The sequence below is a fragment of the Lathamus discolor genome, chromosome 2, assembly GCF_037157495.1.
Source record: "Lathamus discolor isolate bLatDis1 chromosome 2, bLatDis1.hap1, whole genome shotgun sequence".
Lineage (NCBI taxonomy): Eukaryota > Metazoa > Chordata > Aves > Psittaciformes > Psittacidae > Lathamus > Lathamus discolor.
The window spans coordinates 47,522,809-47,594,897 of NC_088885.1; the positions used below are offsets into that span (position 1 = coordinate 47,522,809).

At 37.8% G+C, this 72,089-nt stretch overlaps 1 long non-coding RNA gene across 1 annotated transcript; it reads right to left on the reverse strand.

Annotated features, from left to right (window-relative positions):
* Positions 1–7,055: 7,055 nt before the first annotated feature.
* LOC136009195 (uncharacterized) lies at positions 7,056–41,787 on the reverse strand. The gene is made up of 4 exons (XR_010610388.1): positions 41,703–41,787; positions 23,178–23,295; positions 19,396–19,497; positions 7,056–7,143 (listed from the first exon to the last, which is right to left on the reverse strand). It is a non-coding gene; the product is annotated as an uncharacterized LOC136009195 (long non-coding RNA).
* Between the last annotated feature and the right edge of the window lie 30,302 nt (positions 41,788–72,089).

A 72,089-nucleotide genomic window follows, 5' to 3' on the forward strand; every position in this document is an offset into this window, starting at 1 on the left:
CCCTGTAATACTCACAGGACTGTTATATGCCTCAGAAGAACTGAGGAGCAAAGAGGAGGACAGGAGAATTGCTCTCTAAAAGTTTTGGCAATGTCTCTGTATATTTATTGAAAGGAAATTGGTGCTTTTAAGTGGTGATTCAGAGCACTTGATTGAAGTATCACTTGTATAATGTAGCATTCATAATTGCTATTTGGAGGTGCCTGCTTCTCATTTACTCAAAGAGAGATGAGGCTTTCAACCTCAGACACTTCTCTGGCTTTTGGGGGAAAGTCACTTTTTTCTGTAATATTCCGGTAACAGTTACACAGCAGGCTAATCAAAACATCAGTCCCACTATTAAAAATGTGGGAAAAAAAGTATTTATTTTAAATTTCACCTAATCGGGAGCTGACATGCTCTGTCATTACAGAATGGCAGAAATAAGAGGCAGAGATCATGAGTGCATCAAATCAGGATTGCTATGCAATGTGAAACCTCACCTCCTCAGGGAGAATGTTTGTGAGACCATGCTGCAGAACTGAGACATCCACCTGGATCTGAGAGGCAAGCTGTGCCTCCTGGGTGACACATCCGCTGGAATAGAAATGCTACGGACAGAACTATCACTTACCTCTGAAGAGAGTTACTGTCTTGGCAGGCTCTGATGTCCTGAAAATCAAAAATTACAAAAAGCATGTTATGTTAAATGTATTATTAACTGTGATTACATTTCTGCCCTCATTTTATTCTATGGTTCCTAAGAGAGTATTTCTTGGAGAAAATATTATGCTACTCAAGTAAGAGAGGTACAAGCCCAATGACAGTAGGTGGATACAGCAGACATTGGTCCGGGATAGATCAAGGACTGGGCAGCTTTTTTACACTAGAGGATAAAATCTTCTTTTAAATAGTAAGGGCTTATTTGGTTGGGTGTTTTGTTGTTGGTGGGGTTTTTCCGGTAGTTTGTTTCAGTTTTGTTTTTATGTTTCGGTTTTGTTGGTTTGGTTTGGCTTTGTGTGTATTTTGGGGGGAGTTGTTTTGGGTTTGGGTTGGGTTTTTTTTTCTCTCTTATACGTTTAAACTACCAGTGAAATCAGGAGGGTTGCTCTAGATTTATGCCATTTTGGAAAAGTGATATTTTCTGATTTTACTAGGCACACTACAAGCTACTTATGCATCAAGTATAGAATCCCTGCTATTAAGAGATGATGTGATGCTGGCTTGAAAGTCTAATTTAAGAAAAACTAAAATAATTTATTTTCCATTTGTTCTAAAGATTGTTGATATATTAATAAATAAGTGTTGGTTTAAGCAAAGCCCAGTGTTAAAATTTGAGATGTAATATACTCACCAAACAGTAAGGAGTTATTATTATTCACGGCTATTCTTACCTGGTCTTAATAACACCTTGTGGCAAAATTAATTTACTTTTAAATTCCAGTTGCCATAACAACTTAGCGCAGCTGTTCATGTGACTTAATGAGATTCCAAAAGAGCTATTTCATGAAGAAAAAAGCCAGATGAATGGAGATCAACTAAGAAAGGTTTTGTTCCCAATTACTGTATTTAAACATTAATAGTTAGTTGATGAAAATGCTTCCTGTAAAAACAAAAATAAATACTCTTAGAGCTACAGTACTCGTATTATGTAATCCTTGGAGCCTTCACACTTTCCAGCAAATAGTGACTCAGTTTGTGATAGCTACATATTGTACATCAGCTTGATAAGCAATTGTGTTCATCTTTGCATCCATTGTCCTTCCCTTAAAAGGATGAATGTCCATGGTGATCTGTTCCTTAGCACCATAAATATTGATGTATTGAGAATGGCTGTCAAGTAGGAATCACAGTAAAGTAGTGTCAAAACTGTTTCATAGTCATAATCATCATCCACTTGTATCCTATTTGTTAATTATATATTTGAAGATAGACAACTATATAGATCAGACGGGGGCAGCAGCCCAGAATGGGTGCAATACCATGTATGAATAGTCATAACAAAGAGCCAACATCGAAGATAATCATAGAAGTATCAAGGCAGATGAACTATGCAGTACAAAATCTTGTATCTCCTGTGATAATTTTAGAAAAATCTCCCACTGCCATCACCTTTCTTAACAGTGAAGCATGACCTTTCTTGTTAGGCTGCCCATCAATGTGGTCAGTTGTTGGTCCCTGGCTGTGATTTTTATATCTACCTTCTTTAGACTAAGAGATGGTTCAAATTCTGCCTAAATTTTATATCACAGAGATCATTAACACTCAAAATTACTCTGACTTTTTGCCACCATATCAAAGAGCTGGATCGGAAGTGAATCGAAAGCTATAGCATTTGAGCATTGCTCCAATTTGCACAGGAAGAAACAAATAATACAAATCTCAGTCTTATTACCATTACTGTTTCATGTTAACTAAAGCTGAAAGAAAAAGTTGGAGGAAATAATTGATAATGACAAATAATCAAGTTCCTTTTTTATGCTTGTGAATTATCTCTGAACACTACAATTAGTTTTAATATATTTATTCTTTGAAAATAATTTGCAAATAATTCATAGGCTACTGAAGGTTTGAAGAACAGTTATGGTTATTTTATATTCAGAATTTGAAGTATGTTGTTGGCATATTTTGAATGGATGAGTCATGTGATGCTTTTTTAATATGAATAAATGAAAATGGTTTGGGATGCAAATATTTATATTTATTAGAGTCAAAATTGCTGATTATTCATATTCTTTACAATTCATTTAAAAATCACACTTCTTGCAATCCTTACTGCTAAGAAATATGACTGGGAATATACTGGTATTTCATGCAAAGCACTTCCAGAGAAAACTATTTCAGTATTCAGCTGAATTGTCATAGGCAAATAATTTCAAAATTGACATAGTCATAAGTATATCTGCTATCAAAACTGGAATAATTTATGCACAGTTTCTTATATAATCATATAAAAAAGCATTATAGCAGTAATAAATGGATCAAATAAAGGAAGAAATTCACATCAGGTTTATCAGTTGTTTTGTTTATGGCTGTACAAATCTTTCATAGTTGAAGCATCTCTTTTTCTTACCACAGTGTTCTAACTAACTAAAAGACAACTTAATCAGTCCAATAATATTATCCAGCTGTCATTCATCCAGTTTTGATTTATGTTGCTTTTTAATTTCAAATAGCTTTCTCAGTAATCTAGTTTTCTGGGAATTTATCAGGCTTTTATCTCTGGCCTATAACCTATCCAAATTATTACTCTAATTTTGTTCGTATTGGCACATAACACATTCTGACTTTGCATTTTCTCTTTTATGTTCTTCTATTCTGACTTTTATTAATCTTCTTCTTGTCTCATGCTTTTCTGCTGTAACAGCTGGGAGTTTAAGCAATGATGCTTTGAAATTTGGCACTGATAGTATGCCAATCAGGACAAAGATTTTTCAGCTGTCTTTGTTGTTGTTTCTTTCCGCCTTCCTCTCTCTCTTCCTCCCCCCCCCCAGTAAAGATGTTTTTATTTTATGTCTTTATGGACTGGTTGCTACAATGTGTGTAGTACCACTGCCTTATATTTCATGAATATGTAGCATAAATCACAATAAGCAATAATAAACAAGATGAGGAGTAAGTATTCTGTTACTCTGCTTTGGGCTATATTCTTATATTTTTACATTGGATAAGCAGTCAATGAAAAATAGTGTGGTCTCTTAATAATGTGGGAAGTAGCATGCAGGTGTGAAGAATCAGCTGTCAGGCATAAGTCCCAGCTGAAAGACTTAAATAGCAACCGACAGCAAAGTGGGGAGTTTAGAGGTCAGTGAGAAGAAGTAGATATCATAGGTGATCTTTCTCTGCCAATGTGGAGGGTGTGATGTTTGCTGTCTTCTTAATTTGTTCTTACTTGCTTGTGATGCAAATGGTAGAATTCTTTTGTTGTTTTTCTTCAGATTGACTGAGTCTTTGTTTGGTTTTGAGAAAATCCAGCTAATTTCAAGGATTGTTAGCTAAAGTGGAATGGTAATCTGGGGTTAGAAATCATTCCAAAGGCCTGCTATGAGGATTAGGAAATATTTTTGCTTGTGGGAATTTGTGGTTATTTTATGTTGTCTGGGGCTGTTTGTTTTGGGTTTATTTATTTATTTATTTATTTATTTATTTTTTCAACCACATTTGAGTAAGGTGTTTTTCATGCTTGGTGCTCCTGCTGGGTAGTTTTGCTGTGTTTCCTCATGCAGCCATTCTTCTGTATATAGTGTTGGCTGCACAGTGTAGTATGTACAAGAATTCCTGTAAATAGCTTTGGATCCTGTAGACTTTTATTGTTTTAATGCAAGCTGGAGGGGTATACCGTATAATGATGTTGAAAGGTTTTTTTCTTTATGGCAATACAAAACAAAAAGCGTGACTTTTGATGGGTTTCAAGAGAAACTTCTTTTTGTCCTGTTTTGAACAAGCTTAAAAGAGGTACTTCAAATAAATACTACAGTTACTGGCAAGTGTTTTATAATAATATATGGAGTACATTATTTAAAGTAAGCTTAAATACAGCTAGGCTTTTTTCATCAATTGTACATACTGTATGGAAAAATCAATACTGTTTTCAAGCCTGACTTATTTATCGTCCCTCAGTTCTGTGGTTGAAATGGTCAGTGTTAAATTATTTGTCTGCCCTTGTTCATCCTGCTTAGTGGCATGGTACTCTGAGCATGACTACTAGATCAGACTGCAAGGCAAGATAACTAAGTCATCTTCTGCTTGTTCTGGAGTTGGGAGAGCTGAAGCCATTCTGAGTAAATACCTGCTGTGGCACTGATGTGCCATCAAAGCAAGCTCAAGTAGGTAGGTAGGCTGGAGGTTTTCTGCTTTGCAGGCTCTCTATTCTTCAGGCACATCAGGTTGCCACATATTAGCTCACCCTCACAGGTAAAACCTGCTCTATGTCACAGGCTTGCAAAAGTTTTTGTACCCAATCTGTGCTTGTTATATGTGGGAAGCTGTCAAGGTTTTGCAGGTTCAAAAAGTGATTGCATAGATATTGATACAAGAGGTTACGGCATTTGACTTCTGCTGGGGAGTAAATGGATGTTTCCTAGAATAGTTAGGGAAAAGTTTATTTTTTGACAACAAGTATATTCATAAAATGCTTAAACTGAGGAATATAGGAGTTATCTGGCTCCTTTTCCTATCTCTCAGGAGCTGGAGCCTCCCATGGAACGCTCTGGCCCTTACTGTGACGGGGCACATCTCTGCCTGCCCTCTACATCCCCAGCCTGCAGGAGGTCAGACAAAGCCGTCTGGTTCCTTATATACCTGTGAGAGACTGGACTGAGCTGGGCCATACTTAAAAAATGGACAGGAGGGTTTGTACAAATAGAGGTGTGGCATGTATTGGAAAGATTGCAGTGCCCAGAGGTTAGTTAGAGAGGAGGAAAACAGCTGGATTCCTTGAGTGAGCTGCAGGGCTGGGGACTAGGGCACAGGTTGTTCCCACAAGTATTGTTTAATAGTGGGAAGGAATCCTTCATTATTTTGCTGAACTGCTTACAGTTGTCAGTTGTGTAGCCCATATCACTATAAGCCACATGTATTCTTGGGTGCGCACATCTTCAACAGCAGTCTTGATATCACTGGTGTTACTCCTGGAAAGTACATGGACTTTAGGTTTTTGGCCACTTTAATGGAAAAGCTCTGTTATATTAATCACAAATACAGAAGAAGCGGTGATTAAGATTGTCACTAAATTAACCTAAAAGAAGCTTCCCTGACATCTAGTTTTCTCCCCTGTTGCTGGGACTGGGTGGAAATTAAACAATCTCTATATAGAGCTATATAGACCTGGCAGTATGCCTAGTTCCACAGTCTTGTGGCCTTACCGATGACCCCATAGCAGAGTGTAAGAAGCAGAATCATAAGCAATTATAAAAAGCTTTCATGATAGTTGCCTTTTTCTTAGGTAGTAGACAGATGTGGGCCAACAGCCATTCTTTCTCTTCCTAGAGATTGTGATGGGACTGGGGGAAGGGGTGGAGGTGCTAGGATTTAAGAAAAACTTTCAACACAGATTAACAGTACAAATTGGCAATTGTGAAGCTCATCCTCTTGATTTCCCAATCTGACAATCTCTGATGTCATGCCAGTGGAAACAGATTTCTGTAACGTCAATTACATGTAACGCTTAAACTGAGGCTTTTGAATATTTATGATACTTGGCTGACTAAAAAAGTGGGGTTTTTTTTCATTTAAAGATAGACCTTTAAATATGAAAATTTGAAATCTCCTTAAAAAAGATTTTATAAGGAATTTAAACTCTGAATTATACTACATCCTGCATGATAACTTTTTCTTCACTGAAAGAATGAAGAGAAACTGAAATGGCTGACCTGAACCTCTAGAAAACAACACAGAAACAACAGCGTTAATAATGATTTTTTTCTGATCTCATTTTTACAATTGTCAGCAAAACCAGACTTCCAATTTTATCTTTTTATTTTATTTTTTTTTTAGACTTTGCTTTCCTCAAGATAAATAATGAAATCTAGTAAGAAGAATTAAATCCAGAATAAAATGCTGTAGAATGCTGCCTGATATATGGAGCACTCCATGTTAGTGTTGGCCTTTGAAATACTGAATAAACGTCTGGCTCTATGACTTGTAATTGAGGCTTCTATCCTATTGTGTCAAATTGTGCTTGCCGTGTTGTCAGCCTAGTTTGAGACTTGAATCAGGATATGTATGTGGCTTGTTTCCACACAGGTTGCAGCTCAGTTTTAGTTCAGCTCTTAGTAAGAAAATTACTTGTAGGTGTTATGTGTAGACAGTTTTTTTTTTCAAAATATTTCTCCTGCTGACCCTTCTTTTCATGCTTTTGACCTTTTTGCCAGTGGTGCAGTTTGGCTTATGACTCAGCTTGGGCTTAAATCCCACAATGGAAATTTGCAAGGCCCATATCAACACTGGGTTCAGATTGCAGTCCTTTATTTTGGAAACCAGAAGGTTAAAGTCTTTAGGCTAGTCTGTTATAGCTTTGCTGACTCACTTCAGTTAAGGATCTAGTCTTTTGTTCATGTAATAATGTGCCATACTTACCTCCATGTACTCCTCTGCTGCCTTCAGGTCTCTGCTTGGCAAGGCACTGCAGTTCTCTTCCTAATACAAGCCACCTGCTTGTAAAAGCTGAAGTAAAAGCTTCATTGATAAGGTGTTAACAGTGATCAGTGTGCCTTAAAGTTCACTGCATTCATATGTTACTTGTCTTGAAATTAAGTTATTTGCCTTTTTTACCTAGGAGATTTTTGTTTTGAAATCCATTCTCCATTAAGGTGCTGACATCACTGAACAGTTTTACTTCTGACTCCTCCATTCAATGCCCCTTCTAGGTCATTTCAGACCTCCTGTGTTGCTGCTCAGTACTTGAGCTGAATGGAGAGATTTTTAGATACTTTCTTCAAAAGAAGGATCTTTGGATGCATGTGTTTATAAGACAGTGTTTGTGCAAACAAAAGCAAATGGCCTCCCCAAAGTCTTGGCCTCCATGTCCAGAGGAGCACTGGCAGAAATAGAGATGAACTAGTGGGGTATGTGGTTTTGATCTTGGGAGTAACTGGGCCGCATACCATGAAGTGGTACTGCTGGTGCCAAATTCAGTGTTACCACAGCTAATGCAAAAACCTCATTAACGTCTCTTCCTAGACCTGGATGCTCATCTAGGTAGATTTTCCTCTGCGGTCAAGAGCCATATGAGCTAACAAACTTCAGTCTTGTGGAAGGACTTTGCTCACAGTTGTACTGGACTCACTCTTGAGAAACCTGGTTATACTGTACAGCTATATTGGAGATCTTGGTCTCACTGACCTTTCTTCTATATTTTCCTGTGACAATGTTTCTATCCTCTGCCCACAAATTTTCAGCAATATAGAAGTTAAACATGTTGCACAGTAGGCAGGTGGTCAGGTATAGGAGGTAAGTTAAAAGAAGATCAGATACAGTAATGTACGCTAAGTTAATCATGGTTGAAGTAAATGGCTCAAACCGGATTACCAAGAGGTACAGAATGCACAAACATAGTACTAAAGAAAAGGAACCGTAAGCTAGTCCAACCCCTTCTTTTAGTGTATGCATTTAAAGACAAATGGGGTCTTTCAGGGACTCCCTGAGCACTTACTTTTTTTTTCCCCAAACTCCTATAGCAGCTACAGAAACATTGCCCTTGCCAAGAGAAATGATGCACATCTTCCTGGTCTGCTGATTGGCTTTATGAGCAGCTCCTCCCCTGTCACCTCGGGACTTGCCTTAGGTGAAGTAACAACTACCACTGTAAGAACAGCCTGAAGATCTGTGCATGCAATGATGAAAAGATATCTCCTTACCCTACCTTTTTGTGCTTTTGAAACCAGCCCAGCTAGCTAAATTGCAACCACTCTTGTCTGCTGGCTTGCATGTTCATTATCTGCCTGTTAACTCTTGTGCTATGTTTCCTCTGATCTAACTTTGCATATCAAATATTTGATTGAAACTCAGCGAGATTAGATCTGATTTTGCTTCCCCCCATGATATCAGTTGTTTTATCTCAGGTTTGTGGCTACGGAACGGTGTCATCCTGCTTTGCTCTCCTTTTGTAGTTGCAAATTCTTGCTGCTTACTTCAGCCTTGCTACATTGGGCTGAAGAACCAGCTGACTCAGTTTGATAAACTTTAAGAAATCTTAATTTTTTCCATGTCCTCTAGAAAAGGACTTATGTGTCAGTCACGTGAGCTGAACTACTTTACTAATTGATTAGGAGTCTCGGTGCTGGGCAGAGCAAGGCATTGCTCACCCAGAGTGGTGAAAAGTCTCCTTAGGCTGATAGCTATCAGCAAGTGATCATGCTAGTTCTTAGTAAACCCATATTGTGGTTTACTCTGCTTCCCGTTTGTCTTGGTCTATAATTTGATTTTCAAACTGTTCTTTCTTGCCTACAATTTGCTTCGTGTTTCAGAGTTGTCTAATTATTTTTTCCCTGTTTTTTCAGACACCTGTACCCATTTACTATTCTCCAGGTACATGTTTACTGTTTGATGCACTAGGTGTGTTTAATATAGTACTTGACAAGTAGCAGGGAATATTCCTCATCTAGAATCCAGGATGGAAGTTATCCTTCTTCCACCTGGAGTACATTGACCTCTGAATTTTGCTTTCACCATAACAATCATAATTCTAACTTCAGTTGGATCACCTGTCGTTGCCTGTACTCTTTACAGCACTGCTCTAGTCACAAACATGAAAATCATCGGAATTGTCAGGAGACAGTGAAAAATGAAGCTGAACTGCAGCATAATGTACCAAGGAGCATTGCTTTAATAAAACGGCACCATGTAATCTGAACAAGAAAAAAAAAATCTCTGGAAAAAGTGGCTGGGGAAGTGGTGATAAAAAGGGGAGTAAACGCATCTTAGTTTAAATGCTTATCTTTTGAACAGACTGCATAGATCTAGCATGTTTGCATAGCCATGGCACAGATCACAGCAACTAGATCCCTGAAGAAGTTCTCTGGTATTGGGGAAAGTCATTAATGCAATGGCATTACCCCTTTGTCTAGGAGGTCTAAGAACTCCCATCCCAACTCCCATTCCAACTCCCATTTCCAATAGGTCCTGCAGAACTGCTGGTGGTCCGCCAGGTGGCATGAAATGGAAGTCAGTGTTAGAAATATTTAAGGAAATATTCTTATTTTTATTTTCAAAAGTTTTAATTGTTTGAATGTGCCTCATGGATAAAGGAAAATGGAAATGGAAACTTGTTTAGATTAACAGGAATACACTACACTTGTAAGTCAACATTTAAACTCTATCTCAAAGGACAAAACACGTAAAATCAGTCTGGTTTTGATATATTCAGATATATGTTGGCCTACTGGCCTCCATGACTAGGATCTGTATTTGTGGGCATCATTTGAGGTAAATAATAAAATTAGTTTGGGTTTTGTTTTGTTTTGTTTTTTTTTGTGGGTTGGGTATTTTGGTTAGTTGGTTGGTTATTGGCTTTGGGGTTTTTTTGGGAGGGGGGGGGTTTGGTTTGTTTTCTGGTTTGTTTGTTCAGTGGCTTTGTTGGTTTTGTTTTTTTTAACACTGAAAAAGGAAAAAAGTTCTGGGTGAGAAATCAAATCGATACAAGGGACTAACAAGTTCTGTACTTTCATATCATTTAGCTGGAATTTGCCTTCACTTCACAAATAAAAGCTAGGACCTTCTTTTTGCAAGAAGAGAGCTAACAAAGTCAAAGAACTCAATTTTACAGTGAAGTAAGTTTTTTACAAAATCCTTTTATTTTTCTGGACAAAGCCTAGGAGAATCTTTTCTGGAAATCTAAATCTTAACGAATCTATGCTGATTCTACATTTGGGGAGCAAAGGGTTGTTTGTTTATTTTCTCCTTGCTTTGCATACAAAAAAAGGGGCAAATTAAACCTTAAAAGTTCAAATTAAGCTCTCTTTGTTTTCTAATATGAGGTGATTACATTTTTTTCTCACCCCTATGACAAAAAGTCATACCTCTGTTCTTCTTTCCCCCCACTCTTAGCCACTCCTATAATAAATACAAGATTTGGTTTTTTGTTTTTTTTTTTTTTTAAACTCAGCAGTGATTCCATTTTAATGCTTCCTTGTTCTAAGCAAGATGTACCAGTTTGAGAAGGCTCTGGCAATCTGAATCTTCAGAAAGTGCCTCTATGTCAATAACCCAGACCCTAAACATTAATGAATTTTAAACTCCTCCTGTTGTGCTTATTGAACATGTATTTAATTTATTTCCTTTCCAGTGATGGCTTCCTATAAAAGGACATATGGAAGTTATTGCATATTTTGATGTGTTGTTTGGTATTTACTCATCCATAGTCTGAATCAGTATTAAATTATTTGAAGAGATTCTTAAAGGAAAAGCATTTTTGCAACTGCACAGAATCTTGTGAGAAATACCATTTCTAATCTGTTCTCTGTTCAATAACAAACTAATTTTTTTTAATTTCTGTAAAACAAATTAAGAAGGAAGAATAATAGAATTGTAGAGTGGTTATAAGTACTCTTTGAAAGATATTTAAAAGAGTGAGGGGCTAGGTTTTTAAAAGCTTTAAAATAAAAAATTAAGAAATTAGGGAAAAAACACATAGGAAAAAAGCATGCACACACAAACCAAACCATCATCAAACCCACTTATATCAGCCATCATATTTGAAAAATCATGGCAGTCAGGTTAAGTTCCCGATGACTGGAAAAAAGGGAAATATAACCCCTATTTTCAAGAAGGGGAAAATGGAAGACCCGGGGAATTACAGACCAGTCAGTCTTACCTCTGTGCCTGGTAAAATCTTGGAGCACATTCTCCTGGACAACATGCTAAGGCACATGAAGAACAACAAGGTGCTTGGTGACAGCCAGCATGGCTTCACTAGGGGGAAATCCTGCCTGACCAATTTGGTGGCCTTTTATGATGGGGCTACAGAATTGATGGATAAGGGTAAAGCAGTTGATGTCATCTACCTGGACTTGTGCAAAGCGTTTGACACTGTCCCACACGACATCCTTCGCTCTAAATTGGAGAGATATCAATTTGATGGATGGACCACTTGGTGGATAAAGACCTGGCTGGATGGCTGCACACAAAGAGTTGTGGTCAATGGCTCAATGTCTGGCTGGAGACCGGTAACGAGTGGTGTCCCTCAGGGATCGGTGTTGGGACCGGTCTTGTTTAACATCTTCATCGCTGACATGGACAGTGGGATTGAATGCACCCTCAGCAAGTTTGCCGATGACACCAAGCTGTGTGGTTCAGTTGATACGCTGGAGGGAAGGGATGCCATCCAGGGGGACCTTGACACGCTTGTGAGGTGGGCTGATGCCAACCTTATGATGTTCAACCACGACAAGTGCAAGGTCCTACACCTGGGTTGGAGCAATCCCAGGCACAGCTACAGACTGGGCCGAGAAGAGATTCAGAGCAGCCCTGCAGAGAAGGACTTAGGGGTGTTGGTTGATGAGAAAATGAACATGAGCCGGCTTCAGTGTGCGCTTGCAGCCCAGAAAGCCAACCGTATCCTGGGCTGCATCAGAAGGTGTGTGACCAGCAGGTTGAAGGAGGTGATCCTGCCCCTCTGCTCTGCTCTTGTGAGACCTCACCTGGAGTATTGTGTGCAGTTCTCGTGTCCTCAACATAAAAAGGACATGGAACTGCTGGAACAAGTCCAGAGGAGGGCCACGAGGATGATCAGGGGACTGGAGCACCTCCCGTATGAAGACAGGCTGAGGAAGTTGGGGCTTTTCAGCCTGGAGAAGAGAAGGCTGCATGGGGACCTCATAGCAGCCTTCCAGTACCTGAAGGGGGCCTATAGGGATGCTGGGGAGGGACTCTTTGTCAGGTACTGTAGTGACAGGACAAGGGGTAATGGGTTAAAACTTAAACAGGGAAGTTTAGATTGGATATAAGGAGGAAGTTCTTTCCTGTTAGGGTGGTGAGACACTGGAATCGGTTGCCCAGGGAGGTTGTGAGTGCTCCATCCCTGGCGGTGTTCAAGGCCAGGTTGGATGAAGCCTTGTGTTGGATGGTTTAGTGAGAGATGTCCCTGTCCATGGCAGGGGGGTTGGAACTAGATGATCTTGAGGTCCTTTCCAACCCTAACCGTTCTATGATTCTATATTTTTCTGAAACAAAATTATTTTCTAATTAGCTTGGTAATATGGTGCTTTACAGTAGTGGGTAATAAACTGTTCCCAGTCAGGCATTACTTTTGTTAGACTAGTGTTTCCTAATACTAGATACACTTTCTATTTTTTTTTTTTCTTAAGCATAGAAAACAAAAATTATTCCTTTTTTGCCCGTAGCTTTATGTTGGCTGTTCATTCTTCTTGGCTTATTCTAAGGTTTTGGCCTCGAAGTAATTTAGACCAGAAACCTTAACATTTTGCACAGTAGATAGACCAAAGTTTGTTAATCCTAATTTACATTTTCAAGTATATGGAAAGACTTTATTCTGTACAAAGCTGTATAACCAGTACATACTAATGGTTACTTTTAATGTAGCTTCTATACTCTCATTTAAGCACTGCATTACCCTATAATGTTACAGTGCTTTTTGTTTCCTCACACTGTGTTGAGGAATTAAGGCATAGAAGTTGAGTGCTGCATGCACTAAGGAGACTTGGAGGACAACTGAGGGCTTTCAGCAACCTGGGTTAGTGGAAGGCGACCTTGCCTATAGCAGGGGGGGGCTGGAACTACATGATCTTTAAGGTACCTTCAACCCAAACCATTCCATGATTCTACAAATTGTTTAATTAAGTATATATTTTCAAACCACAGGTAGAGAAAACATAATTTTTTTTTTTTTTTTGTCCTACTTCCTTGGTATCTCATTTACCAAATTATTTCAAGAAAGCTTCCTCTTCTACGTCCAAATTTTCCATGCTTTACCTACATCAGTAATAGAGTGGTGATACAGTGATGAAGCTAGAGTACTACTGCAGACTGTATGAGTAAGAGGAAAAAAAGGCAACAAATGGCAGCCATTAACTGCATGCAACATCAGTTTTCTGAGTCCCTATGAGTCACTAGTTGTTGCCCTGTGAAATATCTACAAAGCTTTCATTTCCAGGGTTGCTTTGGTTGTTGAAACATTCTATTTGAATGAGATGCTTGATTACATTACCACATTTATAATTTCTTAATTGAAGAACAGGCTTCCCTTTGTCTTTGTGTTGCCAAGTGAGGTACAGTTTGTCCAGAGAAGGAAGGAATGAGCCTTGCATATTGCTCCCCATATTATTGTCACATTGTGAGAAGGCAATGAATGATTATCTTTTTTTTTCTCCACCACAGAAAAATATATGTCAAAAGGAATGACTGCATACCTTACGTTATGTGGAACCAGAATTCATTCTGCTTCCCAGTCTTCCCTAAAGAAGAAATGAATGAATTGGCAGGGCATGAAGTGACTTCAAAAACTGCTGTGCCAAAAAAATCTTGATGCTGAAACCCTCTCTTAGGCTCATCCATGGGTCATCTCAGTCCCTAGGAACCACTATGAGTTATTGGGAGTTTTTTACTGTGATTGCAAGAGAACTTGAATATGCAGCAGAAGTTCATCAATGTCTGAGACCAGCAATGCCACCTTTGCACTTACCTTGCTACTTTGGTTGGTTAGCTGCCTGGAGAGGAAATGAGCTCAAATTGGGATTACAGACAGAAATGCTAGAAAGCAAAAGCAAACTAATGCACACTGAGGAGAAGGAACGTTAGTTCTTACAGAAAGTAGGGAAACAGAAAAAAATGGCTTTTTTTTTTCATGATGGAAAATGTTTTGCAGTCAAGGTGAGAGCTTTCTAGTTTGGGGCACTTAAAAAAGAAAGGGATGAAAGAGTGGACAAATCTAAGTGAAGACAGAATCAAGGGAAATATTACTGTATCCTGATGGGCTTCAGGAGATCAGTTGTGTAATATATCGTAGAAAATGCAGGTCAGCCAAGGTCAGGTTGCAGGAGAGACCAGGCGCATGGGGCATCAAAACAGCAGCTTCCATACAGCATCTTGTCACCAGAAACTGTTAGGTTCCAAAGTTGAATACATAACACATGTTGGTTCCGTTCAACAAACCAAAATGTTTTGTCTGAACTGAGACCATTTTCCTGCCCTTGAAGTATCAACATGCTTTGATGGAAATCGCATTTTCATTTTAGAATAATTCTAAAAGAAAATTCCTTGACAAATTGAATGCTATATATATTTGAGCAGGAAATTACTTTCTTAAAAATATTTTTAACTGTTTTTAATAGTCCATTATAACGTGTTCTTGGCAGCATGTGGCATGTTATTATATGATTTATATTACAGCTGTAAAAATGACAACTCTGCTTGTCAAGAGGTAAAGTTGTAGAGGGTGATATACAATCTGAGGTAGTCACCTTAGAAGTCTAGTGGATATAATCAGTTTTATTGGTTCTGCTAAGGAGATGGCTAAAATTGGTTGGATCTCACACCCTATTCCCCTCCTTAATATGAAAAAGTTTGCAAATTGATTTATTCTACTTAGTGGTAGAAGAATGTGATATTTAATTTAATGAAAATTCTCCTTTTTTAATTAAGACTCCTTTATGCTCCAAAATGCTCAAAGTCTTGACAGGTCAAAATCTGAGATACCAAAGCAGTTTGCACACCATGCTACTATGCCACCAAAATAAAACGAGTCATTGGCGCCTGCAGCTACCATGTGGTTTCTTGGGTGTTGGTTGTGCACTTTGTTCTATGTGGTGCATGTTTAAAAGCCTGTTCTAGCTCTCCCAGGGAGTTAGATGGCCTGTTGGCACTGGCTGCTGAAAGCATCTGTGTGTAATGCTAGAGAGTTGGAAGCCAAGCCCTAACTTTGTTAGGGATCCTCAGTGTGCAGTCCTCTACCCTATGAATTAAAGTGCTGGATCTGCAGTACACACTCCTCTGCTTTGGGAAAAAGTTCTTCCAAACAGCCCCTTCATTGCCTTCAGTGAGAGTTGCCACAGCTTCATACCGCTGTGTGATTTTTTTTTTTCCTTTTTATAGTGTCTATATTTGTCTGTATGTTTAGCTTAGGATTTTACTGAAAGAAAACAGATCGATGGAAAACATTCATAACCATAGCATCTGCTGTTTGTACATATATGCATGTAGATGCATGCACAAAATGGTCAGTACTGTATTACTCTGGTGCAGTAGAGATTAACATTTTTTTTTCTTTTTAAATGTCATACACAAACAGAAATGTAACATTCTATTATGAAATGCCTTTAGTTTTACAGTATTCAAGCTATGCTATAGAAAAAGGAAGAAATAATTGAGACTTACTGAACATTTTGTGCCTAATTCTTCTTTCTTAAACCTTCCTTATTGCACAAGTAACCACAGAATACTTGCTGCCACAGCTGTTTCTCATGCATGATGTAATTGTTTTATTAAGCATTATTTGTTTGCGTAAATCAGGTTCCGTTATTACTAAGGATGCTCATTAAATCATTGCCCTATGCTACTCTGAGGCTGGGAATTTCAAAAGTTCATAGCACTGATTTAACTCTGCAGCAGTGACCTAAATGGGAAAGGCTCCCATTGGTTCCTTTTCCATGTTTATAAACAGTTTCTAACACTGTGTGTACACAAAGATAGTCACATTAACACTAAGGACAAGCATAATCAGCTAGTACAGTCTTAAAAAAAATAAATAATTTTGTTATTGTACAATATTTTTAGACATGACAGGGAGATGTGGCTCGGTGTTTGTAACAAATTCATAGCTTGAAAATGGAGCAAAATGTTAATTTTAAATAGAGTACAATGTTCGTGCAAGACTATTTATTTCTTTTCTTGCCTACTGACCAGATACAATTTGTCCACAACTACTCTGCAGTTTTAAGATGGTTGGTGGTGTCTAAAATCATGGTAATTAAAATACTTCACTTTCAAATGACATTCAGTTGCTCATTGTACAGAAATCCTAATACCATGCTACTACACTGTCAGGGTTTGACAGGCATAGTATTTATAGGGTGTGAAAAAGAAAATGGGCACAGGACATAGCTAATAATGCTATACGTGGCCCTCTCTTAATGCTTCTGGACTACAAAACAGTCACATGCGCTTGCTTGAAATGCATTAGTATGGTTAGCATGCTTGTTAGTCAGCATTAAGAAGGCTGTCATGTGAATCTAATTTTGTTGAAATTGTATGAAAATATCTATTTGCCTGTCAAGAGAGAACTTTAAAAATCTGTCAGAGGAAATGGATGAGGAAACACTATAACGTACACAAAGTGTAAAAAGGCAGATCTTGACCTTTTGCTCATCTGTTTTTTTTCAAAGTGTAAGCAAAGGTTACCCAGTGGCATTCACAAGCAGTTATTCTAACTATATTTTTTCATACAGACCATGATTTCCTTGTGGAAATCATTGTTGCAGCCAGTGGTGGATTGTAAGAGGGATTATAGAAAGCATTGCATGTGTTTATGGATAGTGAAAATATCAACATGATTAAATGTATCTGGGGAAATATTTTCATATCATTCAGACAACAAAACAAATTATACTGATAAATTCTCTTGTGGATGGATTATTCCATATCTGCTATTGATGGATGGCTTGTATCTTTCCGTTAAGCTTTCTGGTCCTTTTCCAACTATAACACACCTCCTTCTCAATCTGACAGTAATAGTGAAACACACCTAAAATTTGTCAGGTTTGCTCTTCAACCAACTCCTATGAATTTCTTTTACCACTAACAAGTGAATATGCTGCTGAGAACAGCTGGTCTGGGAGCTGTTGTAGCTGATGTCCCAACCCATGAATGAATTTTCTCAGAGAAGGTATGAGTTTGTTAATGCTGAGGGGCAATGTGCTTCCCTGGCTCTGCGATGTGGCCACTTGGCTATTCTGGCTTCAGGGTGGTATGAAGCTGCACTGAGGGGCCTCAGCTGCAAAAATGGCGAAACCAGTCTCTCTCACCTACCACTCACAGATATAGGACAAGCTACGATCCTGAGTCTCAAATTTTGACAGCAGTGTCCTTCTTTGATGTGTGTTTGTTAGGAAGGTAGTTTTAGCAAGACATAGCTACAGAAACAAAAATTTGACTTTAATGACTTATAACACGTTCATTAAGCAGTTTTCCATCTTTTAAGATTTATATTCTGATTTCTGGTCTAACATTTTTTAGCAGACAGATTTTCCTTCCTCTCCCTAATGGCTTCCATTCACAGACAAAAAATCTTTGTGCTCATCATCTGTCAATTGGCATAAGATATCTTGTTTCTCCAAACTGGTGCACTGACAAGATTCAATCTATTGTGCTACTGTTGTATTTCAGCAGACTACCAAGGACCTTTCATGATATGGTGCAGCACATGCTGAATGTCAAACCATCACAAGTACACAGAGCTACACGTGCAGGGAAAGATGTTCACAATCTTAGAAAACTTAGAAAAACATGGCAGGCACTAGGCTGATGCTGCAGTGCTGAATGGGATATACAAGCGAAGAAAAGTCTTGAAAAGACTTGTATGCTTGTTGCTCATTATGAACTTGTTTTGTGTAACTACAGATTTTGTCTGTTAGGTCTCTAGCCCTGAAAGGGTGAGGTGAGACTGACATTCTGAACCAACTACTTTCGAGATGATTCTCCAATTAATGAAACCTGCAAGTGCAGTCAGATACCTGGGCTTTTTACTGATGCATAAATAGTTGTCCTAAGCACCTAAAAATGGTGTGGAAAGCTAACCAGAAAACATGCACACAGCCACCAGAGAGATGCAGAGAAGCAAAATAGAACCATGACGTCTTGCAGGCCAGTTTCTGCTAGGAATCTACCTCAGTACAAGAAAATTCTACTTAACAAAGTAAGAACTCTCGAGGAAAAATAGCTTGGATAAAATGAAGGGGGAAAGTTGCAGGAAGACATTTGAAAACAATTTCTAATGAAAAGTAGCAAGTAAGGCTATTCTGGCTGATTGCAGAGTGACAGTTTTGTTTGATACTGAAAGGACACACTAGGAACCTTATGCTTTTGGGGATGCACTGACCTGTTTCATAGTCCTGGATGAATTGTTTCTCTTTGGCTTTACCGTCATTCAGCAAGCTAACTCTAAAAATGCAGGAATATAAACCTTTAATTTTGGTTCATTTGGATTTTTAGTGGTTTAGGCTAGTTTAGTTTTATTTTTCTTTTTTGTGGGGATGCATACTCTCACTACATACTCTTACTGGAATAAAGTATTCAGAATTACATTTGAAGAATGTTATGACTGAACTATTTGTCTGTCATATTGAAACCCTAAGGTACTTGAAACTTTTAGATTTCTCTCCCCCATATGTTTGGGGTTTTTTTTGTTGTTTGTTTTTTTGGGGTTTTTTTAAGAAACTGGGAAAAAAAAAAGAGTAAAAAAAAATATTGAGGGCATTTGTCTGAAGTTTTTCTTTGCTTAGGATATGGTATAGCCTAAGGATTAAGATGTACTATAGTTGCTCCTTGACAACTTGGTCTCTGAGTTTTGGTTTCCATGATACCTCATCACTCTCCAACTATCTCTACTCCTTCGGTTTGCACACTATGACTGGGCATATGACAACTATAGCTTGTTTGTAACTATACTGCCTAGAATTTCTCTTCCCTTATGGTCTGCCTGAATTCTGGTCTCTTTGCAGACTGGATAAGGCCTTTTGTCTTCTTTCAATGCATTTCTTGGTTTTGATATGGGGTCCAGCAGTAGCCTTTTCTTATACTTTTAATTCTTTTCCTGAAAACACTTTCCCACCTACTTTAATGCTACATCTTATTTATTGGCTGTATTAAGCTAATGCAGAAAACCCAATATGTTTTTTCTCATGTCAGTAGGGTGACCAGTCTAACATTTTCAAGTATCCAAAGGTGGTCAGAAGCAGCTGATCTTACCTTGGAGGGTTGAAAGCAGATAGAATCTCCCCTAATCTTCCATTTTGTTTTACTGGAGCTCTGTCTTGCAAACCTCTCTGGACTGTCTATGATCCAGGAATACTGTGTGGAAGAATATTACACACACAAACTTGTAAATAGTACTGACAGCTTCTGCTTGCTTTTTAATCTTTGCTTGAGCCTATCTCAAATAAGACCACTGAAACCAAATGAGTCATTTACAGTTCAGGTTAAGAGAAGGATCTGGCTTCAGAAAGTTCAGACACCTTTGTAACCAAAAAGGTATGATATGATTCCACCCAACCAAAGTAAACATATTCCACCCAGCACTTTTTTGTTTCCCCTCCATGTTATGGATTTTTAAAATTTTTTGAGATGTGAACAATGTGCCATTATTTGGCTGCAATATTGGTCTCAGAAGCCACAGCTTTTTATAGTCACAGAAACATGTGATATCTATCTCTCCAAAATTAGGTGGTCATTTTCTTTTTCCCATGGCATGAAATATTCTACATCCTTTTATTCTGGGTTGGTTAAAATCTGTCAGTTTCTTAAGCATTCTATTTTGTCTGTACTCCTACGCAGAGGTATTTCACTAGCTATCTCCTTTTATTATTGTTTAAGGGGAGAAAGTATTTCCAGTTACCAGTTGATAAAATAAGGAGTGAATGGCAGCAACCTACAATTTTATGAAAGAATCTGTTTTTTAAATTTAAATGTAACTGGCGTCACTTATCTTCGTATAGCTTCTGCCTATGAGGAAAAAAAAATCTCTCTTTTTATAACTGCTTGTCAGTTGAATAATAGAATGGGGGGAGCCAACTTGAAAGACATGGCTGATTGGTGCGATTGAAAGGGGCTTTACAATTAGAGTTCTGGCAGAACACAAAAAAGAAATTGTCTGGCCATGAAGAACGGAGCCTACTTTAGAATTCCCTTTTCTCAGCCAGATAGCATGCATCACTGTTCATGCATTCTCTTGACATTGAATAGAGGACTTCAGAACTACCACCCCAAATTATCCCTTACTGTTTGGTTCTATTTGTGATATTTGTTTGGGGGAGGAAAAAAAAACCCTCTATTACTGATTGTAATGGAATGTAGCTAAATTCCATTCCATTTATGCACTTAATCTCTTAAGCTTATTTCTCCTCCCCTCCCCCCGCACCCCCTGCCCCGATATTGCAACACACATTTTACTTTGATTAACTCTTCTTAGATGATGGGAAAAAACAAGATTCTTCTTATTTTCATCTTCCTTCCCTTCCCTTTATTTTACTTCCTTTTTTTTTTTTCCCTCTCCCGCTGCACCCCCACCTTCTCTTCTCCCCCCCTCTTCCTAGATGTGTATGTGAATTGAAAGAGGAAGGAAACCCTTGCAGGTGTGCTTTGGATTACAGTGGTAGAACAATAGGGCAGCCTTCAATTAACTCCATACCTATTCACAGAATTATTTGTTCCCTTGTCTCCAGAGTTGTTTAATATTTGAAACCGTCGCCTACCACACAATGTATCTGGTGATGAGAACAGGCTTTCAATTCCATTTGAACTCTTCTATGCCACACAATTAATGCACCAGATTTTATTTATTTATTCTTAAATGATGATTCATATGAGTGTCTCCAGACACAAAGGAATAACAGAATGTGTACACCAGTCAGGTGTGTTTCACACACAAAGTGGGGGAGGGAGGAAAGATGCTGGTAATGGCATACATTTGACTCCTCCTTGCATGTAAAATCAATATGCTAAATATTTATTTTATATTTCCATAAATCTTGCAGATTTAAAAGCACCCCTGTCAAGGTAGCTTTCATCATTTTTACACTATATGTTTTTAAATTGCTGTTATATATAACAACCACTGAAAGCTTAACAGTGACACTTCTGACTGAAATACTTGCTGCTTGTAGTTACAGAGCCGCTCATTAGGGCTATTTTTATCCTTTCTTTTAAAGTAGTACAGGAGTGTGTGAAGCTCCCAAATCCTGGCAGTAGCTGTAGAAGGGGAAGGAAAGGGTCAGCCTTAGTTCTATTCTTTTTTTGCCACTACCAAACCTACTTGAAGCAAAAAATTCATATTCAAGACAGTGGTTTTATATATATATATTTAACAAAATTATGGATTTCCATGGCAGAAATGTGTTTTTTGTTAAAAGGAATGTTACTGATTTTATGAGCAGCATCTTGATTTGAGGCAAGTGGAAACAAATATTCTAAAATCTTCCCATGAGAGAGAGAACATATTTTTTTTAAGCTGCTCTCCTCATGAATTCTCATTACTTACTGCAGCCCTTTAAGAGTGTGAGATGGCTGGCACTGTAGGATACATTCACTGATACTAACATTTCCTGTGCAGCAAAGATGCGAGAGAGGTGTATCAATACTTTAATATTCAGATTACGCTATGAATCTTTTGTGGTAAACCTTTAAAGCTTTAGCATAATTTGAGGACAAGTCTGCATTTTGAAATGTAGCAAACAATAAGACAGATTCATCTTCTACAGTTTTGAATTGGGGACAACATGATTTATCTGACAAGAGCCTCATGGAGGAACATATCTTATTATAGAGGTGTTTTAGCCTTGCTCCAGTGTCATGTCGAAGGCTTTCCCAATAAACATGGCTATATATGAATTAATAAAGGATAAAAAAGTAATTTGAACTGAGAAGACACAGGTGATACAAGTATTTGGTAGTAAACTTATTTTCACTTGCACTGTTGCCTCGGATCCTGATGCAGCTTAACTGACGTAACATATTGAGTCATTTGTTCTTGTACAGACCTTGGTGTTATTTTTCTATCACAGTAAGTGAAGTCAGTCTAAGACCAACTTTTAGGCCTTATAGCCTTAGCTATAAGGATACAACTTTAATTATCTGGTGGCAGTGCTTTTTGATGCATCAGCTTCATGTTGTTAACCCAAAACCGCTCTTCACCGGACTTGCAAAAGTTTTTTCCTAGGAGGTTTACTCTAAGGTCTGGGTATCCATTCCTCACTTCCTCTTCTTTCCTCTTTCAAATCTAGGTCAGTCCAAAGTGGCAGAAATGCAGGCAACTGGAATTGCTACTCACTTTGCAAACTTGAGCCCAAGTGTATGATGAAGGATGATTGCGCTACCTGGCGTGAGCAAGGGAATTTATCTCAGCGATATGTTATTCTCCTTGGTGCACAGCTGAGATTTTTGACTCACTTCAAATTCTGTGTGCTTCCTATTGCTCTGTGCAGCAGTCTGCCTTCCCCTTTTCAAGCATGTTTTCTTAATGCAATAGGCTTGTAAAAATATTATCCCCCATGAGAGTGGAGAAACAGATAGGTACAACAACAAATGAAGATCCAAAGGCAAGTCTAAATTTTCATTCATGCTTGCTATGAAAGTGACCTTTGCTCTGATCTGGAAGACCATGTCTCTTATCTGTAAATGGTATTTCTCTAAAGGACAAGGGTGCTGTTTAACTCTATAAAGGTTTTCACTTAACGGTACCACTATTATGCTGGAGCTCATAGCAATTTTTAATCCTTCTGCAAAGCTTTAAATCCTTTCCCTCCTATGTAAATTTCCTCACAATTTAAGCTTTTCTTCCTAGAGCAGAAATAATTCTTTTTTTCTGTTTGCTAATCAGAAATAGCATTTCAGGGACCTTGAGAGGTCAGTCCAATTTCTCCCCCATCTCAAGCTCAGCTCCTGATAGTATTTTCAAAATATCAAATAATGAAGATACTGTAGCTTTCTTAGAAAACCTGTTAATCAAAATAGTCTTAAAATTATAAAGCCTTTACCTTTTGTTGTTAGGTGCTGGTGAGGAATGAGGATATAAAATAAGCTGCACTGAAGTTAGTCTTTCTTCCTCTTGCAAGTGCTTTGTGTCAAACTTCGCTGAGGAGCTGTTCCCACTTCCTTGGAAAATGAACGAAATAATTGCCCCAACAGTCAAATTAATTTTGTATATTTATGAATAGAGACTTAAGATTTAGAGCAACACCATTTTTTGTGTGTGTATACAGATAAACCCACTTTTTTTACAGTAATGCAAATAGCTATTAATTATTGTCATAATCAAAGATTTTTATCTATTATTGAGATTTTTATTTTTCTGAACTGATTTATCCTTCTCAGTTCCAGGCACAGAGCAGTATATAGTAAATAACTTAGGCTATTTATGTACCCTCCAAGTTTTGATCTTCTCTTCACAGATTCTTCAACATCTTTGGGAAAGTTGTGGGGTTTTTTCTATCGTTACACAGAGAACAGGTGAGATAACTAATCCTATGAACACTAAGAGAAGGGAAAAAAAAGAATAGGTCTTCTTAATTATTTTAATTTCTCACTAAAGCCACCTCTTAGTTCTGTTTATGTTTAATACAAGTGTTAAATCTGGGTGGATTAATACTGATTATAGTCTGAACAGTTTAAAGAATCTCAACCCAGGGCAGAACTTTCTGTCATTAATTTGAAATACTTCCACTTGTGTCAGCACTATTTAAAAGGAATCAATGAAGGTTCCTGAAGAAAAAGCCTCGTCATCTACTCCCAAATGGACTAAATTAATTAAACTGTTAGAGCCAAATCTATGACATGTTTTATATATTGTTACTTTTTATGGATTTGCTGCCGACATTGATTGGATTGAGAAGATGAGTTTTTATAATAGGACAAAAAGGGGATTTTGGGTGTTTAGGTTGTGTTTTGGTTTTTTGGTTTGTTGGTTTGTTTGGGGTTTTTTAATGTTAAATTAATGCCAAGGAGATAAACAGTAGATCTGTCCTAGCTGAGCATGTCAAGACCTTCACACTTTCAGGGAAAAAAAGGTAGAAGAGGATTTTTTTTTATAATATTATTTAATCCATCAGTTCCAAAATGCACAACCTGTGGAAGACAGATCTTTCAAGAAGTGTGTTAATGTGTTGAGAAATCAAACCTCTTTTTGACTAGAAATGTGTTCATACACACAGCATTTTCTATTACAAAGGACTGCAAGTAAGAAAAGTGTATGGGAGAGAAGGAACTGATAATTCTGTAAGTGTTACAGCTAATAGAGAGGAAAAATATCTATTAGGTTAAGCTAACCTGCATTGTAAAGCTTTAGGGAGATACACAAAAGTTAATGCTAGCTCAGTAATTTAATCTCCCTAGGTTCTTTTCCATAGTAAGTAGAGAGAAAGTTAGATTGGACTAATGTCTGAAGGAGTTCAGGTCAGTCTCATTCCCTGAAACCTATTTCTCATCTCAGCAGTGCAGGTGCCTCTGGAAGGGGTGGTGGCACAGGCTCCAACTTGTCTTTGAGAATACCCATGGATTTCCTTGCAGGACTGAACTATCCTGCAGCTCATCAAGGCTTAGGCATAGGTGGTAATGCCAGGTTTCCATCCGATATCTTATGTGAAAGGTGACTATCTCCTTTGGTGTCTGATGACTGGATCTCTACAAACACGGTCTCCATGTTGCAGTTGCACAGTGAGAAAGGATGAAACAAAGACCTCCTACATTGGCTTGCCTGAAGCTCCTCAGGTGGGGCCCTCATTTCTGCTGCTCTGATGGCAGTGAGGAAGGCTTTTCAGTGATGGCAGCCCTCTCCCTGCCCTTGCCATCCTCAGGTGCAAGGACAAGCTAGCTGCCCTTACACATTTCATCCAGGAATTTACCTACACTCTTACACAGGTGTTGGAGTGCAAGTGGAAAGAGGGAGCAGACTCTGGTTGAGTAAATAATAAAAAACATTTCCATTATCCTTGCAAAATCATTATCTCTTTATAGGTTATAGGAATAGCCAACTGTTTGTCAGGCATCCAGAAGCATATGCCAAAATCCCCATGTCTGTACAGAACATAGTAGAGTGGGATCTTGTCTTGTGACTCAGATATTTAGGCAATGCAAACAAATAAAGTTGAATGATGATTAATAATTTAATATATAAAATACTTTAGATCTTATTCAAAGACTGGGCTTAATAAAGATGCCTGGAGTTGCACAAAGATGTAGCATAACTGAAAGAGGACTTATAGCCTGTAAAATTTTTCTAATGTACTTTCTGAAAATTATTTTTACTCCTGATATTTTTTTCTTTTTTTTTTTTTTTCCTCAGGGAAAATGCATTTGCAGGCTTGGAAAGTCTTGCCAAAGATAACAGGAAAGAAGAAAAGAAGAAAAATGAAAAAGGATGTAAATGTCCACTTTAATTATTTCCATATCTTTCAACTAGATAGGTTTGCACAGTTAATTGCAAAAATGATTAAGACAAATGCTATTAGTCACCATTTAAATACTTTTTAGTATAGGGGAAATGTTGATAATGGGAATAAGCTTATCCCAGGCCAATATGTTTTACTAATAATAGATTTACTGACTAGAAGGTAAATGAGGGACCAAAAAAACTGAAGAGCTGTTAGGAAGTTGCAGTTGGAGCAGTTCTCCAAGCACTCAGAAGGAATGGGGCAGGCAAAGGAATGTGGGTTGAGGTTTCCTATGCTTCAGCCTTCTGTTTTTACAGAGAATGAGTTGTATTCGGAATAAAAGTTTAGTCATCTCCTAATATTGATTTTCATTGATGGAGCTGTATTTAACAAAGTGATGGCATCAGCGCAGGCATCTGCATAGAAGTAAAAGAAAATATATAAGCTTTGAGCACAGAGAGGACTGACTTCCTGATCCAGATTCCAGTATTACCCATGACATGAAAACCTCCGTGATCATCCTGGCATTCAGTTATTTTCCTTTCATGGCTTGGTTTACTGTGACAGTCTAGGTGATTTTATACACACAAAATACCAATGTCTTTGGGGACATATTATAAGTAGCGTTGAAACTGTGGTTAGTATCATAGCATGTAGGGAAAGGCCCTGCTTTTCTAAAAAGCTCCGTGCACTCCTCTTCTGGAGTGTGCTTCAGGGTCTTTTTTAGCTGCAAAATCCTTTCTGAGAGCAGGAGCTTGTCCAAAACTGCTCTTCAGCATCTGGCCTGCGTGAGCAAATGTCACACTAATACCAGCAATAGTGGCTCCCCAAAGTTTTGGGGTTTTACTACTTCTGTGTCTGTTTCTTTTGCTGTTTTCTCTTTTCATACTATGAATGAGTTGGTATCTATCCAGAAAATGTCTTTAAATTTTTTTTCAGTCTTGCCAGCTGTAATTTGATCATGTTGATTTTCTCCCTAAGGCCAATTGTAAATTGAATTATAGCAAGCGAAAAGACATTTGTCATGTTGTAAATACAGTAAGAACCTGGTTAGGTTTTTTCTTTTGGGTTTTATTTTTGGTTTTTTTGTTGTTGTTTTTTTTTTTTTTTTGATTGCTTTCACAGATTGAACATTCAGTTGATGATATTCACTGCTGTAAAAATTGACTTAAATGGGCCTATCAGCTGTTCAGGGTTAATCTTGGCTGACTACCAACAGGTTCATGCCTCTCAAAACACTGAAGGAATCAGTGGATCAAAGACTGATATAAAGATTAAAATTGAGTGCTTGTATGGCTGGTATGCAACAACATGTAGATTTTTTTTTGCCTTCTTTTAGCCTCTATGTACTATGACTAGGGTATTTTTCCAATTAATATGTATGGCTTTTGTCATTCTCTAAGTAGATCAATAACATCATGCAGCTTTAAACATTATTTCTGGGAAAGCTGCTGACACTTTCAGGACATTTTGAGGGAGGAGTTTGTGTGTGACCAGGTTGTTTGTCCATTCAGTGTGAAGGCAGAGGGATGAAAAACAAGCCAAACTTGACATTTTTGGAGACTATTGTGTTGTTTGTCTCGTAGAGAAAATGAGGCTGACATTTTAAAGCATGCAATGAATGGTATGTAAGTAATGCTGCGCCACTGATTTACTGTGCAATCAGCCAAAGTGATGTTTGATTTTGCAAACAGCGATTTCTGGAGATGTGGGCAAGGCACAATAAAATGTTCTCACAAGCTAATAGGCTTGTGTATATGGATTAAAAATATTAGGAATTATTCTGTAGTGTTGCTAGCTATTTTTCTTCCTTAGGCTGCCAACTTAGGAAAAACATGAGTAAGTGTGAGAAAAGCTTCTTTTTGTATTCCTGCTTGTGTACCTATTGCCCTTCCCTGGGAAGGAAGGTGGAAGGTAGTTAACACTACTGAAATAGCCAGCAGAGTGCCAGCCTGAGCTGTGGTCTTGTTCACGATTGAATGTATCTCTTTTATTCAATAAGAATATGGACTTAAACAATTTACAATACCCAGTACCTAAGAAATGCTAACAACATCCACTAGTGACTAATATAGATGAATGCCCTTCCACCTGCATAGAAGCCTCTTAAGGAAAATTTTGGTTTTAGTGTGTGTGAGGAGAAGGGATAAGGAAATAATGTTTTTCACTGTTTCCCCTTTCATGAACAATTACGAGAATTTGCCATAGGTTTTGCTAGTAAAGTTACTTTTGCTAAACAGATGTGATGTTTTAATTTCTGCTTCTTAGTTACTTTTGCTAAACAGATGTGATGTTTTCATTTCTGCTTCTTTTTTATTTTCCTCCCCTTTGTCCTGGCATGGTGTTCATCTTGACTGGAAGAAAAAGCATAAAAAATGCACTATCCTTGTTAATTAGAATACACCTTTGTTACAGCACTTTCACTTAACCTCTGGAAAACAGTACATTTCCCCTGTCAAATCCACTGTTGGTGGCATTTCTAGGCTTTTGACTGTGTGTTCTTGTGAGCCCTCACTTCCAGAAGTGATTTTCCTAGAAGATTATACAGGAGTTGCTGCAAGAAGTGGTCATCCCCTCACCCCTTGCAAACTGCAGCCTGAATTCATGACTTTGAGTAACCCTGCGTTTTACTCCAGACCATGCAGTTTAGCAGCATAACTGCTCATTAGCACTCTGGGAGTCACTGACACATCTGAGATTTTAAATCTGTTAAAATACTTGCAGCCTGGATATTAGGCTTTTTGGTATATTAAAATGTGGGGTGTTAGGAAACATTATCATGAGTTTCTTGCCTCCAAGAGCCTTGTTAGTAAGAAGTGTGAATGGGTTTGAATCCCACCTGCATGCCCAAGGAATCTTAATTAAGGAGTATGCCACTAGCCTATAGGGGGTTACATTCATTTTTCTTAAATATATTCCAGAAAAATCTAGTAAGTTTATAAAGATTACCATGCCATTAAATCATAATAGTAGAACAGAGTTTTTACTGAACCAGAAAACAAGCCAATGAATAGAGGCAGAGAGATGACAGCCTGCTGTGAAACCAATGGTTACAAATTGGTTTCCTCTAGTCACAGTTGCCTTTAACTGCTTTAGATTCTCACAGCTTTTCATTAAGGATCTCTATGTGCCCTTTTAAAGAAGAAAGTGCACGACCCCCTTGATTTTTGGAAATGAAGGTACAATATGCGTAATATCAATTTGAGATTGGTAAATTGGTAGATTGTTATTTAATGCCTTTTAGGGGGCCAGCTTCTCTACAGGACTAGGTGGGTTTCCAACAGCATATGAATAAACCACACAGTTCAGTTATTTTTGTGATATATACGCAACTCATGATTAGGGCTGATGGAATAGCATTTTAAGCATTTTATAAGCCTTTGTTTGTTTTGTGGTTCTTCCTTTTTTTTTTTTTTTTTTTTTTTCCTAGACAGGAACATTCGCTATAAATACCTGTTTTTATAAAACAATTTTAGGGGATTTTTCTCTTGGGTTGTCAGTATACTCAGACTATTCAGTTTTCCTATGTTTTGCATGTATTTGAAGTTTTGGTTCATTGTTTTAATTTCAAAATCACTTTATGTGCTTTTGTTTGGTTTTTTTTTTCCATAGAACAGAAATGATTTCCTGATGAACCCCAAGTACTACTCTTTCAGTAGGAATCAAATGTCATATTTAAAGGTATTTCCCACAAAAATCATCACTGATGCTCATTGCTGCATGAGACTTGGATCTGGTCCAAGTATTGTTCAGTGCTCTTCAAAGAAGTGGTAATGGGAAGAATTTTCTGTGAGGACAGCATTGCCACAAAAAGCAAGTGATCCTGCATTTCTGGAAATAGCTGTTAGTCAGATTTTCCAAAAACTCTGAGGTTAATTTTCGGTTAAACAGCTACAGGCTTAGTAGCTTACCTAAATAAGCTAATCCTGATGTTACAGAAATTGGACAGTAATACTCGGAAGAGAATCTTTCATCCTTAGCAGGATTTATGGTATGGAAATTGCTGAACACTTCATAGTGTGCTACTTTGTGACCTGGGGTTCAGACGTACAAAAGAATTACAAAGATATATGATAATACGGGACAATAGTTTAATTTCTGAGGTTGTCTGAGGAGCTATAAAGTTAATATCTCATCTCTTCTTCCAGCACCTACTAACCTGCAAGATCAGAAGGGTTCATGCAGTCCTAGAAAATAAGGAATTGCCTAACAGTTAGGGACATCATTCCCTACATTATTTCTATGGGGAGAATATGGCTTAAAGAGATAACATATGTGATAGATCATACACAGTTATAGTTCTTAGACTGGGCAATTAGGCAAGACCTGAGCTAAGCACAGAGCTCCCAGCACTTTCAGCTGCAAGGGTGACCTAGTTTTGTATCAGTGGACTGATTCAGCTCCTGGAATTCAATATTCTTTATGAACAGAATTCATGTAGAATTAGAAATATTTTGGCCCAGGATTCCAGCTTATATATGTATATCTGGATAGATCTACATAAAGGAAGCAGCAGTTTGAATCTGATTATTTATCTTCATCTCAGCACCTGGTGTTCTGAAACTGTGTTTAAGTTAATAAGTAATCCTTTGTGTGAAGTTTCACTCACAGATTTCAAGGTGTTTTGGATCCTAGCCAAATCAGTCATCCCTATAGAGAAAGGGAATTCAATTCTAGACTGCAGGGCTGGAGTCACCACCTTGAGAGCTTGTGCAAAAGCACAAATAAATTGATCTTTGTTTGGGCGTATGTTTGCCTAAACTTAACGCTACTGTGTTTTGAGCTAACATCATCAGCAATTTACTGCAGCTGCTCTAGCTTGACAGAAACCCAGTACTGTCACTGAGATTTTACAGTAGAGCTGTTCTAGAGATCTTAATGCTTCCCTGTATTGAAGTCCTTGTTATCTCTGTTAACTTTTATTTACCCCACATGTCATAATGCCCTAACATTAGGGTTAGGCTAACAGCGCAAAGGACATTTGGAGCCCACAATGTTCTTTTGTAGGCTTGCCTGGTAGCAACGTCAGGGCAAATCTTCAAAAAGCAATGTTCAAAAGAGAGGCTGTTAAAGAAGCCTGAGAAATGCAAATCCTATTTAAATAAGGAAATGATGTTCTTCAGTGATCTCAATAAGACCAGCTTGAGCAAGCCAGGAATGCAAATGAAATCAAAAGATGTGCAGTCTGGCTTGACTGGCAATAATACTGTATGTGTCGTGGAGAAACTGTAAATGATAATGAACCAGAATAGCTCAAAGTTTTGATGTGAAAGGGACCAGCAGGGTGTGATTTGGTTGAGGATACTATTGGCTCTGGACTGTGGAGATTATTTGGGAAATGACTTATCCTGCCAGAAAGGTTTGTGAGTACAAGAAAAGCAAAGTCGGAAATGAAAAAATCCCTGGCACTTATGCTTCTATAGCTACTGTATAAACAAGTCATTATACCATCATTTTTTGTTGTTGTTGTTGCAGGTTTTGTTGTTTTTCTTTTAAATATCTGTCTGTCTCATTCAGAATAGGCCTGATGCTGTATTTATCCAGGCTACAGGGCCAGATGCATGAATTCCAACTCCCTCATCAAGAGTGTATAAAGCACTGAATGAGAATGGGAGGAATCAATCAAATAATGTGGGCAGATCTGGAATTTATCCTAATTTGCTACATACCCTTGCCTAATTGGTGAAGAAAGCGTGGCAGAGGATCAATTGGTACAAGAGAGTACAAGTGAGATGGCTGAATATCTTTGAGGCAGTTTGCATTAATGCAAACATCAACAATTACAATTCCTACTGTTTATTATCTTTCATTGCTTATCTATTATAGTTGTACCCATTTCCGAACCAAAGACTTCATTGTGCTAGGCTGTTTACCAGTGGATAGGTATCAAAGCAGCAGTTCCTATCCAGACACTTGATTTCCTGTAACATACACTATACACAACATTTAAGCAAAATAGCTACTAATAGTTTTAATATACAAAGCTTAAAAGCTTATTTCACTTGTAATAGAAGTGTTGTTACATGCTATTATGTGGGCAAAATTATCAGTACAGTAATTGGAAAAGACAGCATATTAAGTCATATTTCACTACTCTGTAGCCATTTGTGATGATGTAATGTATTCAAGTATACTGGTCTAGTTTTGGGAGGGAAAAATTGTATTAGGAAAAGAATCTTGGTAGTTATGTTTTCATAATGTTTTGGTAGCTCTAATCAAATTAAAGCTTTTGTCGTTTCAGTATCATTCTTGCACAAACACTTTTGCAGTAAATGTGAAAGCTACTAAATATGTTTGCTTCTTTTGCCTAATTAAGAAGAAAGCAGGAAAAGAAAACCAACAAAAGTTAATGAGATGCATTAGAATTTCAAAGGCTCGGTCTGTATAGTTAAATAATAAGCGAAATAGTACATCACTTATGGCTATATCACTAATGGTTTTAAATTCTACTAGACTTCTAAACTAAAAAAAAAAAAAAAAAAAGTATTAAGGTCCTGGAAATGTGAATATCATTGACTGAGGATCTGTTCCATGTTTGTTGGCTTGATTGTGTACTCTAAACTGGAAGAATGCAGAAATATTCTGCACACTAATTTTAAAATACTTGGTGATAAGTATGCTACTTTTTAACATGGCACAATGCAGTTATGCCTGTTATGGAGGCATTCTGATTATTGTAAGTATCTTTAAAAAGATGTATATCGATTTATTCTTGCAGTAAATCCTAGATTTACTTAGATCTTCACAAGATCAATTGTACAGCTTTCCAAGAGGAATGAGTATTAAAGAGCTGATATCTCATAGAGTGCCTGCAAAGATTAGAATAGCTTACCAGTGTACATCAAAGATTTATCTACCTTAAGCTCCAACAAGAGAAGTAGGGTTGTTGGGTTTTTTTTTTCACACTTGCATATGCCATGCATGCATAAACGAGTAATGTTGAGCTGAGATGAAGGGGAGGTGAGGTATATCTGATGCCAGAAGAGACAAATATACAGATGAGTAAAAGCTATTTTGTAGCATCTAGATGCCATTCTCATAGTTCACAAATGTAGATGGAAGCGTTTCTGTCTTAATTCATTAATGTTTATTTGTCTATTCTTTATTTGACTGTCTTCCTCACCTTAAATGCAAAAATGACTACCTGATTAGGTGACATGCTCCTTCAGACTGAAAGAGAATATATTTTTGATAAATTAGTTTTATTATTTATTGCATTGTGCAGGGATTTACATTAAATTTGCAGCTTAAGTATATTTGAAGTGTTACCAAACACAACCATCTGTAAGGACATTTAATACAAAATTGCTAACAGATTAGTTCATGGATCACTGCTAAGCTCGAGTAACTGGGGGACTTTCTCACTTTGGGAGAAGAATGCTGCTTGTAATAACAGAAATACGCTGCTGACAGCAGAGTTGGGCCCTTCTGCATTTTCCTAACGATTTCTTCATCCCAAAGCTTTTCACCAACCCTATTATAAATGGGAAGATTCCAGCTGAGTCCACTGAGGTGGGGCTGAGTCCCAGAGAGGGCTCACTTCCAGGACACTTTCAGAGCTGAGCTCATCATCTGAGGAGGTACATTTTTGATAAAGACACCTGAATTACCCTCTTCTATGGAGGCTTTTTCTGTGCTCAGCTCTGAATCAAAGGCTTTCAAGAGCAGTCATTTTTCAAGCTAAGTTTGATATGATGTACTGTCAGTGCCATTGTCATTGTACTGAGAGACAACAGAAGTTTCTTCTAGGTCTCTCTATGGGGCAATTAGAAAAATCAAGTGTAAGTGAGCACTTGACCGGTTTTTCCTCAGTTTCTCTGCATCAGTTCTTCAGTAACCTCTTTTTGAAAACATATTGAGATCTATGGTGTGATTGATGCATATAAAAGGATTTTATTTACTGAATTTACCATGAACTCTTTCACGGTCCATGAATTCAAATACTGGGTTATGTTTTGGGCAGACAGTGTTTCTGTACTATAAAAACTCAAAAATATACTAAAGCCTACTACTGCATGTCTTATGGAAAAAAATGTCCTGTTGATAGCTGTATAACAGTAGGCAACAGCTACTGCTACAGTCTATTTTCAGATTTACAACATTGTTGTTAGGCATTAGGTTAATGGAAGTCATGATAGAGTGTCAGCCTGAGATTTGACACAGGACCTGACAAAGAAGATTCTTGGATACAGGCAGCATCGAAAAACAGGGTGACAGTGGAGGAGAAAGGACTATATTGTTTGCATTCATTTTAGAAATCATATTTTCATCCCTAGAAAAAGCTAATTTTGAAAAAGCAACCAAGCACAGCAGAAGACACAACCAGTCTCTTTACTATAACAAGTTTAATCAGGAAAAAAAAATCTTAATGCAATTATTTTATTCTAAGTAATTATAACCACTCTGTGTCAGCACTAGAATATTGATTGTTAGCAATGGCATGTATTACAGTATGCTTTTACACATCATACTGATTCCTTAGGATAGCTGGGCATGAATCAGTTTCTGGAAGAGTTATTTGCTCTCCATCTACCAGAAATGGAGGTTAGCAATGAGCTTAGACAAACACTGCTGAACTCATATCATGACTCTCAGTATAAGCGTCTTTCTCAAGGCTGTGGAAGAAGGCTGTCTTTGGATACACTTTGCTCTCATACAAAACTTCAGAATAAGGTCTGCACACATCATAGGACATATTTTGATGTTTTAATACACACAGTGACATTGAAACTTTGGAATTTGCCAGGCTGCCAGTGGCAAATTTCATCTATATAATAAAAATCTGATTTGATTTAAGTAAATGAATATTTTTGGCATTTCCCTCAATGCAGACTCTAAAAGATAGAAGGTACTGATGGCTAGTGATTGCTTAATGACAGCAACTGTTTGTGGCATCGCTGTTATAGCAAATTGTCTCTCATTAGGTGGCCCTGGCAACTGACAACATGTATAGTTTTAGCCCATCCATACTTGCTGAAGTAAGCTACATTATACTGAACTCCCTAAATCAAAGAAACCCTTTAAGCTATATGCTCTATTGTGTTTGTCTTTCCATACAAAGGAAATAGGTTGAGTTAGCCTCTTTAGCAAAAAATATTTTAATTTATTTCTCCCCTTTCAGATCAGTTTACCACAATATTTACCTTTTAAAACAAGATCTCCCATTTACTGATATTGATCATCATTTTAGATATTTCAGTTAGTGAAAGAAGACTGAATACTAAAAATCTGGAGCAAACTAAGCATCTGACCCAAAATTATGCAGACTATTGTAAAGTTTACTGTTAATGTAACATTTTGCTTGCGGAAAGTGGTTGCTGTTTTCTTTTGAAACATCAAGATTTATGTAACATTTTAAGGAAAAAAAAACAAACAAAAAACCCAATAATGTGTTTCCTTAAATGCTGCCTTCATCAAAATTGCAAAGAGAAGAAAATCATGATTCTTAAAAAAAAAAAAAAAAACAAACCTTAATAAAAGTTACAGAGTGGAGACAGTTTACGGCTTCCTGCCATTCCTAATGTAGAAGATCTACTTCACACACAGACTCATTTTTAAGTTAAACATACAGCTTTTAATAGGTGAACAGTTATCTTTACACAGTTATGGTTTTGCTGGTGGATTTTCCATTAGCAGTTTATGAGTGTGTCAAATATATTTACCTTAATTTATTGCTGAGTATTTCTGGCAAATGACTTCTCACATATAGGTGGGTCATGGGTATTTTTTTGCCAACATTCAATAGTGGAAATAAAAAAGGAGAGTTATGCTGCATTGTTTCCCTTGTTGAATGATGGGTCACAAGATATTGTCTGTGGTCTTTGGATAAGTAACTGTAACTGCTGGAATCATATGGTAACATTTATGAGCTGAAAACCAGCAGTTATTATGTGATATTTGCTTAAAAGCTATCAATTTACCTTTCCTTCCAGGAAAAACTGCATGCTAAAATATTTGTAGAGCACAAATATAAGGAATAAACTCAAATATAAAAGAAATACACTGATTATTTTAATGCCTCATGACAATGTAAGTACACAACTAACAGTAAGACATATCAACACCCCCTCCCAAAAACAACCCCAAAACCCAAGCGTACAGTATCTTTTTGATCTGAATATTAAAAGAAAAACCTCCAATTATACTGTGAGCTTTTTGAAGTTACTATATCAACCAAACCTAAAAAGTTATTTTCTTTTGTCAAAGACAGTATCATAGAAAGAGAAAGCAACTAAAACCCTGTGCTCAAACACCATACATTGTCTTTGTTATGCAGTCTGTGTCCAAGACCATCCAGCCTCAAGATCACAGCAATTAATGATACTGGCTTATTCCTGTGATTTCCTGCTGATAATTGTGGCACTCTCAAAAATAAATAATACCATTCAGCAGGATTTTAATTGAACTGGCTGCAATGCAGAGCTGGAAGAAATTCTCAAGGGAAGCAGGAAAGACGGCTCTAAGTAAAAGCACACAGAATAGTCCAGAAGCTCTTGCACCAAGTCTTTGCACAGCCATAATAAAACCCTTCTGTATAACAATACAACTGATCTTAGAGAAACCTTTTTTCCCATTACCTTTTTAGCAGCCTGTGTCTTTTTCACTTAGCAAGCCTTGTCTCTCCCCACTTCATTCCCTTCTCTTCATTCACCACCCCTCATGCCTCTCACTTGGCTTTCACTTTTCAGATTCACAGCAGCATTTGCAGATGTGCCCTGCACATATCAGATTGTGTTCATTATGGGAAATAACCTTCCAGCATTCTCCTGAGTGTGAATACAGAAATGCAGGAATTCATTGCAAAAAAAAAAAAAAGGAAAAACTCACGGGTGAAAAGAAAGTAATGTCCTTTTTTCCTGCCTTGTTTTATTGTTTGGTTTTTGTTTGTTGGTTTGTGGTTTGGTGTGGGTTTTTTTTTTTTTTTCATTTTTAGATAGAAATTGGACTGTGTAAGTATTTGAAAAAAAGTAACTTCAAACAAGAAAAATAAAGACGTTCTTAATAATTTTTCATTTAGTCTAACTTGACCTTTTTGAAAGAGGTTTATGCTACACGGGACATGAAAACAAATCCTGTTCAAATCAGGACCAAAAAACCCCAAACCCACCACATTAAAAATTCACTTTCAGCTATCACTAAGTCAGATGGTTTAGTCTTGCTATCTTGGCACCTTTCTGCTCGTTTATATTCTACACTCAAAACCCATTGTAATTGCTGGTATGTTTTTTCTTATTGGGGAGAATGTTCATTTGTAGCATCCTCACACAAAAGAGGAGCAAGGAGAATATTAGAGCATGAGCCTGCATGTCTGTACTGGAATCAGAGGCATATTGCAATGTTTTGATTATGTGTGTTTCATGGAGTACATTTGAAGCATTTCGGCAGGGAAATACTAATCATAATAATGACCCATAAATAACAGCAAGCATTAGGTTTTCCTTGTGGAAAAAGTTACCACGTGTAGCAAAGAGAGTATCTGATATACTTAGTGGCCTGGACTACCCCGTCTACTGATTTAAAGCAGAGTGAGAACCAAGTAGAAAGGTTTATATGCTGCTGCCATGTTGTTGTCATAACTGTAGATCTGAATTTTGCTCTGGTCAGGGAAAAGGTACAAGATGCACAATTACTCGTTACCCATTCACCTCTGGAGTGTTTGAAGTTTCTTCTCTCAGCTATCCATGCCCTGCTAACCACTCCTGTCTACGCTAGACATGATGGAACATCTTTCTTGAGTATGTATCACTTAAATCCAAGAAAAAGCAGACAGCTGAGCTTAGACCTTCATATATTTTATGCACAGATAAGATATGAACAAGTATAACTGAGAGATAGACTACATACAGATTTGCAGAGTTCTGTTTAAAAAAATAGAGAGGCCTACAGGGACATGCTTTTGTTCTGTCAAAAGTGCTTTTTTCTTCAGTTTGAATGTAGCTGTAATCAAGTGATACTTGGACAGATGAGAATATGAGCTTTCTGCATAATGTCCTGCACTAGTTTGCCTAAATAAGTTGATATTTCAAATTAAACCTGTAGGACTGTGAATATAGACAAGCCCCAAAACTGATGTTAAAGCCAAGTAAACAGAAATGCTGAAATGTTCCAGTATCCAGATTAAAATTAGTTATACCATTTACACCTGCCAATTTAAGAAAACAAATTAAACTGATATAATTTCAGTTTAAATCAGAATGAGAGTTTCCACACATGGTTTTACAGTGAATTAATTAAAGGTCTGTCTACATGGAAATTTGACCAGAATAGCTTTCTGTTAAGAATGTGTCTCTTTGTAGATACTCTTATTCCAGAAATGCCTGTTTGGTTTTGGTTTTCCCTTGTTTGGTTTAATGCACTCTTAAATAAGGAAACCTGTGCTTCAAGTTATTTGTAAATACCTTATTTAAAATATATATATATATATAAAAATATTCCCAAGTAGACAAAACCCTTAATGCATTTAAAACCACACTGTCAGTTAATTCAGGGTGTAAGCCAATTCCTGGGGTGTTTTTTAGCTTCCATATCTTTCTATCTGTTTTCCATATCCAGACTTTGAACATGGAAAAATATTTCAATTGTGATTCAAAATCCTTTCACAGAGAGGAAAGTGTAATTTGTCATGCTGGGCTGGCTAATTTACTGTGTATGTAAGCTCTACTTATCACTTTGAATAACACTGATAAGTTTAATTCCAGACCACATGAATGAGGCAGTATTTTTCTCTTTCCAGTTCAGTTGAGCAATACTGTAATGTCACAAGTGTGCTGAACTTGTAAGGCAAACGGCAGGGCATCACAAGGTCTAGGAAATTCCAGCCAAAAACTTAGAGACACTCCTTTGGCAAGAAATATTCTTGTAGTAAATTCCACATATACTTTTGGAAGCTTTTTAGATACAAGTAGTCATAAGGAATTTCTAGCTGAATGTGAGGATTTTGAATAGCTGAGGCTGATGACAAATCAACTGTGATGGAATGTCAAATTAAAGATGATAGTCAGAAATGATAGGCTGATATCAAGAACCACCTCCTCAGATGATAAATTTTCACCAAGCTCAGTGTTCTGTTTTTGACAGCAGCTAGTAGGGAATGCCCACAGAAAAGCATAGGAATGAGGCAAACATGGTTTGCCAAGAGTACGTCTTGAGAGTATGTTAGTATTCCTGTAACATCCAGCAGCTTACGTTTTAGGGGCTTCCTGAACCAGAAATGATTTCTTAGCACTAAATTGCCTTTATTGGATTTCTATTACACAAATGTGTCTCTCTGAACCCATGTCAACCTTCAGCATTCGTAACCTGCAGGAAGGAGTGCTACATTTTTAGTAAACTTTATATGATAAACCACTGTCTTTGTTTTGAACCTGTCATCACCTAGTTCACCCAGTTCTTTTGTTAAAAAAGATCTTTGTCCTAATCCCTCATGGCTGCAGTATGTAGCCATCCAAAATCAGCTTATTGGTTTAGATCTACTCAGTTTAGGGTAAAATTCAAAATAGCATCATAGCCATCAATTTATCTTCATAACTTTACGAGAGAGATCTGGGAAAAAAAAAAAAAAACACTTAGCTGTATGAATACCACATTTATTTGGGTTTTCTGGCAAAAACATTCCCCAGTGAGTTAAGTATTTATTTCTCTGCCTGAAGTACAGGCACTATGACTTGGCTGATTTTGTAAGTGCTTGTTTAGCAGAAGCTATCATCTTTTCTGAGGTCACGAAAGCGTCAAGACCTCTCTCTTCTCCCCACCTTCAGAAACACAATATGCAAAGACAAATTGCTGCATTTCATAAACGAAAGAAGAAAGTCCCAGTCCAGAGATGGTAGAATGCTCTAGCAAGGAAGTATTCCGGGATGCAGGTCTCTTCATGGTCCAGTTACCCTCTGGGCTCCACATTGCCTAATAGAAAGCAGTAAATCCTCTTATAGCTGTTGTCTGGACTGTGTTGGCCTGTTCCTTCTGTGCCTTAAATGAGATACAGACTGTGAACTTTTCCATGGGACATTTTGTCTGAGGTAGCAGGGACAAGACCAGCCAGCATATGTATTTGAGCTGTTTGAGCAAGAAAAGGAGCAAGATTAAAATAGCCTATGTTGATACATGTGGTCTCAGATTGCTTGCCACTCTGAACATGCCATTTCAGTCACTGGGCTGGCTTTTTTGTTGTTTTTAAGTTAGTTTCCAGCCAGTGAGCTTATCTGCCTCATCCTGCAGCCAAACAATCATGATTGGTAACACAAAAGAGGGAGGAAAAATTAGAGAGGACAAAATGGAGGTAGAGGGAAGGCCCCTGATGGATTCCATCCTGCCTGGGTCACAACGATCTTATGGTCATTTTACTGTTTTGAAAGCATATCCTAAAACTGTGTGAATCTCTCAGCATTTAGGCATGCATTTTAACTAGCTTCTGGCCTTGGGTTAAAGACTTTAAAAGCTAGAGAAGCCACTATACTCCAGGAAATATCAGTCCAGATGTTATTTTCATTCATTGCTAAAAAGTTGTGTCTATTTTTCTAGCCCAGACATTTCTGACTTCAGCTTCCAAAAGTGAAATCTCATTGCACCTATTTTTGTTCGGCTAAGAACCAGCTGTAGCTTAGCATCCTTTGCTTTGTAGTGGTGTCAATAATCAACTTGGCAGCTCTTGGATAAATGATTAGCAAACTCCTTAAACTCCTGAGTCTTTCATGATAAGATCAGCTTTGTGGAATCAGTAGCATGTTTGTAGCTCCTTTCTGAACCACCTCCGTTTACATCATTTTTTCTGCCATATGGACATAGCACATTGCATTGCAATATCTTCATGGGGGGGGGGGGGGGAATCAATGTCACCTGCCTATTTGATATTCTGTCTTTATGCATGCATCAAAGCTGTTTTACCCTGTTAGCTACAGCATCACACAGAGAGCTCATGTTAGGCTGCTTTGCCACCACAACAGTTTTGAGTATTCCAGCATTTCAAGTACTGCCTGCCAGTTTGCATTCATGACCTACCCACTTCTTTTCACAAGGGTGCATCTTTTCATTCATTTCAGATGGAAACAACTGCTCAAGGAATTACCAAATTTGTTCATAGAAATTAATCATTCTCATTACTTACTATACCACTCATTCCTGTCATCTGTAAATCTTACTAAAAACTATACTCTCTCAAGACTACAGATAAGGATATTGTATAGCATTTGGTCAAGAACAGATTGCACTGGGACTAGCTTCATAGTATGATGATTCATTATTACATTTTTTTGAGGTCTGTCAATTAAGTAAGATTTAATTAGAGAAAGTTTTTAATTAGAGCTGAATGGGAAATGATTTTTCCATATTGCAAGATCTTCAGTATTTCATGTTTTTTCTCCTTTCCTGTTATGATCAAGATGCTGAAATCTCAAATCTGGAGGGATGGGAGTGAGGGGGAAAGAAGAAAAAGAAAGGAAGGAAGGAAGGAGGGAAGGAAGGAAGGAAGGAAGGAAGGAAGGAAGGAAGGAAGGAAGGGAGGGAGGGAGGGAGGCAGGGAGGGAGGGAGGAAGGAAGGAAGGAAGGAAGGAGAAGGAAGGAAGGAAGGAAAAGGAAGGAAGCAAGGAAGGAAGGAAAAGGAAGGGAGGAAGGGAGGAAAGGAGGAAGGGACGGAGGGACAGAAGGAGGGAGGGAGGGAAGGAGGGAGGAGGAAAAGAAAAGAAAGAGAAAACTGGGTGAATAAAAGTCTTCTAGTTCCAAAGTTTAGGTAGTTTTTATACTTACAAGGATTTTTATTGTAAAATTATTTCCCTTACATTTCTGAGCAACAATCAAAATGCCTGCAAAACAGAATCTTCCACTGAAAGATAGTGAAATACAGGAAAAAACAGAGAAAACATCAAAGCTTAAAAATAACTAATCAAAAGAATCTGTCCCCTGAACAAAGGTTGTAGTTTTAGCAAGCTGACACTTACCAAACTGAGTTAGTTTTAATCCATTTAAGAGAACTTCACTGATTTTTGTATAGTGATAATTTTGTTATCAGAATGTCATACAGGACTACATCAAATATCTGAGAGACCTCAGGGAGTCAGAAGTTCAGAGAACTGATCAGATACCTAATGTGTCATTTATAACCTATATTTCACTGCAGGAGTCCACTTGAATTCAGCCTACCTTTCCAAATCCTCCAGGATCCTCTGAAATGCACTCCTTGTCCAACTTGAGCAGTTTGGCATTCAAACAGCAAGCAGTATTTAGCCTAAACTGAAACAAACAAAGAAACAAAAACCTCACACAAAAAATCCAAAACACAAATAAAAACCCGTAATGTTTTTTATTCAGACAGTAACTAACTTGCTTGGACAGCACTGAATTCATCAAAATAATGGTGCCTTGTGGACAGCTTCCTGGATGCAGTCTAAACAGTTACTCTCGTCATGAAGACAGGAGAGAGACAGAAATGTCATTGCTTCTGCATATGTTCAAGCATTACTATAGTTTGTTTATATCGGTACATCTATAATACTAAATAAAGAGTAGCAGGGAGTAAGTGTGAATCTTGGATCTCCCGTCACCTATCTACACTGCTTATATTTTTTTACTTCACTCCTCATTGGTTTGGGACCTCTTCAGTTAGTTTTGTCCCGTACCCAGCCACAACGCTGATGAGAATTCACTCAAGGGCATGCTCTCCAAAGGCAGTGTGGATGAGGCAGTCTCCCTTGCTATAGCTCTCTCTGCCCACACATGGTCCTTCAGCACTATTCTTCCTGGCTTTGAGTGTGAAACAGCCTCAGATGCCATTTGCCATGGGCTAAAGTACATGACGTACCTCACAGAGGAATCAAAGCAATTTTTTCCTCCCTTTCTTTCCCTGTTGTCAGGGGACTAAGAAGGCTCTTCCAAGGCAAGAGGAATTCCCACCCTGATAAAGCTTCTTACCTCCTTGAAAAGCAGAATTCATAGAACCACAGAATTGTAGAATATGAGGTTGGAAGGGGACCTCAAGGATAATCTGGTTCAAACTTTCATCACAAAATCACAGTATAGACAAGATGTCCCAGCACCCTGTCCAGCTGAACATTAAAAGTGTACAATGTTGGGGAATCCACCACTTCCCTGGGGAGAGTATTCTGATAGCTCTTATTTTTAATGGCTAAATTTTTTAAATTAATAATTATGGAATTTCTCCTCAGAAGACTACTGGAGATCACTCTTTTTCCATCTCTTTCTTTGAAATTCAAGTGCTTACTTGTCAATAAAATTTTCTTTAACGTTTCCAAAATCAGTGTGTGGGATTTTGGATTCCTACTGGTAAGAATTCAGCTTTCCCATAAACCCTACCTGTGCCTTGAAAATTTGATCTACAGAGCTAAGACCCTAACTTTCTGTTATTTATGTCCTGAGCAGCACTCCTAAATCTTGTTTTGAATTACAGACCAGCTATTGTACCAACACTTATCTTTGACAACCATACTTGCAATACCATAAAAAAACCCAGTATCTAGTTTGTCTGACAAGACCTTTTTTCTACCAAAAACATCCACCTAGTTCTATTTACACTGATTGTGATACTACTCTGTAAATCTTTATGTATCCCATACAAATTTTCTAGCGATTATGCCCAAGATTACTGTTGGGATTAGAATCATAATGTTATTTAGTCACTATTTTTTAAGCTAGTTTAACATTTTTGTGTAGACAAGGACTAGAACAAATTGTATTATTGTAAGCTGGTTGTAGCTAGATTTAAACATCAAATCCAAAAAACATTCACAGCTTTGCATAAATCAAAACAGTTCTCATTCTTTCCTTGAATTTCTCTTAAAAATGAAAAACACTCTCCATGCATGAAAAAACTAATTCTTGCATGCAAATGCTCCCAAGAAGAGAGCTGATTATTTCAAGCAGATCCACAAAGCAAGAGAGGATAGCTCTGGCCCAAACATGAGAAAAGCAAAGTATACTGGTATATGTTCTGGACACACGCTGGACACTTTTGAAATGCATCTTAACCCATAGGTTTGAGATACTGTGGGCAGCAGAGTAGAAACCTTCAAAGTCTGGTTTTGAAACTATTAAAATCCAGTGATGAAATTTGCTGCTTTTGATTCAATGGCATTAAACTAGGAATTTATTAGTTTAGTTTAGTAAAACTGAAAGAAACTCTTTCCCCCTCTGCCCCATGCTATCTAGTTACAGTGTTGTCCCAGAACACCAGTGTATCATATAGCCATGAATGTATGCACCCTCACAATATGCTTATAAGGTAGGGAGATATTAATACCCTCATTCTACAGATTATTAAATAAAGTGTGTGCAGACCTATTTCATATCCCTTAATAGACTTCCTGACTAGAAATCTATAATATGTCTACTGTAAATGCTATATATTTTATGCCTTTATACCTTCATACAAGTTTATGGCTCATACTTGACTTCAAATATTCTATGAGGACGGGTTTAGGCAAGAAAAATCCATCATCAGGGAACTGGTATACTTCCCAAATACAACCAGGCAAGTGAAACAGCGATATGTTGAGCTATATTAGAGCCAACAGAGAGTCAAAGTTTCTGTCTATTGCAACTTTCTAGGAATTAGTTATTCACCATCTCAAAGACTGGAAACAAGGAAAGTCTTGCTTCCCCTAGCAAAGATCTGGACCAGAAAGTAAACTTTCAAAATTTTTGAAAAGGATGGATAATTTCCAGCATTCTTGACCTTTCCCAGCTAAACTGGGACTTCTGGTCAGAAAGTGCCCTCAGAAACTTAATATGCTCAGGCTGAGTGAGAAACCTTAAACATAAAGTTTGGCTGCAGAATATGGAGATTAAAACTGATTTACAGCATTGACAACCGGTGTGTGTGCAGAGCTTTCCCATGAATAAAGCTCAAACAGGAAATGTTCCAATAAATCTAACACAAAAAGTACAGAGAGACAAAGAAGTGAGATATCTCTGATCCAACAAGTAATGCCAGGTGTAGTGGCTGGCAGAAAAACACCTTGTTACCTCCCTCCATGTCTGATGCACATCCTTTTTAGTGTGTGTTGAATGACAGAAGGACCACGGCTTCATGTAAGCAGTGTTTCGCCCATAAGTGGGGCAGAATACAAATGAGATGCTGTCTGGTGCACTTTATCTAGCCCTAGATACCTGCTGTTGTGGAATGCTGCTGTCACTTCACTGAATATCTAACTGCCTAAGGATTAATAGAAAATGTGGCAGAGAGCAAGGAGTTCCCATCAACAGAAATATTGAAGAAAAAGAATCTGACCTGAAAAATCTACCTAAAGGACTAGTCAGAAAAACCTTGCAGACAGTTACCAGACAGTGTTGTCCTCTTGGATGCGTTTTTATTGTTTGTGTTAGCTACTGTTGCAGACCATTTCTTCCACTGTACATGACGGTCTATTGAAATCATAGCACTAAGTTTGTGACACCACAATTTCCATGGCAACTGGCTACTGTCAAACAGAGAGGCACTGCGAAGACAGCAGTGCAGGAGTGATACAATCAGCAATTTTAGTCTAGCCAGCGAACTCCAACCTGCTGGAGAGGGCACATAGTGACAAGAAAGACAACACATAAAGCCCTGCCTAATCAGACCTGCTTGTAATGAAAGTAGGAATAATGATCTCGAGTCATCTGCAGCTAATGAATACTCCATCAACATCCTTGAAATAATAACATATTAAAAAAAAAAACCCAAAACAGAAACAAAACCCCCAAAACAAACAAAACAACAACAACAAAAAAAAAAACCACACACAAAAAAACCCAAAACAATAAAAAACCTTGCAACAGCGGTAGCAACCTCTAACAAGGCAAATGTTGGGTTCCAGGCCATCAAAATGCAAGTATGGGGAAATCACCTTTCTGCACTTATGGCATGTACCATTCAACCGCAATTCAGTTGGAGACAGATGTAAATAAAATCAATTGACTTTCTGTCCATTCCAGTATGAATTCTGATCATTCTGAATGAGAGAGTACTATGCCAGGATTTTATAAAATACATTTGAATGTCCTTCACATAATACAGGAAATCCAAATTTTAGGTTTTACTTGTGGTATCTTTTCTTTCCCTTACACATTCTCTCTTTAGTGGTGCTCTCTATTACAACCATTTGAAAAAGAAACATGAAATAGAACATAAACATGAGTGAATGTAAATGGAAATCTAGGAACTGTCGCACACAGCTTCATAGCTACTTAAATGAGGGAAGTACATAACTGAGAGAAGTATGATTCACTTATATATATATAATCAATTATCAAAGACTATCAAATAAGATAGCAAAAATTATGCTCTTATTTCTTCTACATATGTTATGCAAGTGTCAGCTCCACCTTCAGGTCCCCCCTGTAATCTTCCTCAGGAGTGGTGACCGTCTATACTGCTCAAAGCCAAATATGTGAGCTATGGTTTATCTATTAGTACCCTTCCAATGTTATGTAAAACATGCAGGAGTACTTGATGTTTATGAGCTTGAGAGTTGCTGGTGTTTGGTTTTGTTGTGTTGTGTTGTGTTGGTTTTTTTTCCTGTAAACTGCCAGAAAGCCTCCTAATGATTACACCTTAAATGCTACACTTGGTGTGTTAACAACAAATACTTTTATCTGGAACTTAACTCTGCTTGTGCAGTTTCTGCATGGCCTTTGTGCTGTGTGACAAGCAAAGCGAAAAAGACACAGAAACTACCTTGCTAATCAAGATCCTCAGCAGGTGTAAGCAGGTGTCATAGCTGAAGTTATGCTGGTTTACACCAGAGGAGGTTGGAGCCTTTTGACCCTTACATTTTTCTTAGCAGATCTCTGTCATCCCAGTGCAATCTAGAGGCTCTTCTTCTATCCCTTTGTCTTCCAGGAGATGTCTGAAATAAGCATTGTACTCTCTGGAGACAGAGAAAAGACTTTTCATCATCCAAAGCCCTGTCAGGTAACTGATTATCTGAGTGTGTATGCTTACGCTGACTTGCCTCCATCACTCACAACAAACATGAGGACAAATGCTGATCACAGTTCACTGCGCTTTCCTGCTTGCAACTGCTGGTAACTCTGAATTTAGCAGATATTTCTAGATAAGCTGCACTCCAGTGCACATAGCAAAGCCTCACTAATATGAGGTGGTACTTGGAATGTTTGGAATGCTGTTGATTCATTCCAGCGAGGATCTTGTGACATTTCAGAGTTTTAATTTCTCTGATATCAGATTAAAGAATACTTTATTGCTTTTCCTGGCAGGACTGGATTGCCTTTCCTCCATGATTTTAGGCTTTTTTGCTTTTTTGACTTCCCACTGATGAACTTACAAAATGTGTTTGCTAGATTTAAAAAATAAATAGCATTACAGCTCTAATTCTTGTTTTCTTTGAATAGTATCTCCTCAGTAAAATGACGTACAAAGTGCCATTTGTTATTTTAAAAACATGGCTTTTCATAAGGCTCCTGTCATAAATAGGACATTTAGTATTGGATTCATTGCTAAACCAGACTGCATGTAGAGCTGGCAGCATTTTGCAGCAAGGCACACAGCCTGTTTTATCAATGAGTTCACAAACAATCAATAAAAGCTTGGGAAGAAAAGCACTCCTTCTTGCCCAAATGACAACAGAGATTTGTCACAGGAGTTTTATCTTTGGATATGACTGTGCTTCTTTCATCTCAAGCAGATACTAAAACAAAAACCCTTTCAAAGAGTCACATTGGCAGGTGATGACAGTGAAAGTTGAAAGGGTTGTTTGGAAGGTTTTATTTTGACTACACTACACTGAGAGATAGGAGCTGTTCTTTAAACAGCTCATTCTTGGAGATGTCTTGTTGTGTTCAATTAATGGCAGCACAAGATTCCACGGAAAATATAGCAGTTTCTTAGTAGTTAAAGCAAGCACTGCTTTCAGCAAGGTTTTCCTCTCAGGTGCATGCTTTGTATACCCATTTTCTTATGGGTCTTTTTTTTTAAAAGGACCATAGTTTATTTCTGCATCCATTATTCTGGTTATTATTTGGAGCAGTTTCAGATCCAGTGACATTCCTTTGAAAGCATCAGAATCTGAAAAATCTTTCCCTTATTAAATCTGCAGAATCATTTCTATTTCATACCTGCTCCTATTCACAAGACAGAAATAAGCAAAATGCCTTAGGAAAAGCAAAGCAGTTTTGTCTTTAGAAGCCTGAAACCATTGAGATCTGTGAGGCATTTTGATAAGGTGACACTAGATATAAATCAGATGATTGTGAATTCAAGCTGACTGCCACAACCAGGTTCACTGACCAGTCACTGGGAAAATTGTAGCCATATCCACAAGCCTGAGAGCTGAAGCCCTGAGCAGGACAGCCCACACACAGTCGAGGTAATCACAAGAACATGTCCTCGTTACTGTGGTCCAGAAAATCGAGATGGAGATAAGTAAAGTGCACTGAAAAGGAACACTAGAAATCACTAAGACCCTTCCCTGGCATGACAGTTTGTCTTAAGGTTGTACTCACCATTTTTACCGCATGAATGGAAAGATATACAAGGAAATTTCACAAGGAGATGAGGTACACAGTCTTGCACAACATCCTTGTTCAGAGTAGACCAAACACCCAAGGGCTGATGGAGGGTGCTGAGAAGCAGAAAATGACGAAATGTATTAAATTTAATTGGAAAATTTTTCAAAGGTAGAAATGCTCAGAAAATTGCCGTGAGAGTCCCTGATGAGTTTTTGAACAAATAGATGTATTAAAAAATTCTGGATAGAAAACAAATTCTTCTTTTCACTAGAAGTTTCAGCCATTTCAAATTTAAAAAGGTATTTTTAGTGCTTTCCTTCACTCTAGTTTTCAGTTGGATATTTTTCCTATTTTCTTGTTCAGTCAGAAAGAAAGGAATGAATTTTTAAGATTAAGCAAAATACAATTTTTCATTTCATCTAAAAGTCCATTCAAATTATGTTTCATGTTTTGACTAGAGACTGATCGGTTTTATTGGAATTACAGTTCTCTATAAAAATTATTGCAGACTATTCTGGAAGGTTTTTGGTTGTTTTTTTCTTTTCCTTTTCCTGGCAACAGATTCTGCCTGCCACTTACAGCACTGGGATTCCTTGTGCCTTTTTACTAACTCTCACCATTGACATGCTATTATTACTTATGCAAATCACTTAGCTAACTTCTACTTTATTATCTTCTTAGTAAAATAACAATAATTTCGTAGGTCAGAGAAGGTTTCTGAAGGATTTTTATTAGGCACTTAGAACACAGAGAGCATGGCTTCTCCTACACTAAGATAAAATTTATGCAATTATATTTGGTTTTTGGCATTATTCTTGATACAGTCCTTACTAACACAATAAAAATCAGACCTTTACAGTGGTAATCACTACTGTATTTATTAGTTAATTCACTGCCAAACCTCCCAATTACAGCTAGTGTTTATATTCCTAATATTTGAGCCCAGAGCAGTGCATATTCTCCCATATGAATTTGGGCTTTCAAATCTATACAAACTTGGTGCTTTTTAACGTTTGTGAACTATATAGAACAAGCTTGGTTGAATTTTAGTTTGATTCTAACACGGGTTTAAGAAGGCCCCAAAGGAGATTTAGTATAAAACTGACAAATCTTTCATGATGCTCAAGATGTATTTTTCCTTCCATTTTTGTACCTGTTGGTACAGTATAATTGCAATCCTTCCTCCCTGGAGGATAAATCAGAAGATCATGACAGTACAATTGGAAGCAGTCAGGCATCTTCCACAGATTGATATGTTTTGCTTCACTCAGTCTAGTCCCCCTGCTGCTTTCCCCTTTTATCTCCAGATTTTCTTAGTCTGATTGCTTCAGACCATACATTGTGAGTGAGTGATGTCAATGGCATGCTTCATGCATAGAAACCTTGTAGCAGCCAGTGAAATACAATTTGACAACATTCCTCAGGTTTTTCTCCATGCCCTATCTGGTGAAAGACAAAATAATTATACTAGCCACTCCTTGAAGCTTGAAGTGCCAGAAGTGAAACGCATGTTTGTCTGAAGACTTCAAAAACTGTATGAACCTTTTAAATCAGATAAAGTCCTTATAAAGAGTACTGTTAAAATGAGTTTGTAGAACTTCATCTTCTTATTCAGGGAATTAATTCCTATAGTATATTAAATAACAAAACAGTATGTTTCAAGTAATCATGAGTCATCAAGTTACTGTATAATATAAAATTGCTTGTAGACAAATACCTTTGGAAGGTGACCTCATATAAATAATATTCATTAGCTTAAATAATAATGAAAATGATTGTGTGTGACACGTACAGATTATCTGATCAAAAGAAGCAGCAATCCTTGCTTGTTATTAATGTAGGTAAAGTCTATTCAGTAGTGATGAAGTAGATGAACATTGACTTTTAAATTGGATAGCCAGTAATTGGCCTGAGAAGATGAGTAGTTTTCCCTTAATTTCTACATTTTTTAATTTCTTGATTGCTTTATTTTTTTCCCCCCATCTTTTGCATAACACTCATAATTAGAAATGGTCAGGCAGCTCAGTGTGAGTAACTAGAAAGCAGTAAGAAAATGACAAGTGTGGTCAAAGTTATGGAGTATTTCAAGCAATTCAGTAGGGCAAAATGCCTTAACATGAAAAATAGCTGATGAATAAATTGCTGAAGATCTTCAAAATCTCAATGTATGAAGAATATAAATAGGAAATAATTTTTTATTTCTTTTCCAAAACAGGGATTAGGATGCTTCAAATGAAGCTGACTCATAGCTTCAAAATGATAAAGGAAACCCAGTTTCCAGACCCCATGGGGTTGAGATGTAGAGTCCTGGAAAGTTAACAGGTTAGAATTATGAAGAAAAAGGAGTAAATCTGTTAAAGATGTGCTTTCAGTTCAGGAAGACCTGAAGCTGTGAGAATTCAGCAGTCCTAAGAAATGTATCACAACCTGTGCACCTATAATTGTTAACTGTCAGGGGACAAATCCTGAGCTAGTTGAAGCTGTGACCTTACTCAGAAGACCGGTCTTATGCTCTTTTACATACCTACTTACTTCATTACTAAACCCTTCATCATGATCCTTTAGACAGACAGAAGTTGTTACAACACTGTTAGGCATGTGTTAAGAGACTTTGTGAACATTGGCCCATTGTGTTTGTCTTGTCTGTAATTAGTCCCCTTTCAGAAGCTGAGCAGAAGTGTCAAAAATTATTGTTTCCTGATTATACAGATCAGTAAAGTTCCAATTCAATTTAGATATGTATTAAGCAGCCTCAGTGCATGCAAAAAATATGCACTTCTTAGTAGGCCTGCAGTGGAGAATGGTTAAGCATCATTGAGTAAAATATAGTTAGGGAAAATGGAAAATAGCAGGTGTATATATTATCTTTTTACTGAACATAATCACGCAGCTGATTCACAGCAGATTGTAGCAGAAGTGGCTCTTTCAGAGGCACTGAGGATGGAAACAGCAGGAAAGTGTTTTTTTAAGAGAAAGTCAAGAAAGATAACCTTTGCTGAAAAGTCACTACAAGCAAAAAAACAGGGAAAAAGGAACAAGATGTGACAAGTTCAGATCACGTGCAACTTTATAAGAAGTTGAATTGCTTTTCTATGGCATTTTATGGACATGAGTGTATCTTTATCAACAGACTGTAGGAGATGCACTATCTGGAATGAAACAACATCTACTGAAAACAAAAACAAGATCATTTGATTTCAGTGGAATAAGAAGCCTTTGCTAGAACCATTGATATCTGCCTAGCTGACTTTTGTATTTAAGCTAGTTAACAGTGAATACACCTTAGTTAGTCATCCAAATAATTATGTACATACATAAGCAATCTTGTCTTTAAAAAAGGGGGAAGCGAGGAGCTAAATATAAGTAAAATATTAAATTCTCATTAATTCTTACAAACCACACAGTAAAGATAAAATCCCAGGTACTAATAATCACTGTAACTAGCACCTTAGTCTAAAACTTATTCATTTCCAGGCACCTGTTGCAGACAAGAAAAATATGGTTGATACCTTTTTTCTGTGTCCAACAATATGTTAAGATCAAAGTGTCATGAAGAGGTTGAAAAATTTCATCCCCTAACCTGTGCTAATTAGCTTGCTAAATTTACTCACTAATATAATGAAATTGAATAAAAGATCACCCACCCATGATAATTTTATACAGCATATTAGTGCCAGGGTAGAGCAGCGTCAATGTTGATTTGTGCTTAAGATAATGAAATTTGAAAGTCTAGAAATTATAGGGTTGTTTATAGCAAGTTCATCTCTGTAAAATAATTTCATCCAAGTTCCCATAAACATAAAAGAGAGACATTCTGCTGCAGCTGGTTGAAAGGATGGTTTGATTAAGGAATACAGATAACATTTACAGCTTCAGAGGAACTTCAAAGGACTATCAGGAAAATCAGGGAACTTTAAAAACAGACTACAATTTCCAAACTTAAAAGCATTATTTTTCTTCAGACATCTAATTTAGATTATATACCAGAAGCCTATAATAAACCTCCCACAAAGAAATAATAGCACACTGTACATACTATGGTTGTTCAACACCCCATTTAAATACAATTACTGGCCCCTTGCCAGAAACCAGGAAGCATTTCTTTCCATAGCAACAACAAGAGAAAGGTCAGTATAATATTTCTGCAGGAAAGCCTGCCCTCAAGAAGGATTCAGGATTATATTGTGGATTACAAGTGTCTGAAATATAGTACTTCCAAGTTAAAATTCACCTTGACCATGCCTCCCCTTCCCCTGGGATGAATTCTTTGGGTTTGCAAAGCCCACACTTGGCTCCTTATACACCATTCTTCCCCAGTATTTAGTATTTAGTATACTAATTATTAGTAGTATATAATTTCCCAGAATAGAGTTGCTCCAATTGATACTTCAACAAGTGTGTAAATGAGAAGCAGCAAATGTTCCTTGCTAATTCATTGAGAGCATAGCTCAGGATGTATTTAATTAGAGCAATGAACTGAGTTAATCTGCCTGGTTTGTTTCATTGGATTTGGTCTAGTAACCACCCTTTTGAATACCAGAATAAGTAAAGGACAAAATATTGTTAGTTTTTACCTTTCCTTTTATCTTTTAAAAATTTGTCTAATGCTGTTTGCCTGTTAGTATAAAAACTAATAGATTCTCTCCTAACATTGTTTTACATTCTTCTAGGAGCTGGTGTACAACTGGTTAATAGCATCTGGTTTTGAGGATTAAGCTTGGAAAAACATACGCAGATGAGTCACTTTGATCATGTGAATGATTTCATTCAACTTTGTTAAATACTTTGAATCATCTCAGTCTCCCTCAGAATCATAATCCAGGGAGAACAGTGTTATTAGTTCAATAACACTGTTAAAACGGATCAAGTAGCAGGCCTAATTGAAAACTTTTTAAAAGTCAACGTTTCTTTTAGCAATTCAATAGCTTGGAAAGCGTGAAAAGTCTCCTAAGAAAGGCAAAAAAAATAAATTAAAAAAAAGAGATAAATCTTCACTGGATTCCATGTAAACACATGGAGAGCTGTTATTTTGTGAAGTCAGTGTGCTATTCAGTTTGCTTGTGGGTTTAAGTATTTATAGAATCATAAACATAAAAATCTATACATTAAATTTGTGGAGAAAATGCTTGCATGCAAAAGTCTGGAGCCTGTTACCACAAATGTTATCCTGAATGTTCACACTCATTCAGGAATATCCATTGGATTGGACTTGACTGGGTTGGGTTGGATTGTACTGGATGGCAGGATTATTGTGAAATTGAGGGATTCTAAACATTGCAATCATAATCCCCCGGGGCTGGAGAAACCCAGGATTTTGCTTCAAACCCTGAAGACACCCTTGTGCTAGCCAATGGAGCTAGGGAAGACAGCCTCAGACTCTGGCAGGTGGCTCTATTTTCCATATTTCCCCTAAGCCAGGATCAGACTAAATACAGAACATCTGTAGGCAAAGGAACGAATGTTTCAAAGACATGTATAGTACATGCAAAATATAGTACTTTTATGAGAGTAATAATCCTTGTAACACACTGTCCTTGCTGTCAAGAAAAAAGAAGAGTACTCAGAAAGAAAAAAACAAATGGGAAAGTAATTTTCTTTACTTACTTTAAACTGAGGTTAGTTTTTTTTTTTGTTTGTTTGTTTGTTTCCATAGAAATCCCTTAAATCCCAATAAATTCGAGGACTGTCCATTTTATTTAGTAACATATAAGAGCTATCTTGAAGAACAAGCTCAGCTGCAGAAGGAAACACAGGAGATGCTTCACAAAAGCATTCCTAGTGTTTTTCCTGTATGTCACAAGACAACATTAACACCATCCAAAGAGCCAGTGAAGCAGACTTAAGGTACAGCATATTTGATGACAGAAAGCTTTCAGAGTAAAACTGCACCATACCTAATTCATGAGCCTTTTCACCTCCTTCAGAAAATCACTTTATCCTGTCATTCTTGTGAGAATTAATCTATTTTTTTCTTTTGCTCTTTTCTTTTTTTAAGGGGCAAGAGTGGACATGTAAGCATTCTCAGGAAATCGTTTGGGGGCTATGAAACAAGTCCTATATGCAGCAGCCAAAGGACTGGTTATCATTAGAGTCTAGACATGTGGAATATGTCAAACAATGTTGACACTGACAGTCCCTCCATCTGAAGGAGCAAGGCACAATGGTATGGCAACAGCTGGCAGACAGATGCTTCACATTTGAATCCTACCTTGTCCCCCAAAGTACTGATGATTTTATTTGTGGTTTTTTGTTAGTTTTGATTTATAGAAATTTGGGGAAGTATCTTGTGTATTAAAGCTGCTAAAGCTAGACTAAAAAAGGCTTAGTTAAGGAACACTAATTAAGAATTCATGGAATAATGAAAAGGAAAAACATCTGGTGTCTCAAGTGTATTTATTATGTGTATTTTAGTGGATCAGGATAGGGAAGCTACTTTATTTTTGACAGTATATACATGTCACTAGCCCCAAATCAAGAACCTTTAACGAGATTCTGACAAAAAAATCACAAAATATTTGGCACTTATAAAGTATGGGCCATAAGATAAAATTAACAAATCCTCTAGATACATGATAGTGCTAGGAAGAAATATCTGCATGTTGAACAAAGCTAGTTGTCTATATTTTTAAAGTCCATGCCTCTAAAAACCTATATATGCTTCTGTGTCTGTCCATGGCTCCACAAATTTTGTGATAGATTTTAACAAGAAGTTCTAATATAAGCTTTGTTTTATTCTTTTCTTCTTTTACAGTTTTCTGACAACATTTAATAGTATTTTCTCCTGTCTCGCTCTCAGTTTCCCAGAGTATACACATGCCTTGCCCTTAGTTCAAAAGTTTCCTGGGGTAGGCTGAATGTTATCATAGTGTGTAAAAATAACAGCTTGATAGAGTAAAAAATTATTTAATTCTAAATAGAGATTCTAAATCAACTCCATAAATAAGAAAGATCTAAGAGGTTGGATTCAATTTTAAATTCATTCCAAAATCTCCAACTCAAATTTTAAATCAGTTCAATCTAACAGTTTATGAAAAGTTGGATGTGTCTTTAACTTCAATGGCAATCAATGGCAGTCAGCATCTCCCAACCCCCTAGTATGGGTCCATAATACTGAAATCATCTGCAAAACCTCTCTTTGCTTCCAGGCATTGGAATGAGGGTGAGCGTAATATTCAAAATGAATCATACTTAACAGTCTTTATGATTGCCCTCCTTTCTCAGTAAAAAAGGAAACCTTTGAGTAGATTAATTCAGAACTCAGCAAAATATGGGCAAAAATAGATCAAATCTGGCCGTTAAAAAAGATTTAATGTTTATGCAACATCTTAAGCAAATCAGCAAGCTTTAACATCAGCAAGCTCAATTCACTGAGTGTTTTGCTGGAAGTTGTTAGTCTAAGACTACACTACTGGATCCAGAGCAAATACTGCTGCCTCAGGCTTTCTTGCTTCCACACCTGCAGAGGAAGTACAGTCCAAAGGAAGCTTCTTCCACTAAACCTAAAAGATTTGGATATTATGAAGTCATCTAAAAGGGAATTATGCCAGCAGAGGAACACTTCCCTATCACATGGCATAGCAGAGTGTCTTGTAAGAATCTGTTTTGGCAAAGATGCTAATGTCCTTTGTGCCCTCTCTCTCTTAGTAAATCCATGCCACCAAGAGAAATCTTTATCCCATATTAATTGATCTACTTTTTCATACAAAATCTAAAAAAACCCAACATTGTGTTATACGGACCTATCTTTTCAATGAACTTTAATTTGTAGTGTGTCTAACCTTGAGCAGAGTTCAGTTTTTAATGGTGTTCCAGTTTTGATTCTGAAGTAAAGATGGAAGATGGTATAACCATTCTCAAAATGCATGCTAAGCCCGCATGCTACCCCACCAAGAAGAAAAAACAAAACAACAAAACAGAAAAAAAGAAAGGAGAACTACGGATATATTTGTCAAACAACAGAGTTAATTATTATAAATATTGTTATTTTTAATTAACAAAGCTCAACATTTAATCTAAACACACACAAACAGCAATAACAGTCTTGTTTAGTGAATGTAAAACAAAAGACTTAGGGCCTTATTCTGCAATTAGTTACACACCATGTGCTCCGTCTCTGATTTTGATACAGTTTTAATGAGAATGGTTTTAACACAATCCTCTTGGTTAAGGTACACAAAATTAGTGTTTTGTCATCCAGAAAAATGTGTGCATTCTTTAGTATCAGCTACAGAGAGTATTCATCTAACACAATGTTCTTGGTTTTGCTTACTACAAGCAGTGAATTTTTACGTGAAGATAGTTGAGCAAAAAGTCTAATCCTGTGTAAAATCAAGTCTACAGGCACCTTGTAGAAAATCTTGTCACCTTTCTCTTACACCTTGTCCAGCCTTGTATACTCTGCAAAACTGCCAGGGATGAGAACAATCTCTTTACCTCATTAGACACCCCTTTTTGAGTATTACTCAAGCTCACGCATGAAGCTGGCATCCGAGAGTTTTGGCAATTATCCCTGGGTAAATAATCTAGTACTATCTTCTAACTCTTCCATGCACCCCTTCTTCTGCCAAACACTGGTGTATAGGGACAAACTTAGAAATACATATAAAAAACAACTCTTCACCTGTTATTAGTGGAGGCCAATAGGAGAAGGCCTACAGAATTGAGCAGCTGGTCCTGAGAACTAGGTGTCCATGCTGTGTGCAACTGGATTTTGCTGTGGGTCTGGTTCACAGAATTCCACACCCATTAAAGTCTGCAGTACACTCGGTGTACTCTGGAGCACATGATCTGAAAGCAGTCCTGTTCATACACTTATTGCAGATGAAAGCATATCAAGAAGGGACAACCAGGGGATTCACTGCAAAAGCATTCTTCTAATGTGGACTATGTTAATGGAAACACACTCAAAAAGACCATACAGAGATACGCAGGAAAAGTCTGCTCTTCATGGTACAAAGAAAGCAGTGGGAGTAGCTTTGTTGTGGAGTGCAAAATAAGGCATCCTCAAAGCTTTTATAATCTTGTTTATAGCATGATGGACGGAAACTGGATTCATTTTGCACATCTGCTGCTGATATACTTCCTCTGTTGTAACCAACAGTCAGTTAAAAAGTCAAGGGGTGTGTTAATGTTATTAAAGCTCTGGAAGTACTACTCTTGTTGAGTTCAAATCATAGTTTGTCTGCTTCTTACACTTGATATTAAATGCATTCTAGTCTGTCGTTCTGAATAAGAATTACAAATAGGGAAAAAAAAAAAGGAATATAGCTGTTTATTCCTTTGTTTACCATCTGTGAAATGACATAATATTTACTTTTTCTTTCTGTCTTTTAACATCTGTAGTGACACAGGCATATGTTATTCTGTACAGGTTGTAGCAAAACTGCACCAATTTTTGTAAGACCTTTCATTCCTATCAGTCCAAGTGGAAACCATAAAAGATGAGCGGAAACACAGATAAACTAAATTTATCTAAGGTCTCAGTTGATTGACTCCAACTGATTTAACATATTTAAGAGTACATTTTTGTTTCCTTAGGAATGCCCCATGAGTTCTTAGTCATAAAATGTGCTTTTTTCAGTTTTCAAATATTTGAGAAAGCTGAACAACCCAGAAATTTTGGTGTTTCTTCGTAATACATTTCTTATTTGAGGACAATAAATTTATCTAATATCTTCCCAGGGGAATGATCCTTAGTTTTATTAACATTAATTAAAACACCTTATTGCAAACTAAGTTTCTGAATGCAAGATTTTACTGAAGCAAATTGTCAGCAGCACAACTTATTTCTTTATATATCCAGTAAAGGAGAGAGTGACAGATATGCAGGATATGGGAAAGCAGCAAAGTCAAAGCACTGTAAGTTATGGGTTACAGAAGTATACATACATACTGTTATTATAGAAGTGACATCAAGGATTTATTTTTAACAACTTGTCCCTTTTTTCCTCAAGTAGTTGAGCTGTTAATCTAATGTAGGCAGAAAGCCATAGAATTTTCTTCAGTTTCTTTCCTGTTGACATCCACATTTCTATAGTGGCTATTTGTTTTTTGCACCTATAGCTATGAAATTCACTTGCTGGCAATGTTATCAAAGATTCCAACAAGGCCCCATCTTTATTTAATTTCACTAAATGAGGACAATTCTATAAGTCCATCATTAAAAGTAATTTGACAATTTATCAATTAAATAACTTGAGTACAGTTTTCCTACAATTTTATTTTGAAGGTTTTTGACAAAAAAATGTTTTATTTCTGTAGTGCCTTCCACAACAGCTGAAATAAATGCAACAAGCCTTGGCTGAATCTTTCACTAAAGCTAAATTTATAATTTTAATATTAAAGACCAACAAATTTTATGTTTGTTGAAAGTGATCTTGCAGTGTGAAATGTTGATGACCATGTTGAAAGACCTCAGCAGGGATGGTGTAAAAGCTCTCAGGGAATTGAGGACTGGGTGTCCCTGAATTCTGCCAGGGTTTCCTACACTGGTGTTTAAACATTAAGCAGTCATCCAGTGGGGAATCTCAGTAACAACAAATCTGGCATTTGTTACTGGGCTAGATATTTTGTAGTCTATATAGAAAGAGAGCACACCCAAAATACACAGCACCATAAAACATGGTGTCCCTCAGGGGCTGGTATTGGGACTGATCCTGTTCAAAATCATTGTCAGCAACATGGACAATGGATTGAGTGCTCCCTCAACAAGTTTGCTGATGACATCAAGCTATGTGGTTCAGCTGATACACTAGAGGGAAGGAATGCCATCCAGAGGGACCTGGAAAGGACATGGAACTGCTGGAAAAAGTCCAGAGGAGGGCCATGAGGATGATCAGGGGACTGGAGCACCTCCCATATGAAGACAGGATGAGAAAGTTGTGGCTGTTCAGCCTGGAGAAGAGAAGGCTGTATGGAGACCTCATAGCAGCCTTCCAGTATCTGAAGGGGGCCTACAAGGATGTTGGGGAGGGACTGTTCATCAGGGACTGCAGCAACAGGACAAGGGGTAACAGGTTCAAACTTAAACAGGGGAAGCTTAGGCTAGATTCTATGAGGTTAGATTCTGTTCTATGATTCTGTGATAGATATAAGGAAGAAGTTCTTTACTGCGAGTGTGGTGAGAGACTGGAACGGGTTACCCAAAGAAGTGATGAATGCTCCATCCCTGGCAGTGCTCAAAGCCATTTTTGATGGAGCTTTTGGGTAACATTGTCTAGTGTGAAGTGTCCCTGCGGGGTGGAACTAAATTATCATAAGGTCCTTTCCAACCCAAACCATTGTATAATTCTATGCATGATTTTTATCTTATATAACAAGTTATCACCGTTTCTTAATAAGGTTTGCAAAGACTGATAACTAGGTACAAAAGTGCCTGAGGTACTAACCCCTAGAAGGGACTAGTTTTCTCCTTTCATGGCTGAATACTTAGAATAGAAAAAAAAGTCATGGGTATTTGTTCCTAAAGTATAACTCCATAGAAAAGTAGTATGATTTGGGGGAACAGGAACTGCACTGGAAGCAAAGATCCACCTGGCAGATGTAGTTCAATCTGGGTCCCTGGCTTTTGTAGTCATGACTGGCCACAAGTGTGCTGGTGAACCAGCTGAGCAAGCAAGCTGCTGTTCAAGCAGAAACTGGAATTTTTAATGTATTTATTTTACTTAAAAGCTTTTGTTTTCAGTCTTGTGACTAAAAACTCAACCTTGCCTGTAAATCAATATAGTTTTGTTCTGGTGTCAAGCCTAGGGCTGGAAGTCAGGGTGCATCAGAGTGAAACCGTGTGCTTCGTCTTCTCAGAAACAGAGAAAGCAAGCCAGCTTGCATATTCAGACCTCCTTCGGGGACCTGCACTCCGAGACATAGCTTAGGAAACCCAGGAAGAGAGAATTCTTCCTGCCAAGCTGCAAAGACTCATGGCGACCGCAGGTACACATGCACCATCTGGGTCCTTGGAAACTCTGGAATGCCACAACCATATAAAGGTGCATTTTGGAATACAGCTTTGCCATATGAACAGCTGAAGGCTCTCAGGTCTAGGCACAATGCAAATAATGAATAATCACTCTATAACAGCTACTACATTTGCTAAAATCCAAGTGGAATAAGCTATGGTATACAAATGTAACAAGAATGACGTTTTCCCAGTCTGCAGATTCCTCTTCCTTTTTCTGCATTTGTTCTCTTCTCTTGTCACATGGTAAAAGTTTACTGACTGACTACAGCTTCCCTAAGTGATGCAGTGACTTTAGTCTCCTAATTTTGTTCTAGATAAAATAAAGATAATCTATAATCACAGCTCTCTCACAAGGCTGGACCATGTAATCTTCCCTTTCAAATGCTTCTGCCCATGTTGTCTCATTTTCATCAATTTTCAGTGTCAGTATCAAGCATTACCATTACTCCACTCTCTTTTTAACGTCTACTTTCATGTCTGGTCTTTGGAGTCCTCTGTAAGTTCCATCAAAGTCAATAAAAGAAATCTCTTGATTTTAGCTGGAACTCTTCAGGACCTAGTGGAGCAGTCAACTTACCTTTTGGTTTCCAGCTCACTATCTCTAGTTTCTTTCTTTATTGTTTGCATGCTTCCTCCCAGCCATTTTCCTTAATACAGAAAACATTCTTTATGTCAGGTTAATTCATATTTCACTCTCACACAAACCATAGTACATAGCTAGTCCCAATAAAGCTGTTATTAAACTGACAAGCCACTTTTTATGACACTATCTGCCAGAAGAATGGAAATAGTGCTGAATTGCATGCACTGCCAGGGACTACAGAAGAATCTCATCCAGGGCTCTAAACTGGTTAGGATTCAAAATGACCTCCAGAGAAGTGGAGGTAGAACAAGCCTCTCAGCCTTGGCTGGAAGACTGAATAGATCTGTGAATTTTTTTGCTATTCTAATTCATACACCAAAAATACAATTTCAACTTTAAATCAAATTCAGGAAGTAGTTCTGTGTGAGAAAAGCAGTTCTTCCAGCCCTGGAACTAACTCATCATAAGCAGTTTGTTTCAACAGAGTCCAGCTGTCAAACAGGCACAAATAAGAGTCATCAACAAACCTTGCTCTTCATCTACTGTTATCTAGAAATTAACTGCTTAACCGTATTTTGTCATTTTCTAGGGCAAGCTTTTCAGTTTTAATGTCAAAGAAGAACACTCCTTGGATCATTAAGATAAAATAAACCCCACTGAGCTTAAACAAATTATTTCATTGCACTGAATGAGGTACTTCATTACACTCTAGATTTCGAGACATTAGTCCCTAAGCAAAATTAGCTATGTTTCTTTAACAAACCATGGCATTAGATCTTATCATGGAGGGACAAGTATGTAATGAAAGAATCAAGATGGTCTTACATGTCTTTCACCTGGTGAAAGTTGATTTTCCATTACAATTTATTCTCACCCTACCTGTGCCAAACATGGCCATATACCACCTTTTCCCTTCTCTCATTCTCTTTTTCTCTATATATATCTCTGCATCTTTCTAAATACAGAATCACAGAATCACAGAATCCCAAGGGTTGGAAGGGACCTAAAAAGATCATCTAGTCCAACCCCCCTGCAAGAGCAGGGTAACCTACAGTACATCACACAGGAACTTGTCCAGGCGGGCCTTGAATATCTCCAGTGTAGGAGACTCCACAACCCCCCTGGGCAACCTGTTCCAGTGCTCTGTCACTCTTACAGTAAAGAAGTTCTTCCTGATGTTAACGTGGAACTTCCTATGCTCCAGTTTACACCCATTGCCCCTTGTCCTATCACTGGATATCACTGAAAAAAGCCTAGCTCCATCATCCTGACACCCACCCTTTACATATTTGTAAACATTGATGAGGTCACCCCTCAGTCTCCTCTTCTCCAAGCTAAAGAGACCCAGCTCCCTCAGCCTCTCCTCATAAGGGAGATGTTCCACTCCCTTAATCATCTTTGTGGCTCTGCGCTGGACTCCTTCAAGCAATTCCCTGTCCTTCTTGAACAGAGGGGCCCAGAACTGGATGCAATATTCCAGATGCGGCCTCACCAAGGCTGAGCAGAGGGGGAGGAGAACCTCTCTTGACCTACTAACCACTCCCTTTCTAATGCACCCTAAGATGCCATTTGCCATCTTGGCCACAAGAGCACATTGCTGGCTCATGGTCATCCTCCTATCCACCAGGACCCCCAGGTCCCTTTCCCCTTCGCTACTTTCCAGCAGGTCAACCCCCAACCTGTACTGGTACATGGGGTTGTTCTTCCCCAGATGCAAGACTCTACACTTGCCCTTGTTAAATTTCATCAAGTTTCTCCCCGCCCAACTCTCCAGCCTGTCCAGGTCTCGCTGAATGGCAGCACAGCCTTCTGGTGTGTCAGCCACTCCTCCCAGTTTTGTGTCATCAGCAAACTTGCTGAGGGTGCACTCAGTTCCCTCATCCAGGTCATTGATGAAAATATTAAACAGCGCCGGTCCCAGCACCGACCCCTGAGGGACTCCACTAGTCACAGACCTCCAGCTAGATTCTGCACCATTGACCACAACTCTCTGCCTTCTTCCTTTCAACCAGTTCTCGATCCACCTCACTACTTGATCGTCAAGCCCACACTTCCTTAGCTTATCTATGAGGATGCTGTGGGAGACAGTATCAAATGCCTTACTGAAATCAAGAAAAACTACATCTACCGCTCTACCATCATCCCTCCACCTAGTCACTTCCTCATAGAAGGCTATAAGGTTGGTCATACATGACTTCCCCCTCATAAAACCATGTTGGCTGTTCTTAATGACCCCCTCATCCTTGATATGCCTAGTGATGGAGTCAAGAATAAGTTGTTCCATCATCTTTCCAGGGATGGAGGTAAGGCTGACCGGTCTATAATTACCCGGGTCCTCCTTCTTGCCCTTCTTATAGATTGGTGTGACCTTTGCCATCCGCCAATCCTCAGGCACCTCTCCTGTTTCCCACGACTTACCAAAGATGATGGAGAGTGGCCTAGCAATGATCTCCGCCAGCTCCCTCAGCACCCGTGGGTGCATTCCATCCGGACCCATCGATTTACAGATGTCCAGATTGCATAGCTGATCCCTAACCCAATCCTCATCTACCAAAGCAAACTCCTTTGTCCTGACTCCTTCTGGGGCTGTAGAAATCCAGGACCCTTGGGGAGAGTCTGCAGGAGTAAAGACAGAGGCAAAGAAGGCATTCAGCACCTCTGCCTTCTTTATATCCTCTGTCTCCAGGGCACCCACCTCGTTCAGCAGTGGGCCTATATTGCCTCTTTTGTTAGTTTTATTTGCTATGTATTTGAAGAAGCCCTTTCTATTGTCTAACCCGACTGGCAAGATTGAGTTCCAAGGAGGCCTTAGCTGTCCTAATTGCCTCCCTACATCCTCTAACAACTGTCCTATATTCCTCCCAAGCAGCCAGCCCCTCCTTACATAATCCATAGATTCTCCTTTTCCACTTGAGTTTGCCCAGCAGCTCCTTGTTTAACCACGCCGGTCTCCTAGATCCCTTACTTGATTTCCTACTCATTGGGACGCTCGGATCCTGAGCTTGGAAGAAGCGGTCCTTGAATGCTAACCAACTATCTTGAGCCCCTTTACCGCCTAGTACACTTTCCCATGAGACTTCCCTTAGCAGTTGACTGAAGAGGCCAAAGTTGGCCCTTCGGAAATCCAGAACTGTGGCTTTGCTAGGTATTCTATTCCTCCCACACAGGATCCTAAACTCCACCATCTCATGGTCACTGCAGCCAAGGCTGCCATTGACCGTCACCACTTCGACCAAACCCTCCTTGTTGGCGAGTACTAAATCTAGCAGCGCTGCTCTCCTAGTTGGTACGTCCACCATTTGCATTAAGAAATTATCATCAATGCACTCGAGGAACCTCCTAGACTGTGAATGACTGGCTGTGTGAGTCTTCCAGCAAATATCGGGGTAGTTAAAATCCCCCACGACGACTAAGGCATGTAGTCGCGAGGCTACTTCCAGTTGCCTGTAGAAAGCCTCATCAACTCCTTCGTCCTGATCAGGAGGTCTATAATAGACCCCCACAACTGTATCACCCATGCCAGTCTGTCCCTTAATTCGTACCCACAGACATTCCACTTGCTCCTCACCCGACCCTGGACAGAACTCAATACATTCTAGTTGCTCTCTCACGTAAAGAGCAACTCCACCACCTCGCTTCGCTGACCTATCTTTCCTAAAAAGGACATAGCCACCCATGACCACATTCCAGTCATGTGAACTGTCCCACCATGTCTCTGTAATTGCCACTAGATCATAACCTTTAGCCTGCACACAGACTTCTAACTCCTCCTGTTTATTCCCCATGCTGCGTGCATTGGTGTACAGGCATTTCAGGGAGCCAGTCCTAGTACCCTTTTTCCCCTGCGGGGCAGGGTCTAAAAAGCTATCCTTTCCCACAAGTGAAACAAGAGATTGATAGTCCTCCTTAGCCCGCCATCCTTCAATCCCTAGCATGTTCCTCTTGGGCTTGTCCCCAACAGGCCCAGTTAAATCCCCTCCCCCCTTCATAACTACAGGAGATGCTTATTGAAAAATGAAAAGAAAGTAACTAACTTTATAAAGTTGTTGAAGAAATATTAGTGAAAGCAAGATTTTTGAGCAACTTATGAGTTAGTTACTTTACAAACACTTCATGTATTCAGTACCTGCCAAACAGACTAATCCCATACATCCTCCTGCTGGTGCAGTGTTGTCTGAGGCAAGCTGAAGGAGTGAAGTATCCCAGTGCTGCTCATTGCCTGAAACACCTGCAATCAATTACCATTGCTGTTCTACTGTAGAAAGTCCAAAATCCTTACTTAGCTAGGATGATAATGGCATGGTTTGTGTGTAGTTGTCCATCAGACCACACTATAAATCTCTGAATAACCATTATAATGCATTAAAATTAATTTTGCTTTTTTTAAGCTCTAACCATAGTTGGTAAGAATATGTTTTCTTTTAACCCCACAGTGTGCTTTTATATATTTCAATGTTTTTTTCAGGATATCTTAGAACAGGAAATCAGATATGCTTTCATGCCATGAAGAAAAACTAGCCTGCTAAAACCCAGAGAATAATGGTCATATTTGGAGGAAACGGTAAAAGCAAGGTTGGTCTCAGATCTTATTAGTTACAACGGTTTGACTCAGACTGTTCTTGCAAGGGAGACTTGCAGGGGAAAAGGCAATGCCTAAATACTCATGTACGGAAAGAAATGGTGTGAGTGACTCAGGATTTGTCATGTTTTCTTCTGAGACAGTACTGGACCAAAGCCCCAGAACATTTCTCATGAGGTATTACAGTGATGGAGAGACAAGCCTTAAATGATACACAGGGTGTGAGCTTCTAGTGGCTTACATTGATTCCAGTAAAGTTCTCACAGTTTGGCCCTCCTGGGCAAATTGGGGTGTGTGGAGAGTGTATGTGTGGAGGCGTGGTGGAGGTGTGGTGGTGTTGGTTTGTATTGAAGCAGCTGGCTTTGTTGGATGATGATAAAGTAATCCCATTTTAAAGTGGCAAAGTGCTCTCTTGGGGTTCAGTTCCGTAAGCCTGTTATATTTCATTCCAAGCAGGCTATCCTGGGGTAAAAGGAGAAGCGTTTAGCAGAGCTCACTGTACTCCACTGAGACCTTAACCAATCCTTGTTACTAAGCAGGCTTGAAAAATTCTTTGAGGTGCATCTGAACCTGAACGACAATGCATAAATGTGAAACTGTTGGGTAAAAACTTTTAAAATGATAGCTAAGAACAAGGATTCCTTCTCTAAGGTGAACTGGGTACACTGCGCAGGCCCCATACTGATAATAGAGAGATTGTTACATTTTATAAATTGCTGTTATTACTACTGCTATTATTATTGTTAAATTATTATAAACTCATGCAATATGAATTTTTAAGTTCTTACTATTTTCCTTCAAAAAGTTGTTTAGATGAGCTTTTGTAGAAGTTTTCTGAAGCTTTTAAATTGCTAAAAGTGTTTAAGTGTTTGTCTGGAACTTAGTATAAATTGCAAAAAAAGTACCTTGATTATGCTCATCTTTTCCTGGAAAGATATTCTGTGGTGCCTTTTTTAGCTAGAGCATAGTCTGAGCAGAGTTACTCAGCTTGTTATAATTAAATAATTACTTAACCTCTGAAAAAAATAAAAATCCATATAATAAGTATTGCCATACTCAGAGAGAGAGATTATATTGCCTGCTGAAAGTCACTGAAAACTTATCTGTCTTGCAGTACCAGCAATACTCAAAACTGCTAGAGTTGGGTGGACCCACAGTCAGACTAGCTTCAAACTGAGAGCTGATATTTCAGTCGGTGCTGTATTACAGTTAATACACCTTGCTGGGAAGCTCATTATCTGCAGGCCAATACAACTGTATTGCTTCTGAGTCTCAAGCTAATATATCTCTCCAGCACTGCACTATTCGTTGTAGACACTCAGCCATGGTTTGGCATTAACCCAAGGATTTCTTCATGACACAACGTTTTCTGCAAAATAGACAAGCCCACAGGAAGCCTCCAAAAGAGCTATAAAGCTAAACATAAGGGGTTTCAGTTTTAGTCCACTCTCTTAACCACAAAACCATCCAGCTTTTGATGATGTAGTTGGCTCATTTTGTTGGGTACTCCGTGTAGGACATAACATATATCAGGTCAGATGGTAATTTGTTACCAGAGTTTCCTTATGTAATACCCAAGAGAAAAAGCATAAGGAAAGGAAAACACCTTATGACCCTGCTCAGTTCCTTGAAAATAAAAATTATGAAAAATAAAAAAATCTAAATCACACATTTTACAAATACAAGCAAAGAGACTATAGAAATGGATCAGAAGAGAGCATGTTCTCTAGGATTTTGATATAATAGTGGTCTTCGGTCCATAAATGTCTAGACAACTTCAGGAATAAATTTAAAAGCCAACATAGAGCTATAAATGTAGGATGTAAATATAAGGAAGTCTTAACGAGTTCTCTGGCAAGGCTTCACTTATACTGTGCTGAGTACTACTTACCACATCATAAAAAAATGGTTTCTTAAAAATGTGGTGAGAAGGAAAGAGAGTTGATCCTAGTAATAAAAGTTATGAGCTGTGGTGACAAGAACAGAAAAGCCCTTGCTCTGAAACAGTCACTGAACAGGCAAATAACTGAGACACAAATATTAAGTGATGAAAGTGAGTTCATATAAAGAAAGATTTTAGCTGTATGCAGGAGCATTTGAGACGTTGCGCCATTTTTATTAATTCCTCCTTACTTTATTTGCTATGATAAATAATACAACTATCTGCTTTAAACTGAGAGATTTTTACCAATGAATTCACCTACAGATTACAGAGACTTTGTGTGCCAGCTCTGCTTTTCACTTCCTAACTGGAGCTGAAGTACAACTTCAGATTATACAGAAATACCAAGTAGCTGAATGCTGGACTGCAAGTAGGCAAATCACTACAAAATATGAAGTCACATCATTCCCTGTGAGTGCAGAAGAACACCGATGTTATCAGTAAAGGCATCTCCAGAGAGAGTAAGATGAACTGAACTCCAGTTTTCTTTTATCTTTTCTTGTATAAAAGTTATGTGGGAGACAGTTGTAACAGTTTTTCTATAAAACGGAGGTAGGAGGCCAAATCTTGCTCTCCTTGATGTTGGAATGATTGAAGTAATTGGATCCATTTTCATTCCTTCACTTCAGTCATAGAGCAAGACAGTAGAGAACATCTGAAAAAGTTTTTTTAACACAAGAAAAAAATTAAGTATTTATTTCTAGTTTGAAAAAAAAAAAATGATCCTGACTTATTTTACATAATGGTCATCTTCATTCACCTAATGGTGGTAAGAAAAAAAAACACCAAAGGTAAATTCTCAGTCATTAAGGTATGTTTGAGCAAATATCACTACTATAGGGAGGAATCAATAGCTATATCTTCCCTTTCTGTGCATCTCTCGTTCCTCTCTCCACTTTCAGTGACCTTTGTGACTCAGTGTCTCAGACATTTACATCGTCCACACCCTGTAATGCAAGGAGATCCTCCTTTAGAATGTAGCCGTCTAATGCTCCTATTGACCTACCTAAGCAACGTGTCCAGGCTTATGTGGAAAAGCTAAGTAAGGAACCGAACCTCAGCCTTTTAATGCTCCAAAACTGTGCCCTTTGCTAGGAATTTGCTGAACCTGGGGTACGTGCACTGTAATTTTTTCTTTTCCACAAGACCTATGGCCCTGGAATTATCATATGCTGAGCATCATTCTAAAGGCTAGATATTTTCAATGACCATTTGCCAAAATGTAGCACTTTTACAATATTGTATCCTATATATCATAACCATTAGAAACCCAGGGTCTCTCTGTAAAGTGGAGCATGTGACCTAACAAACATTTTCAATCAATCAGGTTCTAAGGGCAACAGATGATGTCTCACAAGGAAAGAAATAGGTATCTTGTCAATAAAAGCCATTTCATTTTCTCTTATAAAGAAGGTAAATATGAATCTTGCACAAGTGTAGAGGGAGCTTCACACGAAAAGGAGTATCATGAGGAAAAAATAGAAATAAAAAGAGCCATGATAAACTAATTATTGAAAATACCATGAAACCAACAATAAAACACAGAAAAAATATTAAGCTAGAATACACTGACAGCAGTGGCAAAACATGAGAATCATACACTGCATAAAAATAAAAGCGTGGATTTTTTTCTGTCTGTCAATTTTTAAAATAGAATTATTGAAACCCTTGTAGCAGAAACATTGTGAAAGCCTTCTTTTGTTATAATTAATCCTAAACAAAATTGCTTTTTGTTTGCCACATGATGGCTACTACTGGAAAAAGAAAAAAGCAATTACAAAAAACAAACAAACAAAAAAAAAAGCCCACAAAACAAACAACACCCCCCCCCCCAAAAAAAAAACCAAAAAACAAAAGAAAAAACCAAAAAAAACAAAACAAGCCCAAAACCAAACCTAGATCTCCAAATGTTATAATTATCATCAGAAAGTGAATTGCTAATCAGGAATGAAAACTGTCATATAGAAGCAAGGCCCCACCCCCCTGACAATGTAAATTGGCTTAGCTTTATACAAGGCTTCCAGATTGTGCCTCATACTCCCTTGCTTCTTTCTTGCCCCTTAATCCTATAGTGTTCACAAAACCTCATCACATTCGGTGCCTATTTTCCCCTTTAAACAACTAAATTTCTAAAAAAATCCAAACCTCTGTTGTTACATTCCCAAAGTTTATTCCTCTACAAAAATCTTTACTGTTTTTTCTCTTCAGCTCAAATTCTGCCCTGATTTTAGTTAACAGGAACAGATTCTGCCATTGCTTGCTCCAATCATTACACCAGTTCTCTTGGCATGATAATCCTTGTAAGAAAGAAGAGAACAGTGTTTTAAAGATTTTTGTCTTGGTTTTCATTACAGCATTATTTCTGTGCATAGATAAATAAGTGTAACTGGGCAAGCCTTTATCTGGAAGCATACCTAAGGGACTGTGGGGTCTGCCTCCTGTTTTATCCGTCAGATTACTTTTGGCTGCTGTGCATCCTGTTCTTCTAACCTGTCCAGTCTGCTATACGAGGATCACAGTAAGATATCAGTTAGGGATTAAGATGCTATACAAATAAAAACCCCATGAGTCAATGAATGGATTTTCATTGGTACTGATGGGATTTGATTCTGCCTGATAATTGAGACGGGGAAAGGGAGTGAGCAGAGATGAATTTTCCTACTTGCAGAATTCAGCTGTTGAAAAGAAAGTGCAAATTTTTCAAGAACAGAAGGTGTGGGTGCTGCTTCAGAACAGCTGTGAGGAAAAAATATACTGTGAAATACTTGTATTAAGATATCTCATGGAAACGATACAAGACCATCCGGTGTCTGAGAGTCACTGTAGATCTAATTATGTAGAAAATCCATATGAATTGACTTACTGCAGACCAGTTCCAAATGATCAGCTAATGCCATACAAATTAAGACTATGGCAGCATCACCTTTATATATAAGCAGTCTTCTCTTAATATGGTATGTAGTATTTTACTGCTGCAGATAGATTAACAACTTCAGTTTACATTGTATTGTACAAGCTTCTCTGTTGCCTTCTGTCAATTAACAATCTTCTGTCATATCTATATTCCCACTCAATGGCAGGAATATAAATGCATATACACACTGAAAACACAGTAGTTGTTTTAAATAACTTGCAGTCTCAAGTACCTACCATTTTCTACTATTTAAAGATGATGAAATGAGAAAGGTCTGAAATGCCACCATTACACTCTTTCCTAGGGACTGGAAATGCTATTTTATACTACAATTCTTTGTAAGCTGCAAGATTTTTAACGGCGATATGCAAACCCTGCTTTTGCGATTGTCTGCGGTTCCTAAGCTCTCACTGCCAAAATAGAAAAACTATTTCATGGACTCAAGAACAGACATTTCCCCACATGAACACAGAAGTCCGCAGAGATACAAGCAAGATCTACCTTCATGTCACCATTCTCCACCACTTTGCTGGAAAAGGAAATAAACTTGTATAATAAAACATGAATATCACAGCCTGGGTTGGGTTGTGATATAAGGGATGGGCTTTCCAGTTACATCACTAATACTCTTTCTATCTAATGACAGAAACGTACTCCAGTTTCTAATGCACTAGGAAGACATTATAGATATTTTAGCTAAGTATTCATTTCAAGCCTGCCTGAGCTCCCTGCACTTAAATTCTATGCCAGCTTTTCACCACAAATATATGCTGTTAAAGAAGAGAGCTAAAATTCACAGAGCTGTCAAGTAAGATATCCATTAAGACAGTAAGATGCCAGTGTTCGAACTTCCACATTATAGCATAAAAGCTCAAAGGAATTCATTTTGTTAATGAGAAACAAGAGAGGAAGGAGTGTGCAATGCAAGGGGGTGGGGGAGAGGATAAGAACATGGAACAATATGACAGTAAACTAGAAAGCACAGATTGAGGTACCACAAGGAATCTGAATTCCTCAACTAAGACTTGTCAATGAGATTTTTAGCATATGATATGCAGTTTTAATTAAATTATGGCCCAGAGTCAGAGAACAAAGCCAAAGGCCCAGTTTTTTATTTCATTTTTAGAACAGAGATCTTATCTTCTACAGCATTTCATGCACTTCAAATTAAATACGGATTTATGGTGTTAAAGTACCTGGAAAAATATCATGACTTTTAGGATTCATCCTATGCTAAACTCAGAGCAGTACAGTCAAAGGGTGAGATTCTGGTTCATGATGATTTTGGGGCACCTTTCTTAATAGGTTCAGAGGAATGAGGGTAATAGTGTTAGAAAAAGTGTTCATTGTGTGTGAAAAATGTTACAATACTTTGTAGTAATCAAGAAATGTATCTCTGTGTGTGTAAACATATTCAATAAAACTTTAAGTATGTTTGCTTTTAGTAACAGAGTGTAATTCTATACAAAGCTAAAGATTTCTGAGTACTGCCAAAAGTACTGCTTCAATCTGATGGTTATTTTTTTGCTATGCCTGCCAAACCCTACGTTTATCGGCAACTTACATGTCACTTTTTTCACAACCTATCAGATTATTTCAAATAAATATAATATTTCTTCTGTTTAAAAAGTACAATTTTTTTTCCAATGAGGAAATTGATGCAAAAGGTTTTGCTTGTGGTGATGAATTATTATTAAACATATTTTAAGTAAGTTTACTGAGTCTTTTATGTCGGAATGTTACCCTGAATCTCGAAATAATGAATGAATGTCAGAATCTGTTTTTCCATGTTTGTATAAGGAGAGAGTATGGAAACATTAATAAATTTCATATGGTTGAGGCTCTCTTGATATTATTATGAGTAGATAAGTTCTTGAAGGTCAGCTGCTTTTAAAACCATCTTTTATATTCTCACAGGATGAAAGGTTAAGGTGCTAATGTTAAAGCAATGCTTACAGTAACTGAAGATATATATATGCATAAATCATCAAATTCAGAAAGTTACACCTTAACACAAAGTCTTCTATGATAGACTTACCCAGTTAAACTGAGTATACTGCTGGTTGCTTAGAAATAATGGGTTTTGTGC